A 72089-nucleotide genomic window follows, 5' to 3' on the forward strand; every position below is an offset into this window, starting at 1 on the left:
TAAGGTTCAACTCTGTTAGTTGAATGCACAGAACAGAAAGAAGTTTCATACAATGCTTCTGTGTGGTTTATATTTGAACATATTCTTTTTTCCACTATTACCCACTTAGCGCTACGAATGTCCAGTTGCATTTTCTACAGACAGAGTGTTTCAAAACTGCTCAATCAAAAGTATGGTTTAACTCTGTTAGCTGAATGCTCAGATCAGAAAGAAGTTTCACAGAATGCTTCTGTGTAGTTTATATTTGAATATATTCCTTTTTCCACTACTACGCTCTTAGCGCTCCAAATGTCCAGTTGCATTTTCTACAGAAAGAGTGTTCAGATCTGCTCAATCAAAAGTATGGTTTAACTCTGTTAGCTGAATGCACAGATCAGAAGAAGTTTCACCAAATTATTCTGTGTAGTTTATATTTGAAGACATTCCTTTTTCCACTATCACCCTCTTAGCGCTCCGAATCTCCACTTGCATTTTCTACAAAAAGCGTGTTTCATAACTGCTCAATCAAAAATATTTTTTATCTCTGTTAACTGAATTTACAGATCAGAAATAAGTTTCACAGAATGCATCTGTGTAGTTTTTATTTGAAGATATTCTTTTTCCCAATGTAGGCCTCTTAGCGCTTAGCATGTCCAATTGCAGTTTCTACAGAAAGAGTGTTTCACAACGGCTCAAACAAAAGTAAGGTTCAACTCTGTTAGTTGAATGCACAGAACAGAAAGAATTTTCACAGAATGCTACTGTGTAGTTTATATTTGAATATATTCCTTTTTCCACTATTACCCTCTTAGCGCTCCGAATGTCCACTTGCATTTTCTACAGAAAGAGTGTTCAGAACTGCGCAATCAAAAGTATGGTTTAACTCTGTTAGCTTAATGAACATATCAGAAATAAGTTTCACACAATGCTTCTGTGTAGTTTTTATTTGAAGATATTATTTTTCCCATTATAGGCCTCTTAGCGCTCAGAATGTCCAATTGCAGTTTCTACAGAAAGAGTGTTTCAGAAAGGCTCAATCAAAAGTAAGGTTCAACTCTGTTAGTTGAATGCACAGAACAGAAAGAAGTTTCATACAATGCTTCTGTGTAGTTTATATTTGAACATATTCTTTTTTCCACTATTACCCACTTAGCGCTACGAATGTCCAGTTGCATTTTCTACAGACAGAGTGTTTCAAAACTGCTCAATCAAAAGTATGGCTTAACTCTGTTAGCTGAATGCTCAGATCAGAAAGAAGTTTCACAGAATGCTTCTGTGTAGTTTATATTTGAATATATTCCTTTTTCCACTACTACGCTCTTAGTGCTCCAAATGTCCAGTTGCATTTTCTACAGAAAGAGTGTTCAGATGTGCTCAATCAAAAGTATGGTTTAACTCTGTTAGCTGAATGCACAGATCAGAAAGAAGTTTCACCGAATGATTCTGTGTAGTTTATATTTGAAGACATTCCTTTTTCCACTATTACCCTCTTAGCGCTCCGAATCTCCACTTGCATTTTCTACAAAAAGCGTGTTTCATAACTGCTCAATCAAAAATATGTTTTATCTCTGTTAACTGAATTTACAGATCAGAAATAAGTTTCACAGAATGCATCTGTGTAGTTTTTATTTGAAGATATTCTTTTTCCCAATGTAGGCCTCTTAGCGCTTAGCATGTCCAATTGCAGTTTCTACAGAAAGAGTGTTTCAGAACGACTCAATCAAAAGTAAGGTTCAACTCTGTTAGGTGAATGCACAGAACAGAAAGAATTTTCACAGAATGCTACTGTGTAGTTTATATTTGAATATATTCCTTTTTCCACTATTACCCTCTTAGCGCTCCGAAGCTCCATTGCGTTTTCTACAGAAAGAGTGTTTCAGAACGGCTCAATCAAAACTAAGGTTCAACTCTTTTAGTTGAACAAACAGAACAGAAAGAAGTTTCACACAATTCTTCTGTGTAGTTTTTATTTGTAGACATTCTTTTTCCCAATATAGGCCTCTTAGCGCTCAGAATGTCCAATTGCAGTTTCTACAGAAAGAGTGTTTCAGAACGGCTCAATCAAATGTAAGGTTCAACTCTGTTAGTTGAATGCACAGAACAGAAAGAAGTTTCATACAATGCTACTGTGTAGTTTATATTTGAACATATTCTTTTTTCCACTATTACCCACTTAACGCTACGAATCTCCAGTTGCATTTTCTACAGACAGAGTGTTTCAAAACAGCTCAATCAAAAGTATGGTTTAACTCTGTTAGCTGAATGCTCAGATCAGAAAGAAGTTTCACAGAATGCTTCTGTGTAGTTTATATTTGAATATATTCCTTTTTCCACTACTACGCTCTTAGCGCTCCAAATGTCCAGTTGCATTTTCTACAGAAAGAGTGTTCAGATCTGCTCAATCAAAAGTATGGTTTAACTCTGTTAGCTGAATGCACAGATCAGAAAGAAGTTTCACCGAATGATTCTGTGTAGTTTATATTTGAAGACATTCCTTTTTCCACTATTACCCTCTTAGCGCTCCGAATCTCCACTTGCATTTTCTACAAAAAGCGTGTTTCATAACTGCTCAATCAAAAATATGTTTTATCTCTGTTAACTGAATTTACAGATCAGAAATAAGTTTCACAGAATGCATCTGTGTAGTTTTTATTTGAAGATATTCTTTTTCCCAATGTAGGCCTCTTAGCGCTTAGCATGTCCAATTGCAGTTTCTACAGAAAGAGTGTTTCAGAACGGCTCAATCAAAAGTAAGGTTCAAATCTGTTAGTTGAATGCACAGAACAGAAAGAATTTTCACAGAATGCTACTGTGTAGTTTATATTTGAATATATTCCTTTTTCCACTATTACCCTCTTAGCGCTCCGAATGTCCACTTGCATTTTCTACAGAAAGAGTGTTCAGAACTGCGCAATCAAAAGTATGGTTTAACTCTGTTAGCTTAATGAACATATCAGAAATAAGTTTCACACAATGCTTCTGTGTAGTTTTTATTTGAAGATATTATTTTTCCCAATAGAGGCCTCTTAGCGCTCAGAATGTCCAATTGCAGTTTCTACAGAAAGAGTGTTTCAGAAAGGCTCAATCAAAAGTAAGGTTCAACTCTGTTAGGTGAATGCACAGAACAGAAAGAAGTTTCATACAATGCTTCTGTGTAGTTTATATTTGAACATATTCTTTTTTCCACTATTACCCACTTAGCGCTACGAATGTCCAGTTGCATTTTCTACAGACAGAGTGTTTCAAAACTGCTCAATCAAAAGTATGGTTTAACTCTGTTAGCTGAATGCTCAGATCAGAAAGAAGTTTCACAGAATGCTTCTGTGTAGTTTATATTTGAATATATTCCTTTTTCCACTACTACGCTCTTAGCGCTCCAAATGTCCAGTTGCATTTTCTACAGAAAGAGTGTTCAGATCTGCTCAATCAAAAGTATGGTTTAACTCTGTTAGCTGAATGCACAGATCAGAAAGAAGTTTCACCGAATGATTCTGTGTAGTTTATATTTGAAGACATTCCTTTTTCCACTATTACCCTCTTAGCGCTCCGAATCTCCACTTGCATTTTCTACAAAAAGCGTGTTTCATAACTGCTCAATCAAAAATATGTTTTATCTCTGTTAACTGAATTTACAGATCAGAAATAAGTTTCACAGAATGCATCTGTGTAGTTTTTATTTGAAGATATTCTTTTTCCCAATGTAGGCCTCTTAGCGCTTAGCATGTCCAATTGCAGTTTCTACAGAAAGAGTGTTTCAGAACGGCTCAATCAAAAGTAAGGTTCAACTCTGTTAGCTGAATGCACAGAACAGAAAGAATTTTCACAGAATGCTACTGTGTAGTTTATATTTGAATATATTCCTTTTTCCACTATTACCCTCTTAGCGCTCCGAATCTCCATTGCATTTTCTACAGAAAGAGTGTTTCAGAACGGCTCAATCAAAACTAAGGTTCAACTCTTTTAGTTGAACAAACAGAACAGAAAGAAGTTTCACACAATTCTTCTGTGTAGTTTTTATTTGTAGACATTCTTTTTCCCAATATAGGCCTCTTAGCGCTCAGAATGTCCAATTGCAGTTTCTACAGAAAGAGTGTTTCAGAATGGCTCAATCAAAAGTAAGGTTCAACTCTGTTAGTTGAATGCACAGAACAGAAAGAAGTTTCATACAATGCTTCTGTGTAGTTTATATTTGAACATATTCTTTTTTCCACTATTACCCACTTAGCGCTACGAATGTCCAGTTGCATTTTCTACAGACAGAGTGTTTCAAAACTGCTCAATCAAAAGTATGGTTTAACTCTGTTAGCTGAATGCTCAGATCAGAAAGAAGTTTCACAGAATGCTTCTGTGTAGTTTATATTTGAATATATTCCTTTTTCCACTACTACGCTCTTAGCGCTCCAAATGTCCAGTTGCATTTTCTACAGAAAGAGTGTTCAGATCTGCTCAATCAAAAGTATGGTTTAACTCTGTTAGCTGAATGCACAGATCAGAAAGAAGTTTCACCGAATGATTCTGTGTAGTTTATATTTGAAGACATTCCTTTTTCCATTATTACCCTCTTAGCGCTCCGAATCTCCACTTGCATTTTCTACAAAAAGAGTGTTTCATAACTGCTCAATCAAAAATATGTTTTATCTCTGTTAACTGAATTTACAGATCAGAAATAAGTTTCACAGAATGCATCTGTGTAGTTTTTATTTGAAGATATTGTTTTTCCCAATGTAGGCTTCTTAGCGCTTAGCATGTCCAATTGCAGTTTCTACAGAAAGAGTGTTTCAGAACGGCTCAATCTAAAGTAAGGTTCAACTCTGTTAGTTGAATGCACAGAACAGAAAGAATTTTCACAGAATGCTACTGTGTAGTTTATATTTGAATATATTCCTTTTTCCACTATTACCCTCTTAGCGCTCCGAATGTCCACTTGCATTTTCTACAGAAAGAGTGTTCAGAACTGCGCAATCAAAAGTATGGTTAAACTCTGTTAGCTTAATGAACATATCAGAAATAAGTTTCACACAATGCTTCTGTGTAGTTTTTATTTGAAGATATTATTTTTCCCATTATAGGCCTCTTAGCGCTCAGAATGTCCAATTGCAGTTTCTACAGAAAGAGTGTTTCAGAAAGGCTCAATCAAAAGTAAGGTTCAACTCTGTTAGTTGAATGCACAGAACAGAAAGAAGTTTCATACAATGCTTCTGTGTAGTTTATATTTGAACATATTCTTTTTTCCACTAATACCCTCTTAGCGCTACGAATGTCCAGTTGCATTTTCTACAGACAGAGTGTTTCAAAACTGCTCAATCAAAAGTATGGTTTAACTCTGTTAGCTGAATGCTCAGATCAGAAAGAAGTTTCACAGAATGCTTCTGTGTAGTTTATATTTGAATATATTCCTTTTTCCACTACTACGCTCTTACGCTCCAAATGTCCAGTTGCATTTTCTACAGAAAGAGTGTTCAGATCTGCTCAATCAAAAGTATGGTTTAACTCTGTTAGCTGAATGCACAGATCAGAAAGAAGTTTCACCGAATGATTCTGTGTAGTTTATATTTGAAGACATTCCTTTTTCCACTATTACCCTCTTAGCGCTCCGAATCTCCCCTTGCATTTTCTACAAAAAGAGTGTTTCATAACTGCTCAATCAAAAATATGTTTTATCTCTGTTAACTGAATTTACAGATCAGAAATAAGTTTCACAGAATGCATCTGTGTAGTTTTTATTTGAAGATATTCTTTTTCCCAATGTAGGCCTCTTAGCGCTTAGCATGTCCAATTGCAGTTTCTACAGAAAGAGTGTTTCAGAACGGCTCAATCAAAAGTAAGGTTCAACTCTGTTAGCTGAATGCACAGAACAGAAAGAATTTTCACAGAATGCTACTGTGTAGTTTATATTTGAATATATTCCTTTTTCCACTATTACCCTCTTAGCGCTCCGAATCTCCATTGCATTTTCTACAGAAAGAGTGTTTCAGAACGGCTCAATCAAAACTAAGTTTCAACTCTTTTAGTTGAACAAACAGAACAGAAAGAAGTTTCACACAATTCTTCTGTGTAGTTTTTATTTGTAGACATTCTTTTTCCCAATATAGGCCTCTTAGCGCTCAGAATGTCCAATTGCAGTTTCTACAGAAAGAGTGTTTCAGAACGGCTCAATCAAAAGTAAGGTTCAACTCTGTTAGTTGAATGCACAGAACAGAAAGAAGTTTCATACAATGCTTCTGTGTAGTTTATATTTGAACATATTCTTTTTTCCACTATTACCCACTTAGCGCTACGAATGTCCAGTTGCATTTTCTACAGGCAGAGTGTTTCAAAACTGCTCAATCAAAAGTATGGTTTAACTCTGTTAGCTGAATGCTCAGATCAGAAAGAAGTTTCACAGAATCCTTCTGTGTAGTTTATATTTGAATATATTCCTTTTTCCACTACTACTCTCTTAGCGCTCCAAATGTCCAGTTGCATTTTCTACAGAAAGAGAGTTCAGATCTGCTCAATCAAAAGTATGGTTTAACTCTGTTAGCTGAATGCACAGATCAGAAAGAAGTTTCACCGAATGATTCTGTGTAGTTTATATTTGAAGACATTCCTTTTTCCACTATTACCCTCTTAGCGCTCCGAATCTCCACTTGCATTTTCTACAAAAAGAGTGTTTCATAACTGCTCAATCAAAAATATGTTTTATCTCTGTTAACTGAATTTACAGATCAGAAATAAGTTTCACAGAATGCATCTGTGTAGTTTTTATTTGAAGATATTCTTTTTCCCAATGTAGGCCTCTTAGCGCTTAGCATGTCCAATTGCAGTTTCTACAGAAAGAGTGTTTCAGAACGGCTCAATCAAAAGTAAGGTTCAACTCTGTGAGTTGAATGCACAGAACAGAAAGAATTTTCACAGAATGCTACTGTGTAGTTTATATTTGAATATATTCCTTTTTCCACTATTACCCTCTTAGCGCTACGGATGTCCACTTGCATTTTCTACAGAAAGTGTGTTCAGAACTGCGCAATCAAAAGTATGGTTTAACTCTGTTAGCTTAATGAACATATCAGAAATAAGTTTCACACAATGCTTCTGGGTAGTTTTTATTTGAAGATATTATTTTTCCCAATATAGGCCTCTTAGCGCTCAGAATGTCCAATTGCAGTTTCTACAGAAAGAGTGTTTCAGAAAGGCTCAATCAAAAGTAAGGTTCAACTCTGTTAGTTGAATGCACAGAACAGAAAGAAGTTTCATACACTGCTTCTGTGTAGTTTATATTTGAACATATTCTTTTTTGCACAATTACCCACTTAGCGCTACGAATGTCCAGTTGCATTTTCTACAGACAGTGTGTTTCAAAACTGCTAAATCAAAAGTATGGTTTAACTCTGTTAGCTGAATGCTCAGATCAGAAAGAAGTTTCACAGAATCCTTCTGTGTAGTTTATATTTGAATATATTCCTTTGTCCACTACTACTCTCTTAGCGCTCCAAATGTCCAGTTGCATTTTCTACAGAAAGAGAGTTCAGATCTGCTCAATAAAAAGTATGGTTTAACTCTGTTAGCTGAATGCACAGATCAGAAAGAAGTTTCACAGAATGATTCTGTGTAGTTTATATTTGGAGACATTCCTTTTTCCACTATTACCCTCTTAGCGCTCCGAATCTCCACTTGCATTTTCTACAGAAAGAGTGTTTCAGAACGGCTCATTCAAAACTAAGGTTCAACTCTTTTAGTTGAACAAACAGAACAGAAAGAAGTTTCACACAATTCTTCTGTGTAGTTTTTATTTGTAGACATTCTTTTTCCCAATATAGGCCTCTTAGCGCTCAGAATGTCCAATTGCAGTTTCTACAGAAAGAGTGTTTCAGAAAGGCTCAATCAAAAGTAAGGTTCAACTCTGTTAGTTGAATGCACAGAACAGAAAGAATTTTCACAGAATGCTACTGTGTAGTTTATATTTGAATATATTCCTTTTTCCACTATTACCCTCTTAGCGCTCCGAATGTCCACTTGCATTTTCTACAGAAAGAGTGTTCAGAACTGCGCAATCAAAAGTATGGTTTAACTCTGTTAGCTTAATGAACATATCAGAAATAAGTTTCACACAATGCTTCTGTGTAGTTTTTATTTGAAGATATTATTTTTCCCAATATAGGCCTCTTAGCGCTCAGAATGTCCAATTGCAGTTTCTACAGAAAGAGTGTTTCAGAACGGCTCAATCAAAAGTAAGGTTCAACTCTATTAGTTGAATGCACAGAACAGAAAGAAGTTTCATACAATGCTTCTGTGTAGTTTATATTTGAACATATAATTTTTTCCACTATTACCAACTTAGCGCTACGAATGTCCAGTTGCATTTTCTACAGACAGAGTGTTTCAAAACTGCTCAATCAAAAGTATGGTTTAACTCTGTTAGCTGTATGCTCAGATCAGGAAGAAGTTTCACAGAATGCTTCTGTGTAGTTTATATTTGAATATATTCCTTTTTCCACTACTACGCTCTTAGCGCTCCAAATGTTCAGTTGCATTTTCAACAGAAAGAGTGTTCAGATCTGCTCAATCAAAAGTATGGTTTAACTCTGTTAGCTGAATGCACAGATCAGAAAGAAGTTTCACCGAATGATTCTGTGTAGTTTATATTTGAAGACATTCCTTTTTCCACTATTACCCACTTTGCGCTCCGAATCTCCACTTGCATTTTCTACAAAAAGAGTGTTTCATAACTGCTCAATCAAAAATATGTTTTATCTCTGTTAACTGAATTTACAGATCAGAAATAAGTTTCACAGAATGCATCTGTGTAGTTTTTATTTGAAGATATTCTTTTTCCCAATGTAGGCCTCTTAGCGCTTAACATGTCCAATTGCAGTTTCTACAGAAAGAGTGTTTCAGAACGGCTCAATCAAAAGTAAGGTTCAACTCTGTTAGTTGAATGCACAGAACAGAAAGAATTTTCAGAGAATGCTACTGTGTAGTTTATATTTGAATATATTCCTTTTTCCACTATTACCCTCTTAGCGCTCCGAATGTCCACTTGCATTTTCTACAGAAAGAGTGTTCAGAACTGCACAATCAAAAGTATGGTTTAACACTGTTAGTTTAATGATCATATCAGAATTAAGTTTCACACAATGCTTCTGTGTAGTTTTTATTTGAAGATATTATTTTTCCCAATATAGGCCTCTTAGCGCTCAGAATGTCCAATTGCAGTTTCTACAGAAAGAGTGTTTCAGAAAGGCTCAATCAAAAGTAAGGTTCAACTCTGTTAGTTGAATGCACAGAACAGAAAGAAGTTTCATACAATGCTTCTGTGTAGTTTATATTTGAACATATTCTTTTTTCCACTATTACCCACTTAGCGCTACGAATGTCCAGTTGCATTTTCTACAGACAGAGTGTTTCAAAACTGCTCAATCAAAAGTATGGTTTAACTCTGTTAGCTGAATGCTCAGATCAGAAAGAAGTTTCACAGAATGCTTCTGTGTAGTTTATATTTGAATATATTCCTTTTTCCACTACTACGCTCTTAGCGCTCCAAATGTCCAGTTGCATTTTCTACAGAAAGAGTGTTCAGATCTGCTCAATCAAAAGTATGGTTTAACTCTGTTAGCTGAATGCACAGATCAGAAAGAAGTTTCACCGAATGATTCTGTGTAGTTTATATTTGAAGACATTCCTTTTTCCACTATTACCCTCTTAGCGCTCCGAATCTCCACTTGCATTTTCTACAAAAAGAGTGTTTCATAACTGCTCAATCAAAAATATGTTTTATCTCTGTTAACTGAATTTACAGATCAGAAATAAGTTTCACAGAATGCATCTGTGTAGTTTTTATTTGAAGATATTCTTTTTCCCAATGTAGGCCTCTTAGCGCTTAGCATGTCCAATTGCAGTTTCTACAGAAAGTGTGTTTCAGAACGGCTCAATCAAAAGTAAGGTTCAACTCTGTTAGTTGAATGCACAGAACAGAAAGAATTTTCACAGAATGCTACTGTGTAGTTTATATTTGAATATATTCCTTTTTCCACTATTACCCTCTTAGCGCTCCGAATGTCCATTTGCATTTTCTACAGAAAGAGTGTTCAGAACTGCGCAATCAAAAGTATGGTTTAACTCTGTTAGCTTAATGAACATATCAGAAATAAGTTTCACACAATGCTTCTGTGTAGTTTTTATTTGAAGATATTATTTTTCCCAATATAGGCCTCTTAGCGCTCAGAAAGTCCAATTGCAGTTTCTACGGAAAGAGTGTTTCAGAAACGCTCAATCAAATGTAAGGTTCAACTCTGTTAGTTGAATGCACAGAACAGAAAGAAGTTTCATACAATGCTTCTGTGTAGTTTATATTTGAACATATTCTTTTTTCCACTATTACCCACTTAGCGCTACGAATGTCCAGTTGCATTTTCTACAGACAGAGTGTTTCAAAACTGCTCAATCAAAAGTATGGTTTAACTCTGTTAGCTGAATGCTCAGATCAGAAAGAAGTTTCACAGAATGCTTCTGTGTAGTTTATATTTGAATATATTCCTTTTTCCACTACTACTCTCTTAGCGCTCCAAATGTCCAGTTGCATTTTCTACAGAAAGAGTGTTCAGATCTGCTCAATCAAAAGTATGGTTTAATTCTGTTAGCTGAATGCACAGATCAGAAAGAAGTTTCACACAATGATTCTGTGTAGTTTATATTTGGAGACATTCCTTTATCCACTATTACCCTCTTAGCGCTCCGAATCTCCACTTGCATTTTCTAAAGAAAGAGTGTTTCAGAACGGCTCAATCAAAACTAAGGTTCAACTCTTTTAGTTGAACAAACAGAACAGAAAGAAGTTTCACACAATTCTTCTGTGTAGTTTTTATTTGTAGACATTCTTTTTCCCAATATAGGCCTCTTAGCGCTCAGAATGTCCAATTGCAGTTACTACAGAAAGAGTGTTTCAGAACGGCTCAATCAAAAGTAAGGTTCAACTCTGTTAGTTGAATGCACAGAACAGAAAGAATTTTCACAGAATGCTACTGTGTAGTTTATATTTGAATATATTCCTTTTTCCACTATTACCCTCTTAGCGCTCCGAATGTCCACTTGCATTTTCTACAGAAAGAGTGTTCAGAACTGCGCAATCAAAAGTATGGTTTAACTCTGTTAGCTTAATGAACATATCAGAAATAAGTTTCACACAATGCTTCTGTGTAGTTTTTATTTGAAGATATTATTTTTCCCAATAGAGGCCTCTTAGCGCTCAGAATGTCCAATTGCAGTTTCTACAGAAAGAGTGTTTCAGAAAGGCTCAATCAAAAGTAAGGTTCAACTCTGTTAGTTGAATGCACAGAACAGAAAGTAGTTTCATACAATGCTTCTGTGTAGTTTATATTTGAACATATTCTTTTTTCCACTATTACCCACTTAGCGCTACGAATGTCCAGTTGCATTTTCTACAGACAGAGTGTTTCAAAACTGCTCAATCAAAAGTATGGTTTAACTCTGTTAGCTGTATGCTCAGATCAGAAAGAAGTTTCACAGAATGCTTCTGTGTAGTTTATATTTGAATATATTCCTTTTTCCACTACTACGCTCTTAGCGCTCCAAATGTCCAGTTGCATTTTCAACAGAAAGAGTGTTCAGATCTGCTCAATCAAAAGTATGGTTTAACTCTGTTAGCTGAATGCACAGATCAGAAAGAAGTTTCACCGAATGATTCTGTGTAGTTTATATTTGAAGACATTCCTTTTTCCACTATTACCCTCTTAGCGCTCCGAATCTCCACTTGCATTTTCTACAAAAAGAGTGTTTCATAACTGCTCAATCAAAAATATGTTTTATCTGTGTTAACTGAATTTACAGATCAGAAATAAGTTTCACAGAATGCATCTGTGTAGTTTTTATTTGAAGATATTCTTTTTCCCAGTGTAGGCCTCTTAGCGCTTAACATGTCCAATTGCAGTTTCTACAGAAAGAGTGTTTCAGAACGGCTCAATCAAAAGTAAGGTTCAACTCTGTTAGTTGAATGCACAGAACAGAAAGAATTTTCACAGAATGCTACTGTGTAGTTTATATTTGAATATATTCCTTTTTCCACTATTACCCTCTTAGCGCTCCGAATGTCCACTTGCATTTTCTACAGAAAGAGTGTTCAGAACTGCACAATCAAAAGTATGGTTTAACTCTGTTAGCTTAATGAACATATCAGAAATAAGTTTCACACAATGCTTCTGTGTAGTTTTTATTTGAAGATATTATTTTTCCCAATATAGGCCTCTTAGCGCTCAGAATGTCCAATTGCAGTTTCTACAGAAAGAGTGTTTCAGAAAGGCTCAATCAAAAGTAAGGTTCAACTCTGTTAGTTGAATGCACAGAACAGAAAGAAGTTTCATACAATGCTTCTGTGTAGTTTATATTTGAACATATTCTTTTTTCCACTATTACCCACTTAGCGCTACGAATGTCCAGTTGCATTTTCTACAGACAGAGTGTTTCAAAACTGCTCAATCAAAAGTATGGTTTAACTCTGTTAGCTGAATGCTCAGATCAGAAAGAAGTTTCACAGAATGCTTCTGTGTAGTTTATATTTGAATATATTCCTTTTTCCACTACTACTCTCTTAGCGCTCCAAATGTCCAGTTGCATTTTCTACAGAAAGAGAGTTCAGATCTGCTCAATCAAAAGTATGGTTTAACTCTGTTAGCTGAATGCACAGATCAGAAAGATGTTTCACAGAATGATTCTGTGTAGTTTATATTTGGAGACATTCCTTTTTCCACTATTACCCTCTTAGCGCTCCGAATCTCCACTTGCATTTTCTACAGAAAGAGTGTTTCAGAACGGCTCAATCAAAACTAAGGTTCAATTCTTTTAGTTGAACAAACAGAACAGAAAGAAGTTTCACACAATTCTTCTGTGTAGTTCTTATTTGTAGACATTCTTTTTCCCAATATAGGCCTCTTAGCGCTCAGAATGTCCAATTGCAGTTTCTACAGAAAGAGTGTTTCAGAACGGCTCAATCAAAAGTAAGGTTCAACTCTGTTAGTTGAATGCACAGAACAGAAAGTAGTTTCATACAATGCTTCTGTGTAGTTTATATTTGAACATATTCTTTTTTCCACTATTACCCACTTAGCGCTACGAATGTCCAGTTGCATTTTCTACAGACAGAGTGTTTCAAAACTGCTCAATCAAAAGTATGGTTTAACTCTGTTAGCTGAATGCTCAGATCAGAAAGAAGTTTCACAGAATGCTTCTGTGTAGTTTATATTTGAATATATTCCTTTTTCCACTACTACGCTCTTAGCGCTCCTAATGTCCATTTGCATTTTCTACAGAAAGAGTGTTCAGATCTGCTCAATCAAAAGTATGGTTTAACTCTGTTAGCTGAATGCACAGATCAGAAAGAAGTTTCACAGAATGATTCTGTGTAGTTTATATTTGGAGACATTCCTTTTTCCACTATTACCCTCTTAGCGCTCCGAATCTCCACTTGCATTTTCTACAGAAAGAGTGTTTCAGAACGGCTCAATCAAAACTAAGGTTCAACTCTTTTAGTTGAACAAACAGAACAGAAAGAAGTTTCACACAATTCTTCTGTGTAGTTTTTATTTGTAGACATTCTTTTTCCCAATATAGGCCTCTTAGCGCTCAGAATGTCCAATTGCAGTTTCTACAGAAAGAGTGTTTCAGAACGGCTCAATCAAAAGTAAGGTTCAACTCTGTTAGTTGAATGCACAGAACAGAAAGAATTTTCACAGAATGCTACTGTGTAGTTTATATTTGAATATATTCCTTTTTCCACTATTACCCTCTTAGCGCTCCGAATGTCCACTTGCATTTTCTACAGAAAGAGTGTTCAGAACTCCGCAATCAAAAGTATGGTTTAACTCTGTTAGCTTAATGAACATATCAGAAATAAGTTTCACACAATGCTTCTGTGTAGTTTTTATTTGAAGATATTATTTTCCCCAATAGAGGCCTCTTAGCGCTCAGAATGTCCAATTGCAGTTTCTACATAAAGAGTGTTTCAGAACGGCTCAATCAAAAGTAAGGTTCAATTCTGTTAGTTGAATGCACAGAACAGAAAGAAGTTTCATACAATGCTTCTGTGTAGTTTATATTTGAACATATCCTTTTTTCCACTATTACCCATTTAGCGCTACGAATATCCAGTTGCATTTTCTACAGACAGAGTGTTTCAAAACTGCTCAATCAAAAGTATGGTTTAACTCTGTTAGCTGTATGCTCAGATCAGAAAGAAGGTTCACAGAATGCTTCTGTGTAGTTTATATTTGAATATATTCGTTTTTCCACTACTACGCTGTTAGCGCTCCAAATGTCCAGTTGCATTTTCAACAGAAAGAGTGTTCAGATCTGCTCAATCAAAAGTATGGTTTAACTCTGTTAGCTGAATGCACAGATCAGAAAGAAGTTTCACCGAATGATTCTGTGTAGTTTATATTTGAAGACTTTCCTTTTTCCACTATTACCCTCTTAGCGCTCCGAATCTCCACTTGCATTTTCTACAAAAAGAGTGTTTCATAACTGCTCAATCAAAAATATGTTTTATCTCTGATAACTGAATTTACAGATCAGAAATAAGTTTCACAGAATGCATCTGTGTAGTTTTTATTTGAAGATATTCTTTTTCCCAATGTAGGCCTCTTAGCGCTTAGCATGTCCAATTGCAGTTTCTACAGAAAGAGTGTTTCAGAACGGCTCAATCAAAAGTAAGGTTCAACTCTGTTAGTTGAATGCACAGAACAGAAAGAATTTTCACAGAATGCTACTGTGTAGTTTATATTTGAATATATTCCTATTTCCACTATTACCCTCTTAGCGCTCCGAATGTCCACTTGCATTTTCTACAGAAAGAGTGTTCAGAACTGCACAATCAAAAGTATGGTTTAACTCTGTTAGCTTAATGAACATATCAGAAATAAGTTTCACACAATGCTTCTGTGTAGTTTTTATTTGAAGATATTATTTTTCCCAATAGAGGCCTCTTAGCACTCAGAGTGTCCAATTGCAGTTTCTACAGAAAGAGTGTTTCAGAAAGGCTCAATCAAAAGTAAGGTTCAACTCTGTTAGTTGAATGCACAGAACAGAAAGAAGTTTCATACAATGCTTCTGTGTAGTTTATATTTGAACATATTCTTTTTTCCACTATTACCCACTTAGCGCTACGAATGTCCAGTTGCATTTTCTACAGACAGAGTGTTTCAAAACTGCTCAATCAAAAGTATGGTTTAACTCTGTTAGCTGAATGCTCAGATCAGAAAGTAGTTTCACAGAATGCTTCTGTGTAGTTTATATTTGAATATATTCCTTTTTCCACTACTACTCTCTTAGCGCTCCAAATGTCCAGTTGCATTTTCTACAGAAAGAGTGTTCAGATCTGCTCAATCAAATGTATGGTTTAAGTCTGTAAGCTGAATGCACAGATCAGAAAGAAGTTTCACAGAATGATTCTGTGTAGTTTATATTTGGAGACATTCCTTTTTCCACTATTACCCTCTTAGCGCTCCGAATCTCCACTTGCATTTTCTACAGAAAGTGTGTTTCAGAACGGCTCAATCAAAACTAAGGTTCAACTCTTTTAGTTGAACAAACAGAACAGAAAGAAGTTTCACACAATTCTTCTGTGTAGTTTTTATTTGTAGACATTCTTTTTCCCAATATAGGCCTCTTAGCGCTCAGAATGTCCAATTGCAGTTTCTACAGAAAGAGTGTTTTAGAACGGCTAAATCAAAAGTAAGGTTCAACTCTGTTAGTTGCATGCACAGAACAGAAAGAAGTTTCATACAATGCTTCTGTGTAGTTTATATTTGAACATATTTTTTTTCCACTATTACCCACTGAGCGCTACGAATGTCCAGTTGCATTTTCTACAGACAGAGTGTTTCAAAACTGCTCAATCAAAAGTATGGTTTAACTCTGTTAGGTGAATGCTCAGATCAGAAAGAAGTTTCACAGAATGCTTCTGTGTAGTTTATATTTGAATATATTCCTTTTTCCACTACTACGCTCTTAGCGCTCCAAATGTCCAGTTGCATTTTCTACAGAAAGAGTGTTCAGATCTGCTCAATCAAAAGTATGGTTTAACTCTGTTAGCTGAATGCACAGATCAGAAAGAAGTTTCACCGAATGATTCTGTGTAGTTTATATTTGAAGACTTTCCTTTTTCCACTATTACCCTCTTAGCGCTCCGAATCTCCACTTGCATTTTCTACAAAAAGAGTGTTTCATAACTGCTCAATCAAAAATATGTTTTATCTCTGATAACTGAATTTACAGATCAGAAATAAGTTTCACAGAATGCATCTGTGTAGTTTTTATTTGAAGATATTCTTTTTCCCAATGTAGGCCTCTTAGCGCTTAGCATGTCCAATTGCAGTTTCTACAGAAAGAGTGTTTCAGAACGGCTCAATCAAAAGTAAGGTTCAACTCTGTTAGTTGAATGCACAGAACAGAAAGAATTTTCACAGAATGCTACTGTGTAGTTTATATTTGAATATATTCCTATTTCCACTATTACCCTCTTAGCGCTCCGAATGTCCACTTGCATTTTCTACAGAAAGAGTGTTCAGAACTGCACAATCAAAAGTATGGTTTAACTCTGTTAGCTTAATGAACATATCAGAAATAAGTTTCACACAATGCTTCTGTGTAGTTTTTATTTGAAGATATTATTTTTCCCAATAGAGGCCTCTTAGCACTCAGAGTGTCCAATTGCAGTTTCTACAGAAAGAGTGTTTCAGAAAGGCTCAATCAAAAGTAAGGTTCAACTCTGTTAGTTGAATGCACAGAACAGAAAGAAGTTTCATACAATGCTTCTGTGTAGTTTATATTTGAACATATTCTTTTTTCCACTATTACCCACTTAGCGCTACGAATGTCCAGTTGCATTTTCTACAGACAGAGTGTTTCAAAACTGCTCAATCAAAAGTATGGTTTAACTCTGTTAGCTGAATGCTCAGATCAGAAAGTAGTTTCACAGAATGCTTCTGTGTAGTTTATATTTGAATATATTCCTTTTTCCACTACTACTCTCTTAGCGCTCCAAATGTCCAGTTGCATTTTCTACAGAAAGAGTGTTCAGATCTGCTCAATCAAATGTATGGTTTAAGTCTGTAAGCTGAATGCACAGATCAGAAAGAAGTTTCACAGAATGATTCTGTGTAGTTTATATTTGGAGACATTCCTTTTTCCACTATTACCCTCTTAGCGCTCCGAATCTCCACTTGCATTTTCTACAGAAAGTGTGTTTCAGAACGGCTCAATCAAAACTAAGGTTCAACTCTTTTAGTTGAACAAACAGAACAGAAAGAAGTTTCACACAATTCTTCTGTGTAGTTTTTATTTGTAGACATTCTTTTTCCCAATATAGGCCTCTTAGCGCTCAGAATGTCCAATTGCAGTTTCTACAGAAAGAGTGTTTTAGAACGGCTAAATCAAAAGTAAGGTTCAACTCTGTTAGTTGCATGCACAGAACAGAAAGAAGTTTCATACAATGCTTCTGTGTAGTTTATATTTGAACATATTTTTTTTCCACTATTACCCACTGAGCGCTACGAATGTCCAGTTGCATTTTCTACAGACAGAGTGTTTCAAAACTGCTCAATCAAAAGTATGGTTTAACTCTGTTAGGTGAATGCTCAGATCAGAAAGAAGTTTCACAGAATGCTTCTGTGTAGTTTATATTTGAATATATTCCTTTTTCCACTACTACGCTCTTAGCGCTCCAAATGTCCAGTTGCATTTTCTACAGAAAGAGTGTTCAGATCTGCTCAATCAAAAGTATGGTTTAACTCTGTTAGCTGAATGCACAGATCAGAAAGAAGTTTCACCGAATGATTCTGTGTAGTTTATATTTGAAGACATTCCTTTTTCCACTATTACCCTCTTAGCGCTCCGAATCTCCACTTGCATTTTCTACAAATAGAGTGTTTCATAACTGCTCAATCAAAAATATGTTTTATCTCTGTTAACTGAATTTACAGATCAGAAATAAGTTTCACAGAATGCATCTGTGTAGTTTTTATTTGAAGATATTCTTTTTTCCAATGTAGGCCTCTTAGCGCTTAGCATGTCCAATTGCAGTTTCTACAGAAAGAGTGTTTCAGAACGGCTCAATCAAAAGTAAGGTTCAACTCTGTTAGTTGAATGCACAGAACAGAAAGAATTTTCACAGAATGCTACTGTGTAGTTTATATTTGAATATATTCCTTTTTCCACTATTACCCTCTTAGCGCTCCGAATGTCCATTTGCATTTTCTACAGAAAGAGTGTTCAGAACTGCGCAATCAAAAGTATGGTTTAACTCTGTTAGCTTAATGAACATATCAGAAATAAGTTTCACACAATGCTTCTGTGTAGTTTTTATTTGAAGATATTATTTTTCCCAATATAGGCCTCTTAGCGCTCAGAAAGTCCAATTGCAGTTTCTACGGAAAGAGTGTTTCAGAAACGCTCAATCAAATGTAAGGTTCAACTCTGTTAGTTGAATGCACAGAACAGAAAGAAGTTTCATACAATGCTTCTGTGTAGTTTATATTTGAACATATTCTTTTTTCCACTATTACCCACTTAGCGCTACGAATGTCCAGTTGCATTTTCTACAGACAGAGTGTTTCAAAACTGCTCAATCAAAAGTATGGTTTAACTCTGTTAGCTGAATGCTCAGATCAGAAAGAAGTTTCACAGAATGCTTCTGTGTAGTTTATATTTGAATATATTCCTTTTTACACTACTACTCTCTTAGCGCTCCAAATGTCCAGTTGCATTTTCTACAGAAAGAGTGTTCAGATCTGCTCAATCAAAAGTATGGTTTAACTCTGTTAGCTGAATGCACAGATCAGAAAGAAGTTTCACACAATGATTCTGTGTAGTTTATATTTGGAGACATTCCTTTATCCACTATTACCCTCTTAGCGCTCCGAATCTCCACTTGCATTTTCTAAAGAAAGAGTGTTTCAGAACGGCTCAATCAAAACTAAGGTTCAACTCTTTTAGTTGAACAAACAGAACAGAAAGAAGTTTCACACAATTCTTCTGTGTAGTTTTTATTTGTAGACATTCTTTTTCCCAATATAGGCCTCTTAGCGCTCAGAATGTCCAATTGCAGTTTCTACAGAAAGAGTGTTTCAGAACGGCTCAATCAAAAGTAAGGTTCAACTCTGTTAGTTGAATGCACAGAACAGAAAGAATTTTCACAGAATGCTACTGTGTAGTTTATATTTGAATATATTCCTTTTTCCACTATTACCCTCTTAGCGCTCCGAATGTCCACTTGCATTTTCTACAGAAAGAGTGTTCAGAACTGCGCAATCAAAAGTATGGTTTAACTCTGTTAGCTTAATGAACATATCACAAATAAGTTTCACACAATGCTTCTGTGTAGTTTTTATTTGAAGATATTATTTTTCCCAATTGAGGCCTCTTAGCGCTCAGAATGTCCAATTGCAGTTTCTACATAAAGAGTGTTTCAGAACGGCTCAATCAAAGTAAGGTTCAACTCTGTTAGTTGAATGCACAGAACAGAAAGAAGTTTCATACAATGCTTCTGTGTAGTTTATATTTGAACATATTCTTTTTTCCACTATTACCCACTTAGCGCTACGAATGTCCAGTTGCATTTTCTACAGACAGAGTGTTTCAAAACTGCTCAATCAAAAGTATGGTTTAACTCTGTTAGGTGAATGCTCAGATCAGAAAGAAGTTTCACAGAATGCTTCTGTGTAGTTTATATTTGAATATATTCCTTTTTCCACTACTACGCTCTTAGCGCTCCAAATGTCCAGTTGCATTTTCTACAGAAAGAGTGTTCAGATCTGCTCAATCAAAAGTATGGTTTAACTCTGTTAGCTGAATGCACAGATCAGAAAGAAGTTTCACCGAATGATTCTGTGTAGTTTATATTTGAAGACATTCCTTTTTCCACTAGTACCCTCTTAGCGCTCCGAATCTCCACTTGCATTTTCTACAAAAAGAGTGTTTCATAACTGCTCAATCAAAAATATGTTTTATCTCTGATAACTGAATTTACAGATCAGAAATAAGTTTCACAGAATGCATCTGTGTAGTTTTTATTTGAAGATATTCTTTTTCCCAATGTAGGCCTCTTAGCGCTTAGCATGTCCAATTGCAGTTTCTACAGAAAGAGTGTTTCAGAACGGCTCAATCAAAAGTAAGGTTCAACTCTGTTAGTTGAATGCACAGAACAGAAAGAATTTTCACAGAATGCTACTGTGTAGTTTATATTTGAATATATTCCTATTTCCACTATTACCCTCTTAGCGCTCCGAATGTCCACTTGCATTTTCTACAGAAAGAGTGTTCAGAACTGCACAATCAAAAGTATGGTTTAACTCTGTTAGCTTAATGAACATATCAGAAATAAGTTTCACACAATGCTTCTGTGTAGTTTTTATTTGAAGATATTATTTTTCCCAATAGAGGCCTCTTAGCACTCAGAGTGTCCAATTGCAGTTTCTACAGAAAGAGTGTTTCAGAAAGGCTCAATCAAAAGTAAGGTTCAACTCTGTTAGTTGAATGCACAGAACAGAAAGAAGTTTCATACAATGCTTCTGTGTAGTTTATATTTGAACATATTCTTTTTTCCACTATTACCCACTTAGCGCTACGAATGTCCAGTTGCATTTTCTACAGACAGAGTGTTTCAAAACTGCTCAATCAAAAGTATGGTTTAACTCTGTTAGCTGAATGCTCAGATCAGAAAGTAGTTTCACAGAATGCTTCTGTGTAGTTTATATTTGAATATATTCCTTTTTCCACTACTACTCTCTTAGCGCTCCAAATGTCCAGTTGCATTTTCTACAGAAAGAGTGTTCAGATCTGCTCAATCAAATGTATGGTTTAAGTCTGTAAGCTGAATGCACAGATCAGAAAGAAGTTTCACAGAATGATTCTGTGTAGTTTATATTTGGAGACATTCCTTTTTCCACTATTACCCTCTTAGCGCTCCGAATCTCCACTTGCATTTTCTACAGAAAGTGTGTTTCAGAACGGCTCAATCAAAACTAAGGTTCAACTCTTTTAGTTGAACAAACAGAACAGAAAGAAGTTTCACACAATTCTTCTGTGTAGTTTTTATTTGTAGACATTCTTTTTCCCAATATAGGCCTCTTAGCGCTCAGAATGTCCAATTGCAGTTTCTACAGAAAGAGTGTTTTAGAACGGCTAAATCAAAAGTAAGGTTCAACTCTGTTAGTTGCATGCACAGAACAGAAAGAAGTTTCATACAATGCTTCTGTGTAGTTTATATTTGAACATATTCTTTTTTCCACTATTACCCACTGAGCGCTACGAATGTCCAGTTGCATTTTCTACAGACAGAGTGTTTCAAAACTGCTCAATCAAAAGTATGGTTTAACTCTGTTAGGTGAATGCTCAGATCAGAAAGAAGTTTCACAGAATGCTTCTGTGTAGTTTATATTTGAATATATTCCTTTTTCCACTACTACGCTCTTAGCGCTCCAAATGTCCAGTTGCATTTTCTACAGAAAGAGTGTTCAGATCTGCTCAATCAAAAGTATGGTTTAACTCTGTTAGCTGAATGCACAGATCAGAAAGAAGTTTCACCGAATGATTCTATGTAGTTTATATTTGAAGACATTCCTTTTTACACTATTACCCACTTAGCGCTCCGAATCTCCACTTGCATTTTCTACAAAAAGAGTGTTTCATAACTGCTCAATCAAAAATATGTTTTATCTCTGTTAACTGAATTTACAGATCAGAAATAAGTTTCACAGAATGCATCTGTGTAGTTTTTATTTGACGATATTCTTTTTCCCAATGTAGGCCTCTTAGCGCTTAGCATGTCCAATTGCAGTTTCTACAGAAAGAGTGTTTCAGAACGGCTCAATCAAAAGTAAGGTTCAACTCTGTTAGTTGAATGCACAGAACAGAAAGAATTTTCACAGAATGCAACTGTGTAGTTTATATTTGAATATATTCCTTTTTCCACTATTACCCTCTTAGCGCTCCGAATGTCCACTTGCATTTTCTACAGAAAGAGTTTTCAGAACTGCGCAATCAAAAGTATGGTTTAACTCTGTTAGCTTAATGAACATATCAGAAATAAGTTTCACACAATGCTTCTGTGTAGTTTTTATTTGAAGATTTTATTTTTCCCAATAGAGGCCTCTTAGCGCTCAGAATGTCCAATTGCAGTTTCTACAGAAAGAGTGTTTCAGAAAGGCTCAATCAAAAGTAAGGTTCAACTCTGTTAGTTGAATGCACAGAACAGAAAGAAGTTTCATACAATGCTTCTGTGTAGTTTATATTTGAAAATATTCTTTTTTCCACTATTACCCACTTAGCGCTACGAATGTCCAGTTGCATTTTCTACAGACAGAGTGTTTCAAAACTGCTCAATCAAAAGTATGGTTTAACTCTGTTAGCTGAATGCTCAGATCAGAAAGAAGTTTCACAGAATGCTTCTGTGTAGTTTATATTTGAATATATTCCTTTTTCCACTACTACTCTCTTAGCGCTCCAAATGTCCAGTTGCATTTTCTACAGAAAGAGTGTTCAGATCTGCTCAATCAAAAGTATGGTTTAACTCTGTTAGCTGAATGCAAAGGTCAGAAAGAAGTTTCACAGAATGATTCTGTGTAGTTTATATTTGGAGACATTCCTTTTTCCACTATTACCTTCTTAGCGCTCCGAATCTCCACTTGCATTTTCTACAGAAAGAGTGTTTCAGAACGGCTCAATCAAAACTAAGGTTCAACTCTTTTAGTTGAACAAACAGAACAGAAAGATGTTTCACACAATTCTTCTGTGTAGTTTTTATTTGTAGACATTCTTTTTCCCAATATAGGCCTCTTAGCGCTCAGAATGTCCAATTGCAGTTTCTACAGAAAGAGTGTTTCAGAACGGCTCAATCAAAAGTAAGGTTCAACTCTGTTAGTTGAATGCACAGAACAGAAAGAAGTTTCATACAATGCTTCTGTGTAGTTTATATTTGAACATATTCTTTTTTCCACTATTACCCACTTAGCGCTACGAATGTCCAGTTGCATTTTCTACAGACAGAGTGTTTCAAAACTGCTAAATCAAAAGTATGGTTTAACTCTGTTAGCTGAATGCTCAGATCAGAAAGAAGTTTCACAGAATGCTTCTGTGTAGTTTATATTTGAATATATTCCTTTTTCCACTACTACGCTCTTAGCGCTCCAAATGTCCAGTTGCATTTTCTACAGAAAGAGTGTTCAGATCTGCTCAATCAAAAGTATGGTTTAACTCTGTTAGCTGAATGCACAGATCAGAAAGAAGTTTCACCGAATGATTCTGTGTAGTTTATATTTGAAGACATTCCTTTTTCCACTATTACCCTCTTAGCGCTCCGAATCTCCACTTGCATTTTCTACAAATAGAGTGTTTCATAACTGCTCAATCAAAAATATGTTTTATCTCTGTTAACTGAATTTACAGATCAGAAATAAGTTTCACAGAATGCATCTGTGTAGTTTTTATTTGAAGATATTCTTTTTTCCAATGTAGGCCTCTTAGCGCTTAGCATGTCCAATTGCAGTTTCTACAGAAAGAGTGTTTCAGAACGGCTCAATCAAAAGTAAGGTTCAACTCTGTTAGTTGAATGCACAGAACAGAAAGAATTTTCACAGAATGCTACTGTGTAGTTTATATTTGAATATATTCCTTTTTCCACTATTACCCTCTTAGCGCTCCGAATGTCCATTTGCATTTTCTACAGAAAGAGTGTTCAGAACTGCGCAATCAAAAGTATGGTTTAACTCTGTTAGCTTAATGAACATATCAGAAATAAGTTTCACAAAATGCTTCTGTGTAGTTTTTATTTGAAGATATTATTTTTCCCAATATAGGCCTCTTAGCGCTCAGAAAGTCCAATTGCAGTTTCTACGGAAAGAGTGTTTCAGAAACGCTCAATCAAATGTAAGGTTCAACTCTGTTAGTTGAATGCACAGAAGAGAAAGAAGTTTCATACAATGCTTCTGTGTAGTTTATATTTGAACATATTCTTTTTTCCACTATTACCCACTTAGCGCTACGAATGTCCAGTTGCATTTTCTACAGACAGAGTGTTTCAAAACTGCTCAATCAAAAGTATGGTTTAACTCTGTTAGCTGAATGCTCAGATCAGAAAGAAGTTTCACAGAATGCTTCTGTGTAGTTTATATTTGAATATATTCCTTTTTACACTACTACTCTCTTAGCGCTCCAAATGTCCAGTTGCATTTTCTACAGAAAGAGTGTTCAGATCTGCTCAATCAAAAGTATGGTTTAACTCTGTTAGCTGAATGCACAGATCAGAAAGAAGTTTCACACAATGATTCTGTGTAGTTTATATTTGGAGACATTCCTTTATCCACTATTACCCTCTTAGCGCTCCGAATCTCCACTTGCATTTTCTAAAGAAAGAGTGTTTCAGAACGGCTCAATCAAAACTAAGGTTCAACTCTTTTAGTTGAACAAACAGAACAGAAAGAAGTTTCACACAATTCTTCTGTGTAGTTTTTATTTGTAGACATTCTTTTTCCCAATATAGGCCTCTTAGCGCTCAGAATGTCCAATTGCAGTTTCTACAGAAAGAGTGTTTCAGAACGGCTCAATCAAAAGTAAGGTTCAACTCTGTTAGTTGAATGCACAGAACAGAAAGAATTTTCACAGAATGCTACTGTGTAGTTTATATTTGAATATATTCCTTTTTCCACTATTACCCTCTTAGCGCTCCGAATGTCCACTTGCATTTTCTACAGAAAGAGTGTTCAGAACTGCGCAATCAAAAGTATGGTTTAACTCTGTTAGCTTAATGAACATATCAGAAATAAGTTTCACACAATGCTTCTGTGTAGTTTTTATTTGAAGATATTATTTTTCCCAATTGAGGCCTCTTAGCGCTCAGAATGTCCAATTGTAGTTTCTACATAAAGAGTGTTTCAGAACGGCTCAATCAAAGTAAGGTTCAACTCTGTTAGTTGAATGCACAGAACAGAAAGAAGTTTCATACAATGCTTCTGTGTAGTTTATATTTGAACATATTCTTTTTTCCACTATTACCCACTTAGCGCTACGAATGTCCAGTTGCATTTTCTACAGACAGAGTGTTTCAAAACTGCTCAATCAAAAGTATGGTTTAACTCTGTTAGCTGTATGCTCAGATCAGAAAGAAGTTTCACAGAATGCTTCTGTGTAGTTTATATTTGAATATATTCCTTTTTCCACTACTACGCTCTTAGCGCTCCAAATGTCCAGTTGCATTTTCAACAGAAAGAGTGTTCAGATCTGCTCAATCAAAAGTATGGTTTAACTCTGTTAGCTGAATGCACAGATCAGAAAGAAGTTTCACCGAATGATTCTGTGTAGTTTATATTTGAAGACATTCCTTTTTCCACTATTACCCTCTTAGCGCTCCGAATCTCCACTTGCATTTTCTACAAAAAGAGTGTTTCATAACTGCTCAATCAAAAATATGTTTTATCTGTGTTAACTGAATTTACAGATCAGAAATAAGTTTCACAGAATGCATCTGTGTAGTTTTTATTTGAAGATATTCTTTTTCCCAATGTAGGCCTCTTAGCGCTTAACATGTCCAATTGCAGTTTCTACAGAAAGAGTGTTTCAGAACGGCTCAATCAAAAGTAAGGTTCAACTCTGTTAGTTGAATGCACAGAACAGAAAGAATTTTCACAGAATGCTACTGTGTAGTTTATATTTGAATATATTCCTTTTTCCACTATTACCCTCTTAGCGCTCCGAATGTCCACTTGCATTTTCTACAGAAAGAGTGTTCAGAACTGCACAATCAAAAGTATGGTTTAACTCTGTTAGCTTAATGAACATATCAGAAATAAGTTTCACACAATGCTTCTGTGTAGTTTTTATTTGAAGATATTATTTTTCCCAATATAGGCCTCTTAGCGCTCAGAATGTCCAATTGCAGTTTCTACAGAAAGAGTGTTTCAGAAAGGCTCAATCAAAAGTAAGGTTCAACTCTGTTAGTTGAATGCACAGAACAGAAAGAAGTTTCATACAATGCTTCTGTGTAGTTTATATTTGAACATATTCTTTTTTCCACTATTACCCACTTAGCGCTACGAATGTCCAGTTGCATTTTCTACAGACAGAGTGTTTCAAAACTGCTCAATCAAAAGTATGGTTTAACTCTGTTAGCTGAATGCTCAGATCAGAAAGAAGTTTCACAGAATGCTTCTGTGTAGTTTATATTTGAATATATTCCTTTTTCCACTACTACTCTCTTAGCGCTCCAAATGTCCAGTTGCATTTTCTACAGAAAGAGAGTTCAGATCTGCTCAATCAAAAGTATGGTTTAACTCTGTTAGCTGAATGCACAGATCAGAAAGATGTTTCACAGAATGATTCTGTGTAGTTTATATTTGGAGACATTCCTTTTTCCACTATTACCCTCTTAGCGCTCCGAATCTCCACTTGCATTTTCTACAGAAAGAGTGTTTCAGAACGGCTCAATCAAAACTAAGGTTCAACTCTTTTAGTTGAACAAACAGAACAGAAAGAAGTTTCACACAATTCTTCTGTGTAGTTTTTATTTGTAGACATTCTTTTTCCCAATATAGGCCTCTTAGCGCTCAGAATGTCCAATTGCAGTTTCTACAGAAAGAGTGTTTCAGAACGGCTCAATCAAAAGTAAGGTTCAACTCTGTTAGTTGAATGCACAGAACAGAAAGTAGTTTCATACAATGCTTCTGTGTAGTTTATATTTGAACATATTCTTTTTTCCACTATTACCCACTTAGCGCTACGAATGTCCAGTTGCATTTTCTACAGACAGAGTGTTTCAAAACTGCTCAATCAAAAGTATGGTTTAACTCTGTTAGCTGAATGCTCAGATCAGAAAGAAGATTCACAGAATGCTTCTGTGTAGTTTATATTTGAATATATTCCTTTTTCCACTACTACTCTCTTAGCGCTCCAAATGTCCAGTTGCATTTTCTACAGAAAGAGAGTTCAGATCTGCTCAATCAAATGTATGGTTTAACTCTGTTAGCTGAATGCACAGATCAGAAAGAAGTTTCACAGAATGATTCTGTGTAGTTTATATTTGGAGACATTCCTTTTTCCACTATTACCCTCTTAGCGCTCCGAATCTCCACTTGCATTTTCTACAGAAAGAGTGTTTCAGAACGGCTCAATCAAAACTAAGGTTCAACTCTTTTAGTTGAACAAACAGAACGGAAAGAAGTTTCACACAATTCTTCTGTGTAGTTTTTATTTGTAGACATTCTTTTTCCCAATATAGGCCTCTTAGCGCTCAGAATGTCCAATTGCAGTTTCTACAGAAAGAGTGTTTCAGAACGGCTCAATCAAAAGTAAGGTTCAACTCTGTTAGTTGAATGCACAGAACAGAAAGAATTTTCACAGAATGCTACTGTGTAGTTTATATTTGAATATATTCCTTTTTCCACTATTACCCTCTTAGCGCTCCGAATGTCCACTTGCATTTTCTACAGAAAGAGTGTTCAGAACTGCGCAATCAAAAGTATGGTTTAACTCTGTTAGCTTAATGAACATATCAGAAATAAGTTTCACACAATGCTTCTGTGTAGTTTTTATTTGAAGATATTATTTTTCCCAAAGAGGCCTCTTAGCGCTCAGAATGTCCAATTGCAGTTTCTACATAAAGAGTGTTTCAGAACGGCTCAATCAAAAGTAAGGTTCAACTCTGTTACTTGAATGCACAGAACAGAAAGAAGTTTCATACAATGCTTCTGTGTAGTTTATATTTGAACATATTCTTTTTTCCACTATTACCCACTTAGCGCTACGAATGTCCAGTTGCATTTTCTACAGACAGAGTGTTTCAAAACTGCTCAATCAAAAGTATGGTTTAACTCTGTTAGCTGTATGCTCAGATCAGAAAGAAGTTTCACAGAATGCTTCTGTGTAGTTTATATTTGAATATATTCGTTTTTCCACTACTACGCTCTTAGCGCTCCAAATGTCCAGTTGCATTTTCAACAGAAAGAGTGTTCAGATCTGCTCAATCAAAAGTATGGTTTAACTCTGTTAGCTGAATGCACAGATCAGAAAGAAGTTTCACCGAATGATTCTGTGTAGTTTATATTTGAAGACATTCCTTTTTCCACTATTACCCTCTTAGCGCTCCGAATCTCCACTTGCATTTTCTACAAAAAGAGTGTTTCATAACTGCTCAATCAAAAATATGTTTTATCTCTGTTAACTGAATTTACAGATCAGAAATAAGTTTCACAGAATGCATCTGTGTAGTTTTTATTTGAAGATATTCTTTTTCCCAATGTAGGCCCCTTAGCGCTTAGCATGTCCAATTGCAGTTTCTACAGAAAGAGTGTTTCAGAACGGCTCAATCAAAAGTAAGGTTCAACTCTGTTAGTTGAATGCACAGAACAGAAAGAATTTTCACAGAATGCTACTGTGTAGTTTATATTTGAATATATTCCTTTTTCCACTATTACCCTCTTAGCGCTCCGAATGTCCACTTGCATTTTCTACAGAAAGAGTGTTCAGAACTGCACAATCAAAAGTATGGTTTAACTCTGTTAGCTTAATGAACATATCAGAAATAAGTTTCACACAATGCTTCTGTGTAGTTTTTATTTGAAGATATTTTTTTTCCCAATATAGGCCTCTTAGCACTCAGAATGTCCAATTGCAGTTTCTACATAAAGAGTGTTTCAGAACGGCTCAATCAAAAGTAAGGTTCAACTCTGTTACTTGAATGCACAGAACAGAAAGAAGTTTCATACAATGCTTCTGTGTAGTTTATATTTGAACATATTCTTTTTTCCACTATTACCCACTTAGCGCTACGAATGTCCAGTTGCATTTTCTACAGACAGAGTGTTTCAAAACTGCTCAATCAAAAGTATGGTTTAACTCTGTTAGCTGTATGCTCAGATCAGAAAGAAGTTTCACAGAATGCTTCTGTGTAGTTTATATTTGAATATATTCGTTTTTCCACTACTACGCTCTTAGCGCTCCAAATGTCCAGTTGCATTTTCAACAGAAAGAGTGTTCAGATCTGCTCAATCAAAAGTATGGTTTAACTCTGTTAGCTGAATGCACAGATCAGAAAGAAGTTTCACCGAATGATTCTGTGTAGTTTATATTTGAAGACATTCCTTTTTCCACTATTACCCTCTTAGCGCTCCGAATCTCCACTTGCATTTTCTACAAAAAGAGTGTTTCATAACTGCTCAATCAAAAATATGTTTTATCTCTGTTAACTGAATTTACAGATCAGAAATAAGTTTCACAGAATGCATCTGTGTAGTTTTTATTTGAAGATATTCTTTTTCCCAATGTAGGCCCCTTAGCGCTTAGCATGTCCAATTGCAGTTTCTACAGAAAGAGTGTTTCAGAACGGCTCAATCAAAAGTAAGGTTCAACTCTGTTAGTTGAATGCACAGAACAGAAAGAATTTTCACAGAATGCTACTGTGTAGTTTATATTTGAATATATTCCTTTTTCCACTATTACCCTCTTAGCGCTCCGAATGTCCACTTGCATTTTCTACAGAAAGAGTGTTCAGAACTGCACAATCAAAAGTATGGTTTAACTCTGTTAGCTTAATGAACATATCAGAAATAAGTTTCACACAATGCTTCTGTGTAGTTTTTATTTGAAGATATTATTTTTCCCAATATAGGCCTCTTAGCACTCAGAATGTCCAATTGCAGTTTCTACAGAAAGAGTGTTTCAGAAAGGCTCAATCAAAAGTAAGGTTCAACTCTGTTAGTTGAATGCACAGAACAGAAAGAAGTTTCATACAATGCTTCTGTGTAGTTTATATTTGAACATATTCTTTTTTCCACTATTACCCACTTAGCGCTACGAATGTCCAGTTGCATTTTCTACAGACAGAGTGTTTCAAAACTGCTCAATCAAAAGTATGGTTTAACTCTGTTAGCTGAATGCTCAGATCAGAAAGTAGTTTCACAGAATGCTTCTGTGTAGTTTATATTTGAATATATTCCTTTTTCCACTACTACTCTCTTAGCCCTCCAAATGTCCAGTTGCATTTTCTACAGAAAGAGTGTTCAGATCTTCTCAATCAAAAGTATGGTTTAAGTCTGTAAGCTGAATGCACAGATCAGAAAGAAGTTTCACAGAATGATTCTGTGTAGTTTATATTTGGAGACATTCCTTTTTCCACTATTACCCTCTTAGCGCTCCGAATCTCCACTTGCATTTTCTACAGAAAGTGTGTTTCAGAACGGCTCAATCAAAACTAAGGTTCAACTCTTTTAGTTGAACAAACAGAACAGAAAGAAGTTTCACACAATTCTTCTGTGTAGTTTTTATTTGTAGACATTCTTTTTCCCAATATAGGCCTCTTAGCGCTCAGAATGTCCAATTGCAGTTTCTACAGAAAGAGTGTTTTAGAACGGCTAAATCAAAAGTAAGGTTCAACTCTGTTAGTTGCATGCACAGAACAGAAAGAAGTTTCATACAATGCTTCTGTGTAGTTTATATTTGAACATATTCTTTTTTCCACTATTACCCACTTAGCGCTACGAATGTCCAGTTGCATTTTCTACAGACAGAGTGTTTCAAAACTGCTCAATCAAAAGTATGGTTTAACTCTGTTAGGTGAATGCTCAGATCAGAAAGAAGTTTCACAGAATGCTTCTGTGTAGTTTATATTTGAATATATTCCTTTTTCCACTACTACGCTCTTAGCGCTCCAAATGTCCAGTTGCATTTTCTACAGAAAGAGTGTTCAGATCTGCTCAATCAAAAGTATGGTTTAACTCTGTTAGCTGAATGCACAGATCAGAAGGAAGTTTCACCGAATGATTCTATGTAGTTTATATTTGAAGACATTCCTTTTTACACTATTACCCTCTTAGCGCTCCGAATCTCCACTTGCATTTTCTACAAAAAGAGTGTTTCATAACTGCTCAATCAAAAATATGTTTTATCTCTGTTAACTGAATTTACAGATCAGAAATAAGTTTCACAGAATGCATCTGTGTAGTTTTTATTGGACGATATTCTTTTTCCCAATGTAGGCCTCTTAGCGCTTAGCATGTCCAATTGCAGTTTCTACAGAAAGAGTGTTTCAGAACGGCTCAATCAAAAGTAAGGTTCAACTCTGTTAGTTGAATGCACAGAACAGAAAGAATTTTCACAGAATGCAACTGTGTAGTTTATATTTGAATATATTCCTTTTTCCACTATTACCCTCTTAGCGCTCCGAATGTCCACTTGCATTTTCTACAGAAAGAGTTTTCAGAACTGCGCAATCAAAAGTATGGTTTAACTCTGTTAGCTTAATGAACATATCAGAAATAAGTTTCACACAATGCTTCTGTGTAGTTTTTATTTGAAGATTTTATTTTTCCCAATAGAGGCCTCTTAGCGCTCAGAATGTCCAATTGCAGTTTCTACAGAAAGAGTGTTTCAGAAAGGCTCAATCAAAAGTAAGGTTCAACTCTGTTAGTTGAATGCACAGAACAGAAAGAAGTTTCATACAATGCTTCTGTGTAGTTTATATTTGAAAATATTCTTTTTTCCACTATTACCCACTTAGCGCTACGAATGTCCAGTTGCATTTTCTACAGTCAGAGTGTTTCAAAACTGCTCAATCAAAAGTATGGTTTAACTCTGTTAGCTGAATGCTCAGATCAGAAAGAAGTTTCAAAGAATGCTTCTGTGTAGTTTATATTTGAATATATTCCTTTTTCCACTACTACTCTCTTAGCGCTCCAAATGTCCAGTTGCATTTTCTACAGAAAGAGTGTTCAGATCTGCTCAATCAAAAGTATGGTTTAACTCTGTTAGCTGAATGCAAAGGTCAGAAAGAAGTTTCACAGAATGATTCTGTGTAGTTTATATTTGGAGACATTCCTTTTTCCACTATTACCTTCTTAGCGCTCCGAATCTCCACTTGCATTTTCTACAGAAAGACTGTTTCAGAACGGCTCAATCAAAACTAAGGTTCAACTCTTTTAGTTGAACAATCAGAACAGAAAGTAGTTTCACACAATTCTTCTGTGTAGTTTTTATTTGTAGACATTCTTTTTCCCAATATAGGCCTCTTAGCGCTCAGAATGCCCAATTGCAGTTTCTACAGAAAGAGTGTTTCAGAAAGGCTCAATCAAAAGTAAGGTTCAACTCTGTTAGTTGAATGCACAGAACAGAAAGCAGTTTCATACAATGCTTCTGTGTAGTTTATATTTGAACATATTCTTTTTTCCACTATTACCCACTTAGTGCTACGAATGTCCAGTTGCATTTTCTACAGACAGAGTGTTTCAAAACTGCTCAATCAAAAGTATGGTTTAACTCTGTTAGCTGAATGCTCAGATCAGAAAGAAGTTTCACAGAATGCTTCTGTGTAGTTTATATTTGAATATATTCCTTTTTCCACTACTACGCTTTTAGCGCTCCAAATGTCCAGTTGCATTTTCAACAGAAAGAGTGTTCAGATCTGCTCAATCAAAAGTATGGTTTAACTCTGTTAGCTGAATGCACAGATCAGAAAAAAGTTTCACCGAATGATTCTGTGTAGTTTATATTTGAAGACATTCCTTTTTCCACTATTACCCTCTTAGCGCTCCGAATCTCCACTTGCATTTTCTACAAAAAGAGTGTTTCCTAACTGCTCAATCAAAAATATGTTTTATCTCTGTTAACTGAATTTACAGATCAGAAATAAGATTCACAGAATGCATCTGTGTAGTTTTTATTTGAAGATATTCTTTTTCCCAATGTAGGCCTCTTAGCGCTTAGAATGTCCAATTGCAGTTTCTACAGAAAGAGTGTTTCAGAACGGCTCAATCAAAAGTAAGGTTCAACTCTGTTAGTTGAATGCACAGAACAGAAAGAATTTTCACAGAATGCTACTGTGTAGTTTATATTGAATATATTCCTTTTTCCACTATTACCCTCTTAGCGCTCCGAATGTCCACTTGCATTTTCTACAGAAAGAGTGTTCAGAACTGCGCAATCAAAAGTATGGTTTAACTCTGTTAGCTTAATGAACATATCAGAAATAAGTTTCACACAATGCTTCTGTGTAGTTTTTATTTGAAGATATTATTTTTCCCAGTATAGGCCTCTTAGCGCTCAGAATGTCCAATTGCAGTTTCTACAGAAAGAGTGTTTCAGAAAGGCTCAGTCAAAAGTAAAGTTCAACTCTGTTAGTTGAATGCACAGAACAGAAAGAAGTTTCATACAATGCTTCTGTGTAGTTTATATTTGAACCTATTCTTTTTTCCCCTATTACCCACTTAGCGCTACGAATGTCCAGTTGCATTTTCTACAGACAGAGTGTTTCAAAACTGCTCAATCAAAAGTATGGTTTAACTCTGTTAGCTGAATGCTCAGATCAGAAAGAAGTTTCACAGAATGCTTCTGTGTAGTTTATATTTGAATATATTCCTTTTTCCACTACTACTCTCTTAGCGCTCCAAATGTCCAGTTGCATTTTCTACAGAAAGAGTGTTCAGATCTGCTCAATCAAAAGTATGGTTTAACTCTGTTAGCTGAATGCACAGATCAGAAAGAAGTTTCACAGAATGATTCTGTGTAGTTTATATTTGGAGACATTCCTTTTTCCACTATTACCTTCTTAGCGCTCCGAATCTCCACTTGCATTTTCTACAGAAAGAGTGTTTCAGAATGGCTCAATCAAAACTAAGGTTCAACTCTTTTAGTTGAACAATCAGAACAGAAAGTAGTTTCACACAATTCTTCTGTGTAGTTTTTATTTGTAGACATTCTTTTTCCCAATATAGGCCTCTTAGCGCTCAGAATGTCCAATTGCAGTTTCTACAGAAAGAGTGTTTCAGAACGGCTCAATCAAAAGTAAGGTTCAACTCTGTTACTTGAATGCACAGAAGAGAAAGAAGTTTTATACAATGCTTCTGTGTAGTTTATATTTGAACATATTCTTTTTTCCACTATTACCCACTTAGCGCTACGAATGTCCAGTTGCATTTTCTACAGACAGAGTGTTTCAAAACTGCTCAATCAAAAGTATGGTTTAACTCTGTTAGCTGAATGCTCAGATCAGAAAGAAGTTTCACAGAAAGCTTCTGTGTAGTTTATATTTGAATATATTCCTTTTTCCACTACTACGCTCTTAGCGCTCCAAATGTCCAGTTGCATTTTCAACAGAAAGAGTGTTCAGATCTGCTCAATCAAAAGTATGGTTTAACTCTGTTAGCTGAATGCACAGATCAGAAAGAAGTTTCACCGAATGATTCTGTGTAGTTTATATTTGAAGACATTCCTTTTTCCACTATTACCCTCTTAGCGCTCCGAATCTCCACTTGCATTTTCTACAAAAAGAGTGTTTCATAACTGCTCAATCAAAAATATGTTTTATCTCTGTTAACTGAATTTACAGATCAGAAATAAGTTTCACAGAATGCATCTGTGTAGTTTTTATTTGAAGATATTCTTTTTCCCAATGTAGGCCTCTTAGCGCTTAGCATGTCCAATTGCAGTTTCTACAGAAAGAGTGTTTCAGAACGGCTCAATCAAAAGTAAGGTTCAACTCTGTTAGTTGAATGCACAGAACAGAAAGTATTTTCACAGAATGCTACTGTGTAGTTTATATTTGAATATATTCCTTTTTCCACTATTACCCTCTTAGCGCTCCGAATGTCCACTTGCATTTTCTACAGAAAGAGTGTTCAGAACTGCGCAATCAAAAGTATGGTTTAACTCTGTTAGCTTAATGAACATATCAGAAATAAGTTTCACACAATGCTTCTGTGTAGTTTTTATTTGAAGATATTATTTTTCCCAATATAGGCCTCTTAGCGCTCAGAATGTCCAATTGCAGTTTCTACAGAAAGAGTGTTTCAGAAAGGCTCAGTCAAAAGTAAGGTTCAACTCTGTTAGTTGAATGCACAGAACAGAAAGAAGTTTCATACAATGCTTCTGTGTAGTTTATATTTGAACATATTCTTTTTTCCCCTATTACCAACTTAGCGCTACGAATGTCCAGTTGCATTTTCTACATACAGAGTGTTTCAAAACTGCTCAATCAAAAGTATGGTTTAACTCTGTTAGCTGAATGCTCAGATCAGAAAGAAGTTTCACAGAATGCTTCTGTGTAGTTTATATTTCAATATATTCCTTTTTCCACTACTACTCTCTTAGCGCTCCAAATGTCCAGTTGCATTTTCTACAGAAAGAGAGTTCAGATCTGCTCAATAAAAAGTATGGTTTAACTCTGTTAGCTGAATGCACAGATCAGAAAGAAGTTTCACAGAATGATTCTGTGTAGTTTATATTTGGAGACATTCCTTTTTCCACTATTACCTTCTTAGCGCTCCGAATCTCCACTTGCATTTTCTACAGAAAGACTGTTTCAGAACGTCTCAATCAAAACTAAGGTTCAACTCTTTTAGTTGAACAATCAGAACAGAAAGTAGTTTCACACAATTCTTCTGTGTAGTTTTTATTTGTAGACATTCTTTTTCCCAATATAGGCCTCTTAGCGCTCAGAATGCCCAATTGCAGTTTCTACAGAAAGAGTGTTTCAGAAAGGCTCAATCAAAAGTAAGGTTCAACTCTGTTAGTTGAATGCACAGAACAGAAAGAAGTTTCATACAATGCTTCTGTGTAGTTTATATTTGAACATATTCTTTTTTCCACTATTACCCACTTAGCGCTACGAATATCCAGTTGCATTTTCTACAGACAGAGTGTTTCAAAACTGCTCAATCAAAAGTATGGTTTAACTCTGTTAGCTGAATGCTCAGATCAGAAAGAAGTTTCACAGAATGCTTCTGTGTAGTTTATATTTGAATATATTCCTTTTTCCACTACTGCGCTCTTAGCGCTCCAAATGTCCAGTTGCATTTTCAACAGAAAGAGTGTTCAGATCTGCTCAATCAAAAGTATGGTTTAACTCTGTTAGCTGAATGCACAGATCAGAAAGAAGTTTCACCGAATGATTCTGTGTAGTTTATATTTGAAGACATTCCTTTTTCCACTATTACCCTCTTAGCGCTCCGAATCTCCACTTGCATTTTCTACAAAAAGAGTGTTTCATAACTGCTCAATCAAAAATATGTTTTATCTCTGTTAACTGAATTTACAGATCAGAAATAAGTTTCACAGAATGCATCTGTGTAGTTTTTATTTGAAGATATTCTTTTTCCCAATGTAGGCCTCTTAGCGCTTAGCATGTCCAATTGCAGTTTCTACAGAAAGAGTGTTTCAGAACGGCTCAATCAAAAGTAAGGTTCAACTCTGTTAGTTGAATGCACAGAACAGAAAGAATTTTCACAGAATGCTACTGTGTAGTTTATATTTGAATATATTCCTTTTTCCAATATTACCCTCTTAGCGCTCCGAATGTCCACTTGCATTTTCTACAGAAAGAGTGTTCAGAACTGCGCAATCAAAAGTATGGTTTAACTCTGTTAGCTTAATGAACATATCAGAAATAAGTTTCACACAATGCTTCTGTGTAGTTTTTATTTGAAGATATTATTTTTCCCAGTATAGGCCTCTTAGCGCTCAGAATGTCCAATTGCAGTTTCTACAGAAAGAGTGTTTCAGAAAGGCTCAATCAAAAGTAAGGTTCAACTCTGTTAGTTGAATGCACAGAACAGAAAGAAGTTTCATACAATGCTTCTGTGTAGTTTATATTTGAACATATTCTTTTTTCCACTATTACCCACTTAGCGCTACCAATGTCCAGTTGCATTTTCTACAGACAGAGTGTTTCAAAACTGCCCAATCAAAAGTATGGTTTAACTCTGTTAGCTGAATGCTCAGATCAGAAAGAAGTTTCACAGAATGCTTCTGTGTAGTTTATATTTGAATATATTCCTTTTTCCACTACTACGCTCTTAGCGCTCCAAATGTCCAGTTGCATTTTCAACAGAAAGAGTGTTCAGATCTGCTCAATCAAAAGTATGGTTTAACTCTGTTAGCTGAATGCACAGATCAGAAAGAAGTTTCACCGAATGATTCTGTGTAGTTTATATTTGAAGACATTCCTTTTTCCACTATTACCCTCTTAGCGCTCCGAATCTACACTTGCATTTTCTACAAAAGAGTGTTTCATAACTGCTCAATCAAAAATATGTTTTATCTCTCTTAACTGAATTTACAGATCAGAAATAAGTTTCACAGAATGCATCTGTGTAGTTTTTATTTGAAGATATTCTTTTTCCCAATGTAGGCCTCTTAGCGCTTAGCATGTCCAATTGCAGTTTCTACAGAAAGAGTGTTTCAGAACGGCTCAATCAAAAGTAAGGTTCAACTCTGTTAGTTGAATGCACAGAACAGAAAGAATTTTCACAGAATGCTACTGTGTAGTTTATATTTGAATATATTCCTTTTTCCACTATTACCCTCTTAGCGCTCCGAATGTCCACTTGCATTTTCTACAGAAAGAGTGTTCAGAACTGCGCAATCAAAAGTATGGTTTAACTCTGTTAGCTTAATGAACATATCAAAAATAAGTTTCACACAATGCTTCTGTGTAGTTTTTATTTGAAGATATTATGTTTCCCAGTATAGGCCTCTTAGCGCTCAGAATGTCCAATTGCAGTTTCTACAGAAAGAGTGTTTCAGAAAGGCTCAATCAAAAGTAAGGTTCAACTCTGTTAGTTGAATGCACAGAACAGAAAGAAGTTTCATACAATGCTTCTGTGTAGTTTATATTTGAACATATTCTTTTTTCCACTATTACCCACTTAGCGCTACGAATGTCCAGTTGCATTTTCTACAGACAGAGTGTTTCAAAACTGCTCAATCAAAAGTATGGTTTAACTCTGTTAGCTGAATGCTCAGATCAGAAAGAAGTTTCACAGAATGCTTCTGTGTAGTTTATATTTGAATATATTCCTTTTTCCACTACTACTCTCTTAGCGTTCCAAATGTCCAGTTGCATTTTCTACAGAAAGAGTGTTCAGATCTGCTCAATCAAAAGTATGGTTTAACTCTGTTAGCTGAATGCACAGATCAGAAAGAAGTTTCACAGAATGATTCTGTGTAGTTTATATTTGGAGACATTCCTTTTGCCACTATTACCCTCTTAGCGCTCCGAATCTCCACTTGCATTTTCTACAGAAAGACTGTTACAGAACGGCTCAATCAAAACTAAGGTTCAACTCTTTTAGTTGAACAATCAGAACAGAAAGTAGTTTCACACAATTCTTCTGTGTAGTTTTTATTTGTAGACATTCTTTTTCCCAATATAGGCCTCTTAGCGCTCAGAATGACCAATTGCAGTTTCTACAGAAAGAGTGTTTCAGAAAGGCTCAATCAAAAGTAAGGTTCAACCCTGTTAGTTGAATGCACAGAACAGAAAGAAGTTTCATACAATGCTTCTGTGTAGTTTATATTTGAACATATTCTTTTTTCCACTATTACCCACTTAGCGCTACGAATGTCCAGTTGCATTTTCTACAGACAGAGTGTTTCAAAACTGCTCAATCAAAAGTATGGTTTAACTCTGTTAGCTGAATGCTCAGATCAGAAAGAAGTTTCACAGAATGCTTCTGTGTAGTTTATATTTGAATATATTCCTTTTTCCACTACTACTCTCTTAGCGCTCCAAATGTCCAGTTGCATTTTCTACAGAAAGAGCGTTCAGATCTGCTCAATCAAATGTATGGTTTAACTCTGTTAGCTGAATGCTCAGATCAGAAAGAAGTTTCACAGAATGATTCTGTGTAGTTTATATTTGGAGACATTCCTTTTTCCACTATTACCCTCTTAGCGCTCCGAATCTCCACTTGCATTTTCTACAGAAAGAGTGTTTCAGAACGGCTCAATCAAAACTAAGGTTCAACTCTTTTAGTTGAAGAAACAGAACAGAAAGAAGTTTCACACAATTCTTCTGTGTAGTTTTTATTTGTAGACATTCTTTTTCCCAATATATGCCTCTTAGCGCTCAGAATGTCCAATTGCAGTTTCTACAGAAAGAGTGTTTCAGAACGGCTCAATCAAAAGTAAGGTTCAACTCTGTTAGTTGAATGCACAGAACAGAAAAATTTTCATACAATGCTTCTGTGTAGTTTATATTTGAACATTTAATTTTTCCACTATTACCCACTTAGCGCTACGAATGTCCAGTTGCATTTTCTACAGACAGAGTGTTTCAAAACTGCTCAATCAAAAGTATGGTTTAACTCTGTTAGCTGAATGCTCAGATCAGAAAGAAGTTTCACAGAATGCTTCTGTGTAGTTTATATTTGAATATATTCCTTTTTCCACTACTACTCTCTTAGCGCTCCAAATGTCCAGTTGCATTTTCTACAGAAAGAGAGTTCAGATCTGCTCAATCAAAAGTATGGTTTAACTCTGTTAGCTGAATGCACAGATCAGAAAGAAGTTTCACAGAATGATTCTGTGTAGTTTATATTTGGAGACATTCCTTTTTCCACTATTACTCTCTTAGCGCTCCGAATCTCCACTTGCATTTTCTACAGAAAGAGTGTTTCAGAACGGCTCAATCAAAATTAAGATTCAACTCTTTTAGTTGAACAAAGAGAACAGAAAGAAGTTTCACACAATTCTTCTGTGTAGTTTTTATTTGTAGACATTCTTTTTCCCAATATAGGCCTCTTAGCGCTCAGAATGTCCAATTGCAGTTTCTACAGAAAGAGTGTTTCAGAACGGCTCAATCAAAAGTAAGGTTCAACTCTGTTAGTTGAATGCACAGAACAGAAAGAAGTTTCATACAATGATTCTGTGTAGTTTATATTTGAACATATACTTTTTTCCACTATTACCCACTTAGCGCTACGAATGTCCAGTTGCATTTTCTACAGACAGAGTGTTTCAAAACTGCTCAATCAAAAGTATGGTTTAACTCTGTTAGCTGAATGCTCAGATCAGAAAGAAGTTTCACAGAATGCTTCTGTGTAGTTTATATTTGAATATATTCCTTTTTCACTACTACGCTCTTAGCGCTCCAAATGTCCAGTTGCATTTTCAACAGAAAGAGTGTTCAGATCTGCTCAATCAAAAGTATGGTTTAACTCTGTTAGCTGAATGCACAGATCAGAAAGAAGTTTCACCGAATGATTCTGTGTAGTTTATATTTGAAGACATTCCTTTTTCTACTATTACCCTCTTAGCGCTCCGAATCTCCACTTGCATTTTCTACAAAAAGAGTGTTTCATAACTGCTCAATCAAAAATATGTTTTATCTCTGTTAACTGAATTTACAGATCAGAAATAAGTTTCACAGAATGCATCTGTGTAGTTTTTATTTGAAGATATTCTTTTTCCCAATGTAGGCCTCTTAGCGCTTAGCATGTCCAATTGCAGTTTCTACAGAAAGAGTGTTTCAGAACGGCTCAATCAAAAGTAAGGTTCAAATCTGTTAGTTGAATGCACAGAACAGAAAGAATTTTCACAGAATGCTACTGTGTAGTTTATATTTGAATATATTCCTTTTTCCACTATTACCCTCTTAGCGCTCCGAATGTCCACTTGCATTTTCTACAGAAAGAGTGTTCAGAACTGCGCAATCAAAAGTATGGTTTAACTCTGTTAGCTTAATGAACATATCAGAAATAAGTTTCACACAATGCTTCTGTGTAGTTTTTATTTGAAGATATTATTTTTCCCAATATAGGCCTCTTAGCGCTCAGAATGTCCAATTGCAGTTTCTACAGAAAGAGTGTTTCAGAAAGGCTCAATCAAAAGTAAGGTTCAACTCTGTTAGTTGAATGCACAGAACAGAAAGAAGTTTCATACAATGATTCTGTGTAGTTTATATTTGAACATATTCTTTTTTCCACTATTACCCACTTAGCGCTACGAATGTCCAGTTGCATTTTCTACAGACAGAGTGTTTCAAAACTGCTCAATCAAAAGTATGGTTTAACTCTGTTAGCTGAATGCTCAGATCAGAAAGAAGTTTCACAGAATGCTTCTGTGTAGTTTATATTTGAATATAATCCTTTTTCCACTACTACGCTCTTAGCGCTCCAAATGTCCAGTTGCATTTTCAACAGAAAGAGTGTTCAGATCTGCTCAATCAAAAGTATGGTTTAACTCTGTTACCTGAATGCACAGATCAGAAAGAAGTTTCACCAAATGATTCTGTGTAGTTTATATTTGAAGACATTCCTTTTTCCACTATTACCCTCTTAGCGCTCCGAATCTCCACTTGCATTTTCTACAAAAGAGTGTTTCATAACTGCTCAATCAAAAATATGTTTTATCTCTCTTAACTGAATTTACAGATCAGAAATAAGTTTCACAGAATGCATCTGTGTAGTTTTTATTTGAAGATATTCTTTTTCCCAATGTAGGCCTCTTAGCGCTTAGCATGTCCAATTGCAGATTCTACAGAAAGAGTGTTTCAGAACGGCTCAATCAAAAGTAAGGTTCAACTCTGTTAGTTGAATGCACAGAACAGAAAGAATTTTCACAGAATGCTACTGTGTAGTTTATATTTGAATATATTCCTTTTTCCACTATTACCCTCTTAGCGCTCCGAATGTCCACTTGCATTTTCTACAGAAAGAGTGTTCAGAACTGCGCAATCAAAAGTATGGTTTAACTCTGTTAGCTTAATGAACATATCAGAAATAAGTTTCACACAATGCTTCTGTGTAGTTTTTATTTGAAGATATTATTTTTCCCAATATAGGCCTCTTAGCGCTCAGAATGTCCAATTGCAGATTCTACAGAAAGAGTGTTTCAGAAAGGCTCAATCAAAAGTAAGGTTCAACTCTGTTAGTTGAATGCACAGAACAGAAAGAAGTTTCATACAATGCTTCTGTGTAGTTTATATTTGAACATATTCTTTTTTCCACTATTACCCACTTAGCGCTACGAATGTCCAGTTGCATTTTCTACAGACAGAGTGTTTCAAAACTGCTCAATCAAAAGTATGGTTTAACTCTGTTAGCTGAATGCTCAGATCAGAAAGAAGTTTCACAGAATGCTTCTGTGTAGTTTATATTTGAATATATTCCTTTTTCCACTACTAATCTCTTAGCGCTCCAAATGTCCAGTTGCATTTTCTACAGAAAGAGTGTTCAGATCTGCTCAATCAAAAGTATGGTTTAACTCTGTTAGCTGAATGCACAGATCAGAAAGAAGTTTCACAGAGTGATTCTGTGTAGTTTATATTTGGAGACATTCCTTTTTCCACTATTACCCTCTTAGCGCTCCGAATCTCCACTTGCTTTTTCTACAGAAAGAGTGTTTCAGAACGGCTCAATCAAAACTAAGGTTCAACTCTTTTAGTTGAACAAACAGAACAGAAAGAAGTTTCACACAATTCTTCTGTGTAGTTTTTATTTGTAGACATTCTTTTTCCCAATATAGGCCTCTTAGCGCTCAGAATGTCCAATTGCAGTTTCTACAGAAAGAGTGTTTCAGAACGGCTCAATCAAAAGTAAGGTTCAACTCTTTTAGTTGAATGCACAGAACAGAAAAAGTTTCATACAATGCTTCTGTGTAGTTTATATTTGAACATATACTTTTTTCCACTATTACCCACTTTGCGCTACGAATGTCCAGTTGCATTTTCTACAGACAGAGTGTTTCAAAACTGCTCAATCAAAAGTATGGTTTAACTCTGTTAGCTGAATGCTCAGATCAGAAAGAAGTTTCACAGAATGCTTCTGTGTAGTTTATATTTGAATATATTCCTTTTTCCACTACTACTCTCTTAGCGCTCCAAATGTCCAGTTGCATTTTCTACAGAAAGAGAGTTCAGATCTGCTCAATCAAAAGTATGGTTTAAGTCTGTTAGCTGAATGCACAGATCAGAAAGAAGTTTCACAGAATGATTCTGTGTAGTTTATATTTGGAGACATTCCTTTTTCCACTATTACCTTCTTAGCGCTCCGAATCTCCACTTGCATTTTCTACAGAAAGACTGTTTCAGAACGGCTCAATCAAAACTAAGGTTCAACTCTTTTAGTTGAACAATCAGAACAGAAAGTAGTTTCACACAATTCTTCTGTGTAGTTTTTATTTGTAGACAATCTTTTTCCCAATATAGGCCTCTTAGCGCTCAGAATGCCCAATTGCAGTTTCTACAGAAAGAGTGTTTCTGAAAGGCTCAATCAAAAGTAAGGTTCAACTCTGTTAGTTGAATGCACAGAACAGAAAGAAGTTTCATACAATGCTTCTGTGTAGTTTATATTTGAACATATTCTTTTTTCCACTATTACCCACTTAGCGCTACGAATGTCAAGTTGCATTTTCTACAGACAGAGTGTTTCAAAACTGCTCAATCAAAAGTATGGTTTAACTCTGTTAGCTGAATGCTCAGATCAGAAAGTAGTTTCACAGAATGCTTCTGTGTAGTTTATATTTGAATATATTCCTTTTTCCACTACTACTCTCTTAGCGCTCCAAATGTCCAGTTGCATTTTCTACAGAAAGAGCGTTCAGATCTGCTCAATCAAATGTATGGTTTAACTCTGTTAGCTGAATGCTCAGATCAGAAAGAAGTTTCACAGAATGATTCTGTGTAGTTTATATTTGGAGACATTCCTTTTTCCACTATTACCCTCTTAGCGCTCCGAATCTCCACTTGCATTTTCTACAGAAAGAGTGTTTCAGAACGGCTCAATCAAAACTAAGGTTCAACTCTTTTAGTTGAACAAACAGAACAGAAAGAAGTTTCACACAATTCTTCTGTGTAGTTTTTATTTGTAGACATTCTTTTTCCCAATATAGGCCTCTTAGCGCTCAGAATGTCCAATTGCAGTTTCTACAGAAAGAGTGTTTCAGAACGGCTCAATCAAAAGTAAGGTTCAACTCTGTTAGTTGAATGCACAGAACAGAAAAAGTTTCATACAATGCTTCTGTGTAGTTTATATTTGAACATATAATTTTTCCACTATTACCCACTTAGCGCTACGAATGTCCAGTTGCATTTTCTACAGACAGAGTGTTTCAAAACTGCTCAATCAAAAGTATGGTTTAACTCTGTTAGCTGAATGCTCAGATCAGAAAGAAGTTTCACAGAATGCTTCTGTGTAGTTTATATTTGAATATATTCCTTTTTCCACTACTACTCTCTTAGCGCTCCAAATGTCCAGTTGCATTTTCTACAGAAAGAGAGTTCAGATCTTCTCAATCAAAAGTATGGTTTAACTCTGTTAGCTGAATGCACAGATCAGAAAGAAGTTTCACAGAATGATTCTGTGTAGTTTATATTTGGAGACATTCCTTTTTCCACTATTACTCTCTTAGCGCTCCAAATCTCCACTTGCATTTTCTACAGAAAGAGTGTTTCAGAACGGCTCAATCAAAATTAAGGTTCAACTCTTTTAGTTGAACAAAGAGAACAGAAAGAAGTTTCACACAATTCTTCTGTGTAGTTTTTATTTGTAGACATTCTTTTTCCCAATATAGGCCTCTTAGCGCTCAGAATGTCCAATTGCAGTTTCTACAGAAAGAGTGTTTCAGAACGGCTCAATCAAAAGTAAGGTTCAACTCTGTTAGTTGAATGCACAGAACAGAAAGAAGTTTCATACAATGCTTCTGTGTAGTTTATATTTGAACATATATTTTTTTCCACTATTACCCACTTAGCGCTACGAATGTCCAGTTGCATTTTCTACAGACAGAGTGTTTCAAAACTGCTCAATCAAAAGTATGGTTTAACTCTGTTAGCTGAATGCTCAGATCAGAAAGAAGTTTCACAGAATGCTTCTGTGTAGTTTATATTTGAATATATTCCTTTTTCCACTACTACGCTCTTAGCGCTCCAAATGTCCAGTTGCATTTTCAACAGAAAGAGTGTTCAGATCTGCTCAATCAAAAGTATGGTTTAACTCTGTTAGCTGAATGCACAGATCAGAAAGAAGTTTCACCGAATGATTCTGTGTAGTTTATATTTGAAGACATTCCTTTTTCTACTATTACCCTCTTAGCGCTCCGAATCTCCACTTGCATTTTCTACAAAAAGAGTGTTTCATAACTGCTCAATAAAAAATATGTTTTATCTCTGTTAACTGAATTTACAGATCAGAAATAAGTTTCACAGAATGCATCTGTGTAGTTTTTATTTGAAGATATTCTTTTTCCCAATGTAGGCCTCTTAGCGCTTAGCATGTCCAATTGCAGTTTCTACAGAAAGAGTGTTTCAGAACGGCTCAATCAAAAGTAAGGTTCAACTCTGTTAGTTGAATGCACAGAACAGAAAGAATTTTCACAGAATGCTACTGTGTAGTTTATATTTGAATATATTCCTTTTTCCACTATTACCCTCTTAGCGCTCCGAATGTCCACTTGCATTTTCTACAGAAAGAGTGTTCAGAACTGCGCAATCAAAAGTATGGTTTAACTCTGTTAGCTTAATGAACATATCAGAAATAAGTTTCACACAATTCTTCTGTGTAGTTTTTATTTGAAGATATTATTTTTCCCAATATAGGCCTCTTAGCGCTCAGAATGTCCAATTGCAGTTTCTACAGAAAGAGTGTTTCAGAAACGCTCAATCAAAAGTAAGGTTCAACTCTGTTAGTTGAATGCACAGAACAGAAAGTAGTTTCATACAATGATTCTGTGTAGTTTATATTTGAACATATTCTTTTTTCCACTATTACCCACTTAGCGCTACGAATGTCCAGTTGCATTTTCTACAGACAGAGTGTTTCAAAACTGCTCAATCAAAAGTATGGTTTAACTCTGTTAGCTGAATGCTCAGATCAGAAAGAAGTTTCACAGAATGCTTCTGTGTAGTTTATATTTGAATATATTCCTTTTTCCACTACTACTCTCTTAGCGCTCCAAATGTCCAGTTGCATTTTCTACAGAAAGAGAGTTCAGATCTGCTCAATCAAAAGTATGGTTTAATTCTGTTAGCTGAATGCACAGATCAGAAAGAAGTTTCACAGAATGATTCTGTGTAGTTTATATTTGGAGACATTCCTTTTTCCACTATTACTCTCTTAGCGCTCCGAATCTCCACTTGCATTTTCTACAGAAAGAGTGTTTCAGAACGGCTCAATCAAAATTAAGGTTCAACTCTTTTAGTTGAACAAAGAGAACAGAAAGAAGTTTCACACAATTCTTCTGTGTAGTTTTTATTTGTAGACATTCTTTTTCCCAATATAGGCCTCTTAGCGCTCAGAATGTCCAATTGCAGTTTCTACAGAAAGAGTGTTTCAGAACGGCTCAATCAAAAGTAAGGTTCAACTCTGTTAGTTGAATGCACAGAACAGAAAGAAGTTTCATACAATGCTTCTGTGTAGTTTATATTTGAACATATACTTTTTTCCACTATTACCCACTTAGCGCTACGAATGTCCAGTTGCATTTTCTACAGACAGAGTGTTTCAAAACTGCTCAATCAAAAGTATGGTTTAACTCTGTTAGCTGAATGCTCAGATCAGAAGGAAGTTTCACAGAATGCTTCTGTGTAGTTTATATTTGAATATATTCCTTTTTCCACTACTACGCTCTTAGCGCTCCAAATGTCCAGTTGCATTTTCAACAGAAAGAGTGTTCAGATCTGCTCAATCAAAAGTATGGTTTAACTCTGTTAGCTGAATGCACAGATCAGAAAGAAGTTTCACCGAATTATTCTGTGTAATTTATATTTGAAGACATTCCTTTTTCTACTATTACCCTCTTAGCGCTCCGAATCTCCACTTGCATTTTCTACAAAAAGAGAGTTTCATAACTGCTCAATCAAAAATATGTTTTATCTCTGTTAACTGAATTTACAGATCAGAAATAAGTTTCACAGAATGCATCTGTGTAGTTTTTATTTGAAGATATTCTTTTTCCCAATGTAGGCCTCTTAGCGCTTAGCATGTCCAATTGCAGTTTCTACAGAAAGAGTGTTCAAGAACGGCTCAATCAAAAGTAAGGTTCAACTCTGTTAGTTGAATGCACAGAACAGAAAGAATTTTCACAGAATGCTACTGTGTAGTTTATATTTGAATATATTCCTTTTTCCACTATTACCCTCTTAGCGCTCCGAATGTCCACTTGCATTTTCTACAGAAAGAGTGTTCAGAACTGCGCAATCAAAAGTATGGTTTAACTCTGTTAGCTGAATGCACAGATCAGAAAGAAGTTTCACAGAATGATTCTGTGTAGTTTATATTTGGAGACATTCCTTTTTCCACTATTACCCTCTTAGCGCTCCGAATCTCCACTTGCATTTTCTACAGAAAGAGTGTTTCAGAACGGCTCAATCAAAACTAAGGTTCAACTCTTTTAGTTGAACAAACAGAACAGAAAGAAGTTTCACACAATTCTTCTGTGTAGTTTTTATTTGTAGACATTCTTTTTCCCAATATAGGCCTCTTAGCGCTCAGAATGTCCAATTGCAGTTTCTACAGAAAGAGTGTTTCAGAACGGCTCAATCAAAAGTAAGGTTCAACTCGGTTAGTTGAATGCACAGAACAGAAAGAAGTTTCATACAATGCTTCTGTGTAGTTTATATTTGAACATATTCTTTTTTCCACTATTACCCACTTAGCGCTACGAATGTCCAGTTGCATTTTCTACAGACAGAGTGTTTCAAAACTGCTCAATCAAAAGTATGGTTTAACTGTGTTAGCTGTATGCTCAGATCAGAAAGAAGTTTCACAGAATGTTTCTGTGTAGTTTATATTTGAATATATTCCTTTTTCCACTACTACACTCTTAGCGCTCCAAATGTCCAGTTGCATTTTCAACAGAAAGAGTGTTCAGATCTGCTCAATCAAAAGTATGGTTTAACTCTGTTAGCTTAAGGAACATATCAGAAATAAGTTTCACACAATGCTTCTGTGTAGTTTTTATTTGAAGATATTATTTTTCCCAATATAGGCCTCTTAGCGCTCAGAATGTCCAATTGCAGTTTCTACAGAAAGAGTGTTTAAGAAAGGCTCAATCAAATGTAAGGTTCAACTCTGTTTGTTGAATGCACAGAACAGCAAGAAGTTTCATACAATGCTTCTGTGTAGTTTATATTTGAACATATTATTTTTCCACTATTACCCACTTACCGCTACGAATGTCCAGTTGCATTTTCTACAGACAGAGTGTTTCAAAACTGCTCAATCATAAGTATGGTTTAACTCTGTTAGCTGAATGCTCAGATCAGAAAGAAGTTTCACAGAATGCTTCTGTGTAGTTTATATTTGAATATATTCCTTTTTCCACTACTACTCTCTTAGCACTCCAAATGTCCAGTTGCATTTTCAACAGAAAGAGTGTTCAGATCTGCTCAATCAAAAGTATGGTTTAACTCTGTTAGCTGAATGCACAGAGCAGAAAGAAGTTTCACCGAATGATTCTGTGTAGTTTATATATGAAGACATTCCTTTTTCTACTATTACCCTCTTAGCGCTCCGAATCTCCACTTGCATTTTCTACAAAAAGAGTGTATCATAACTGCTCAATCAAAAATATGTTTTATCTCTGTTAACTGAATTTACAGATCAGAAATAAGTTTCACAGAATGCATCTGTGTAGTTTTTATTTGAAGATATTCTTTTTCCCAATGTAGGCCTCTTAGCGCTTAGCATGTCCAATTGCAGTTTCTACAGAAAGAGTGTTTCAGAACGGCTCAATCAAAAGTAAGGTTCAACTCTGTTAGTTGAATGCACAGAACAGAAAGAATTTTCACAGAATGCTACTGTGTAGTTTATATTTGAATATATTCCTTTTTCCACTATTACCCTCTTAGCGCTCCGAATGTCCACTTGCATTTTCTACAGAAAGAGTGTTCAGAACTGCGCAATCAAAAGTATGGTTTACCTCTGTTAGCTTAATGAACATATCAGAAATAAGTTTCACACAATGCTTCTGTGTAGTTTTTATTTGAAGATATTATTTTTCCCAATACAGGCCTCTTAGCGCTCAGAATGTCCAATTGCAGTTTCTACAGAAAGAGTCTTTCAGAAAGGCTCAATCAAAAGTAAGGTTCAACTCTGTTAGTTGAATGCACAAAACAGAAAGAAGTTTCATACAATGCTTCTGTGTAGTTTATATTTGAACATATTCTTTTTTCCACTATTACCCACTTAGCGCTACGAATGTCCAGTTGCATTTTCTACAGACAGAGTGTTTCAAAACTGCTCAATCAAAAGTATGGTTTAACTCTGTTAGCTGAATGCTCAGATCAGAAAGAAGTTTCACAGAATGCTTCTGTGTAGTTTATATTTGAATATATTCCTTTTTCCACTACTACGCTCTTAGCGCTCCAAATGTCCAGTTGCATTTTCAACAGAAAGAGTGTTCAGATCTGCTCAATCAAAAGTATGGTTTAACTCTGTTAGCTGAATGCACAGATCAGAAAGAAGTTTCACCGAATGATTCTGTGTAGTTTATATTTGAAGACATTCCTTTTTCCACTATTACCCTCTTAGCGCTCCGAATCTCCACTTGCATTTTCTACAAAAGAGTGTTTCATAACTGCTCAATCAAAAATATGTTTTATCTCTCTTAACTGAATTTACAGATCAGAAATAAGTTTCACAGAATGCATCTGTGTAGTTTTTATTTGAAGATATTCTTTTTCCCAATGTAGGCCTCTTAGCGCTTAGCATGTCCAATTGCAGTTTCTACAGAAAGAGTGTTTCAGAACGGCTCAATCAAAAGTAAGGTTCAACTCTGTTAGTTGAATGCACAGAACAGAAAGAATTTTCACAGAATGCTACTGTGTAGTTTATATTTGAATATATTCCTTTTTCCACTATTACCCTCTTAGCGCTCCGAATGTCCACTTGCATTTTCTACAGAAAGAGTGTTCAGAACTGCGCAATCAAAAGTATGGTTTAACCCTGTTAGCTTAATGAACATATCAGAAATAAGTTTCACACAATGCTTCTGTGTAGTTTTTATTTGAAAATATTATTTTTCCCAATATAGGCCTCTTAGCGCTCAGAATGTCCAATTGCAGATTCTACAGAAAGGGTGTTTCAGAAAGGCTCAATCAAAAGTAAGGTTCAACTCTGTTAGTTGAATGCACAGAACAGAAAGAAGTTTCATACAATGTTTCTGTGTAGTTTATATTTGAACATATTCTTTTTTCCACTATTACCTACTTAGCGCTACGAATGTCCAGTTGCATTTTCTACAGACAGAGTGTTTCAAAACTGCTCAATCAAAAGTATGGTTTAACTCTGTTAGCTGAATGCTCAGATCAGAAAGAAGTTTCACAGAATGCTTCTGTGTAGTTTATATTTGAATATATTCCTTTTTCCACTACTACTCTCTTAGCGCTCCAAATGTCCAGTTGCATTTTCTACAGAAAGAGTGTTCAGATCTGCTCCATCAAAAGTATGGTTTAACTCTGTTAGCTGAATGCTCAGATCAGAAAGAAGTTTCACAGAATGATTCTGTGTAGTTTATATTTGGAGACATTCCTTTTTCCACTATTACCCTCTTAGCGCTCCGAATCTCCACTTGCATTTTCTACAGAAAGAGTGTTTCAGAACTGCTCAATCAAAACTAAGGTTCAATTCTTTTAGTTGAACAAACAGAACAGAAAGAAGTTTCACACAATTCTTCTGTGTAGTTTTTATTTGTAGACATTCTTTTTCCCAATATAGGCCTCTTAGCGCTAAGAATGTCCAATTGCAGTTTCTACAGAAAGAGTGTTTCAGAACGGATCAATCAAAACTAAGGTTCAACTCTGTTAGTTGAATGCACAGAACAGAAAGAAGTTTCATACAATGCTTCTGTGTAGTTTATATTTGAACATATACTTTTTTCCACTATTACCCACTTAGCGCTACGAATGTCCAGTTGCATTTTCTACAGACAGAGTGTTTCAAAACTGCTCAATCAAAAGTATGGTTTAACTCTGTTAGCTGAATGCTCAGATCAGAAAGAAGTTTCACAGAATGCTTCTGTTTAGTTTATATTTGAATATATTCCTTTTTACACTACTACGCTCTTAGCGCTCCAAATGTCCAGTTGCATTTTCAACAGAAAGAGTGTTCAGATCTGCTCAATCAAAATTATGGTTTAACTCTGTTAGCTGAATGCACAGATCAGAAAGAAGTTTCACCGAATGATTCTGTGTAGTTTATATTTGAAGACATTCCTTTTTCTACTATTACCCTCTTAGCGCTCCGAATCTCCACTTGCATTTTCTACAAAAAGAGCATTTCATAACTGCTCAATCAAAAATATGTTTTATCTCTGTTAACTGAATTTACAGATCAGAAATAAGTTTCACAGAATGCATCTGTGTAGTTTTTATTTGAAGATATTCTTTTTCCCAATGTAGGCCTCTTAGCGCTTAGCAGGTCCAATTGCAGTTTCTACAGAAAGAGTGTTTCAGAACGGCTCTATCAAAAGTAAGGTTCAACTCTGTTAGTTGAATGCACAGAACAGAAAGAATTTTCACAGAATGCTACTGTGTAGTTTATATTTGGAGACATTCCTTTTTCCACTATTACCCTCTTAGCGCTCCGAATCTCCACTTGCATTTTCTACAGAAATAGTGTTTCAGAACGGCTCAATCAAAACTAAGGTTCAACTCTTTTAGTTGAACAAACAGAACAGAAAGAAGTTTCACACAATTCTTCTGTGTAGTTTTTATTTGTAGACATTCTTTTTCCCAATATAGGCCTCTTAGCGCTCAGAATGTCCAATTGCAGTTTCTACAGAAAGAGTGTTTCAGAACGGCTCAATCAAAAGTAAGGTTCAACTCTGTTAGTTGAATGCACAGAACAGAAAGAAGTTTCATACAATGCTTCTGTGTAGTTTATATTTGAACATATTCTTTTTTCCACTATTGCCCACTTAGCGCTACGAATGTCCAGTTGCATTTTCTACAGACAGAGTGTTTCAAAACTGCTCAATCAAAAGTATGGTTTAACTCTGTTAGCTGAATGCTCAGATCAGAAAGAAGTTTCACAGAATGCTTCTGTGTAGTTTATATTTGAATATATTCCTTTTTCCACTACTACTCTCTTAGCGCTCCAAATGTCCATTTGCATTTTCTACAGAAAGAGTGTTCAGATCTGCTCAATCAAAAGTATGGTTTAACTCTGTTAGCTGAATGCACAGATCAGAAAGAAGTTTCACAGAATGATTCTGTGTAGTTTATATTTGGAGACATTCCTTTTTCCACCATTACCCACTTAGCGCTCCGAATCTCCACTTGCATTTTCTACAGAAAGAGTGTTTCAGAACGGCTCAATCAAAACTAAGGTTCAACTCTTTCAGTTGAACAAACAGAACAGAAAGAAGTTTCACACAATTCTTCTGTGTAGTTTTTATTTGTAGACATTCTTTTTCCCAATATAGGCTTCTTAACGCTCAGAATGTCCAGTTGCAGTTTCTACAGAAAGAGTGTTTCAGAACGGCTCAATCAAAAGTAAGGTTCAACTCTGTTAGTTGAATGCACAGAACAGAAAGAAGTTTCATACAATGTTTCTGTGTAGTTTATATTTGAACATATTCTTTTTTCCACTATTACCCACTTAGCGCTACGAATGTCCAGTTGCATTTTCTACAGACAGAGTGTTTCAAAACTGCTCAATCATTAGTATGGTTTAACTCTGTTAGCTGAATGCTCAGATCAGAAAGAAGTTTCACAGAATGCTTCTGTGTAGTTTATATTTGAATATATTCCTTTTTCCACTACTACTCTCAGCGCTCCAAATGTCCAGTTGCATTTTCTACGGAAAGAGTGTTCAGATCTGCTCAATCAAAAGTATGGTTTAACTCTGTTAGCTGAATGCACAGATCAGAAAGAAGTTTCACAGAATGATTCTGTGTAGTTTATATTTGGAGACATTCCTTTTTCCACTATTACCCTCTTAGCGCTCCGAATCTCCACTTGCATTTTCTACAGAAAGAGTGTTTCAGAACGGCTCAATCAAAACTAAGGTTCAACTCTTTTAGTTGAACAAACAGAACAGAAAGTAGTTTCACACAATTCTTCTGTGTAGTTTTTATTTGTAGACATTCTTTTTCCCAATATATGCCTCTTAGCGCTCAGAATGTCCAATTGCAGTTTCTACAGAAAGAGTGTTTCAGAACGGCTCAATCAAAAGTAAGGTTCAACTCTGTTAGTTGAATGCACAGAACAGAAAGAAGTTTCATACAATGCTTCTGTGTAGTTTATATTTGAACATATTCTTTTTTCCACTATTGCCCACTTAGCGCTACGAATGTCCAGTTGCATTTTCTACAGACAGAGTGTTTCAAAACTGCTCAATCAAAAGTATGGTTTAACTCTGTTAGCTGAATGCTCAGATCAGAAAGAAGTTTCACAGAATGCTTCTGTGTAGTTTATATTTGAATATATTCCTTTTTCCACTACTACGCTCTTAGCGCTCCAAATGTCCAGTTGCATTTTCAACAGAAAGAGTGTTCAGATCTGCTCAATCAAAAGTATGGTTTAACTCTGTTAGCTAAATGCACAGATCAGAAGGAAGTTTCACCGAATGATTCTGTGTAGTTTATATTTGAAGACATTCCTTTTTCCACTATTACCCTCTTAGCGCTCCGAATCTCCACTTGCATTTTCTACAAAAAGAGTGTTTCATAACTGCTCAATCAAAAATATGTTTTATCTGTGTTAACTGAATTTACAGATCAGAAATAAGTTTCACAGAATGCATCTGTGTAGTTTTTATTTGAAGATATTCTTTTTCCCAATGTAGGCCTCTTAGCGCTTAGCATGTCCAATTGCAGTTTCTACAGAAAGAGTGTTTCAGAACGGCTCAATCAAAAGTAAGGTTCAACTCTGTTAGTTGAATGCACAGAACAGAAAGAATTTTCACAGAATGCTACTGTGTAGTTTATATTTGAATATATTCCTTTTTCCACTATTACCCTCATAGCGCTCCGAATGTCCACTTGCATTTTCTACAGAAAGAGTGTTCAGAACTGCACAATCAAAAGTATGGTTTAACTCTGTTAGCTTAATGAACATATCAGAAATAAGTTTCACACAATGCTTCTGTGTAGTTTTTATTTGAAGATATTATTTTTCCCAATATAGGCCTCTTAGCGCTCAGAATGTCCAATTGCAGTTTCTACAGAAAGAGTGTTTCAGAAAGGCTCAATCAAAAGTAAGGTTCAACTCTGTTAGTTGAATGCACAGAACAGAAAGAAGTTTCATACAATGCTTCTGTGTAGTTTATATTTGAACATATTCTTTTTTCCACTATTACCCACTTAGCGCTACGAATGTCCAGTTGCATTTTCTACAGACAGAGTGTTTCAAAACTGCTCAATCAAAAGTATGGTTTAACTCTATTAGCTGAATGCTCAGATCAGAAAGAAGTTTCACAGAATGCTTCTGTGTAGTTTATATTTGAATATATTCCTTTTTCCACTACTACGCTCTTAGCGCTCCAAATGTCCAGTTGCATTTTCAACAGAAAGAGTGTTCAGATCTGCTCAATCAAAAGTATGGTTTAACTCTGTTAGCTGAATGCACAGATCAGAAAGAAGTTTCACCGAATGATTCTGTGTAGTTTATATTTGAAGACATTCCTTTTTCCACTATTACCCTCTTAGCGCTCCGAATCTCCACTTGCATTTTCTACAAAAAGAGTGTTTCATAACTGCTCAATCAAAAATATGTTTTATCTCTGTTAACTGAATTTACAGATCAGAAATAAGTTTCACAGAATGCATCTGTGTAGTTTTTATTTGAAGATATTCTTTTTCCCAATGTAGGCCTCTTAGCGCTTAGCATGTCCAATTGCAGTTTCTACAGAAAGAGTGTTTCAGAACGGCTCAATCAAAAGTAAGGTTCAACTCTGTTAGTTGAATGCACAGAACAGAAAGAATTTTCACAGAATGCTACTGTGTAGTTTATATTTGAATATATTCCTTTTTCCACTATTACCCTCATAGCGCTCCGAATGTCCACTTGCATTTTCTACAGAAAGAGTGTTCAGAACTGCGCAATCAAAAGTATGGTTTAACTCTGTTAGCTTAATGAACATATCAGAAATAAGTTTCACACAATGCTTCTGTGTAGTTTTTATTTGAAGATATTATTTTTCCCAATATAGGCCTCTTAGCGCTCAGAATGTCCAATTGCAGTTTCTACAGAAAGAGTGTTTCAGAAAGGCTCAATCAAAAGTAAGGTTCAACTCTGTTAGTTGAATGCACAGAACAGAAAGAAGTTTCATACAATGCTTCTGTGTAGTTTATATTTGAACATATTCTTTTTTCCACTATTACCCACTTAGCGCTACGAATGTCCAGTTGCATTTTCTACAGACAGAGTGTTTCAAAACTGCTCAATCAAAAGTATGGTTTAACTCTGTTAGCTGAATGCTCAGATCAGAAAGAAGTTTCACAGAATGCTTCTGTGTAGTTTATATTTGAATATATTCCTTTTTCCACTACTACTCTCTTAGCGCTCCAAATGTCCAGTTGCATTTTCTACAGAAAGAGTGTTCAGATCTGCTCAATCAAAAGTATGGTTTAACTCTGTTAGCTGAATGCACAGATCAGAAAGAAGTTTCACAGAATGATTCTGTGTAGTTTATATTTGGAGACATTCCTTTTTCCACCATTACCCACTTAGCGCTCCGAATCTCCACTTGCATTTTCTACAGAAAGAGTGTTTCAGAACGGCTCAATCAAAACTAAGGTTCAACTCTTTCAGTTGAACAAACAGAACAGAAAGAAGTTTCACACAATTCTTCTGTGTAGTTTTTATTTGTAGACATTCTTTTTCCCAATATAGGCTTCTTAACGCTCAGAATGTCCAATTGCAGTTTCTACAGAAAGAGTGTTTCAGAACGGCTCAATCAAAAGTAAGGTTCAACTCTGTTAGTTGAATGCACAGAACAGAAAGAAGTTTCATACAATGTTTCTGTGTAGTTTATATTTGAACATATTCTTTTTTCCACTATTACCCACTTAGCGCTACGAATGTCCAGTTGCATTTTCTACAGACAGAGTGTTTCAAAACTGCTCAATCATTAGTATGGTTTAACTCTGTTAGCTGAATGCTCAGATCAGAAAGAAGTTTCACAGAATGCTTCTGTGTAGTTTATGTTTGAATATATTCCTTTTTCCACTACTACTCTCAGCGCTCCAAATGTCCAGTTGCATTTTCTACAGAAAGAGTGTTCAGATCTGCTCAATCAAAAGTATGGTTTATCTCTGTTAGCTGAATGCACAGATCAGAAATAAGTTTCACAGAATGATTCTGTGTAGTTTATATTTGGAGACATTCCTTTTTCCACTATTACCCTCTTAGCGCTACGAATCTCCACTTGCATTTTCTACAGAAAGAGTGTTTCAGAACGGCTCAATCAAAACAAAGGTTCAACTCTTTTAGTTGAACAAACAGAACAGAAAGTAGTTTCACACAATTCTTCTGTGTAGTTTTTATTTGTAGACATTCTTTTTCCCAATATAGGCCTCTTAGCGCTCAGAATGTCCAATTGCAGTTTCTACAGAAAGAGTGTTTCAGAACGGCTCAATCAAAAGGAAGGTTCAACTCTGTTAGTTGAATGCATAGAACAGAAAGAAGTTTCATACAATGCTTCTGTGTAGTTTATATTTGAACATATTCTTTTTTCCACTATTACCCACTTAGGGCTACGAATGTCCAGTTGCATTTTCTACAAACAGAGAGTTTCAAAACTGCTCAATCAAAAGTATGGTTTAACTCTGTTAGCTGTATGCTCAGATCAGAAAGAAGTTTCACAGAATGCTTCTGTGTAGTTTATATTTGCATATATTCCTTTTTCCACTACTACGCTCTTAGCGCTCCAAATGTCCAGTTGCATATTCAACAGAAAGAGTGTTCAGATGTGCTCAATCAAAAGTATGGTTTAACTCTGTTAGCTGAATGCACAGATCAGAAAGAAGTTTCACCGAATGATTCTGTGTAGTTTATATTTGAAGACATTCTTTTTCCACTATTACCCTCTTAGCGCTCCGAATCTCCACTTGCATTTTCTACAAAAAGAGTGTTTCATAACTGCTCAATCAAAAATATGTTTTATCTCTGTTAACTGAATTTACAGATCAGAAATAAGTTTCACAGAATGCATCTGTGTAGTTTTTATTTGAAGATATTCTTTTTCCTAATGTAGGCCTCTTAGCGCTTAGCATGTCCAATTGCAGTTTCTACACAAAGAGTGTTTCAGAACGGCTCAATCAAAAGTAAGGTTCAACTCTGTTAGTTGAATGCACAGAACAGAAAGAGTTTTCACACAATGCTACTGTGTAGTTTATATTTGAATATATTCCTTTTTCCACTATTACCCTCTTAGCGCTCCGAATGTCCACCTGCATTTTCTACAGAAAGAGTGTTCAGAACTGCGCAATCAAAAGTATGGTTTAACTCTGTTAGCTTAATGAACATATCAGAAATAAGTTTCACACAATGCTTCTGTGTAGTTTTTATTTGAAGATATTATTTTTCCCAATAGAGGCCTCTTAGCGCTCAGAATGTCCAATTGCAGTTTCTACAGAAAGAGTGTTTCAGAAAGGCTCAATCAAAAGTAAGGTTCAACTCTGTTAGTTGAATGCACAGAACAGAAAGAAGTTTCATACAATGCTTCTGTGTAGTTTATATTTGAACATATTCTTTTTTCCACTATTACCCACTTAGCGCTACGAATGTCCAGTTGCATTTTCTACAGACAGAGTGTTTCAAAACTGCTCAATCATAAGTATGGTTTAACTCTGTTAGCTGAATGCTCAGATCAGAAAGAAGTTTCACAGAATGCTTCTGTGTAGTTTATATTTGAATATATTCCTTTTTCCACTACTACTCTCTTAGCGCTCCAAATGTCCAGTTGCATTTTCTACAGAAAGAGTGTTCAGATCTGCTCAATCAAAAGTATGGTTTAACTCTGTTAGCTGAATGCACAGATCAGAAAGAAGTATCACAGAATGATTCTGTGTAGTTTATATTTGGAGACATTCCTTTTTCCACTATTACCCTCTTAGCGCTCCGAATCTCCACTTGCATTTTCTACAGAAAGAGTGTTTCAGAACGGCTCAATCAAAACTAAGGTTCAACTCTTTTAGTTGAACAAACAGAACAGAAAGTAGTTTCACACAATTCTTCTGTGTAGTTTTTATTTGTAGACATTCTTTTTCCCAATATAGGCCTCTTAGCGCTCAGAATGTCCAATTGCAGTTTCTACAGAAAGAGTGTTTCAAAACGGCTCAATCAAAAGGAAGGTTCAACTCTGTTAGTTGAATGCACAGAACAGAAAGAAGTTTCATACAATGCTTCTGTGTAGTTTATATTTGAATATATTCTTTTTTCCACTATTACCCACTTAGCGCTACGAATGTCCAGTTGCATTTTCTACAGACAGAGTGTTTCAAAACTGCTCAATCAAAAGTATGGTTTAACTCTGTTAGCTGTATGCTCAGATCAGAAAGAAGTTTCACAGAATGCTTCTGTGTAGTTTATATTTGCATATATTCCTTTTTCCACTACTACGCTCTTAGCGCTCCAAATGTCCAGTTGCATTTTCAACAGAAAGAGTGTTCAGATGTGCTCAATCAAAAGTATGGTTTAACTCTGTTAGCTGAATGCACAGATCAGAAAGAAGTTTCACCGAATGATTCTGTGTAGTTTATATTTGAAGACATTCCTTTTTCCACTATTACCCTCTTAGCGCTCCGAATCTCCACTTGCATTTTCTACAAAAAGAGTGTTTCATAACTGCTCAATCAAAAATATGTTTTATCTCTGTTAACTGAATTTACAGATCAGAAATAAGTTTCACAGAATGCATCTGTGTAGTTTTTATTTGAAGATATTCTTTTTCCTAATGTAGGCCTCTTAGCGCTTAGCATGTCCAATTGCAGTTTCTACACAAAGAGTGTTTCAGAACGGCTCAATCAAAAGTAAGGTTCAACTCTGTTAGTTGAATGCACAGAACAGAAAGAATTTTCACAGAATGCTACTGTGTAGTTTATATTTGAATATGTTCCTTTTTCCACTATTACCCTCTTAGCGCTCCGAATGTCCACTTGCGTTTTCTACAGAAAGAGTGTTCAGAACTGCGCAATCAAAAGTATGGTTTAACTCTGTTAGCTTAATGAACATATCAGAAATAAGTTTCACACAATGCTTCTGTGTAGTTTTTATTTGAAGATATTATTTTTCCCAATAGAGGCCTCTTAGCGCTCAGAATGTCCAATTGCAGTTTCTACAGAAAGAGTGTTTCAGAAAGGCTCAATCAAAAGTAAGGTTCAACTCTGTTAGTTGAATGCACAGAACAGAAAGTAGTTTCATACAATGCTTCTGTGTAGTTTATATTTGAACATATTCTTTTTTCCACTATTACCCACTTAGCGCTACGAATGTCCAGTTGCATTTTCTACAGACAGAGTGTTTCAAAACTGCTCAATCATAAGTATGGTTTAACTCTGTTAGCTGAATGCTCAGATCAGAAAGAAGTTTCACAGAATGCTTCTGTGTAGTTTATATTTGAATATATTCTTTTTTCCACTACTACTCTCTTAGCGCTCCAAATGTCCAGTTGCATTTTCTACAGAAAGAGTGTTCAGATCTGCTCAATCAAAAGTATGGTTTAACTCTGTTAGCTGAATGCACAGATCAGAAAGAAGTTTCACAGAATGATTCTGTGTAGTTTATATTTGAAGACATTCCTTTTTCCACTATTACCCTCTTAGCGCTCCGAATCTCCACTTGCATTTTCTACAAAAAGAGTGTTTCATAACTGCTCAATCAAAAATATGTTTTATCTCTGTTAACTGAATTTACAGATCAGAAATAAGTTTCACACAATGCTTCTGTGTAGTTTTTATTTGAAGATATTATTTTTCCCAATAGAGGCCTCTTAGCGCTCAGAATGTCCAATTGCAGTTTCTACAGAAAGAGTGTTTCAGAAAGGCTCAATCAAAAGTAAGGTTCAACTCTGTTAGTTGAATGCACAGAACAGAAAGTAGTTTCATACAATGCTTCTGTGTAGTTTATATTTGAACATATTCTTTTTTCCACTATTACCCACTTAGCGCTACGAATGTCCAGTTGCATTTTCTACAGACAGAGTGTTTCAAAACTGCTCAATCAAAAGTATGGTTTAACTCTATTAGCTGAATGCTCAGATCAGAAAGAAGTTTCACAGAATGCTTCTGTGTAGTTTATATTTGAATATATTCCTTTTTCCACTACTACGCTCTTAGCGCTCCAAATGTCCAGTTGCATTTTCAACAGTAAGAGTGTTCAGATCTGCTCAATCAAAAGTATGGTTTAACTCTGTTAGCTGAATGCACAGATCAGAAAGAAGTTTCACCGAATGATTCTGTGTAGTTTATATTTGAAGACATTCCTTTTTCCACTATTACCCTCTTAGCGCTCCGAATCTCCACTTGCATTTTCTACAAAAAGAGTGTTTCATAACTGCTCAATCAAAAATATGTTTTATCTCTGTTAACTGAATTTACAGATCAGAAATAAGTTTCACAGAATGCATCTGTGTAGTTTTTATTTGAAGATATTCTTTTTCCCAATGTAGGCCTCTTAGCGCTTAGCATGTCCAATTGCAGTTTCTACAGAAAGAGTGTTTCAGAACGGCTCAATCAAAAGTAAAGTTCAACTCTGTTAGTTGAATGCACAGAACAGAAAGAATTTTCACAGAATGCTACTGTGTAGTTTATATTTGAATATATTCCTTTTTCCACTATTACCCTCATAGCGCTCCGAATGTCCACTTGCATTTTCTACAGAAAGAGTGTTCAGAACTGCGCAATCAAAAGTATGGTTTAACTCTGTTAGCTTAATGAACATATCAGAAATAAGTTTCACACAATGCTTCTGTGTAGTTTTTATTTGAAGATATTATTTTTCCCAATATAGGCCTCTTAGCGCTCAGAATGTCCAATTGCAGTTTCTACAGAAAGAGTGTTTCAGAAAGGCTCAATCAAAAGTAAGGTTCAACTCTGTTAGTTGAATGCACAGAACAGAAAGAAGTTTCATACAATGCTTCTGTGTAGTTTATATTTGAACATATTCTTTTTTCCACTATTACCCACTTAGCGCTACGAATGTCCAGTTGCATTTTCTACAGACAGAGTGTTTCAAAACTGCTCAATCAAAAGTATGGTTTAACTCTGTTAGCTGAATGCTCAGATCAGAAAGAAGTTTCACAGAATGCTTCTGTGTAGTTTATATTTGAATATATTCCTTTTTCCACTACTACTCTCTTAGCGCTCCAAATGTCCATTTGCATTTTCTACAGAAAGAGTGTTCAGATCTGCTCAATCAAAAGTATGGTTTAACTCTGTTAGCTGAATGCACAGATCAGAAAGAAGTTTCACAGAATGATTCTGTGTAGTTTATATTTGGAGACATTCCTTTTTCCACCATTACCCACTTAGCGCTCCGAATCTCCACTTGCATTTTCTACAGAAAGAGTGTTTCAGAACGGCTCAATCAAAACTAAGGTTCAACTCTTTCAGTTGAACAAACAGAACAGAAAGAAGTTTCACACAATTCTTCTGTGTAGTTTTTATTTGTAGACATTCTTTTTCCCAATATAGGCTTCTTAACGCTCAGAATGTCCAGTTGCAGTTTCTACAGAAAGAGTGTTTCAGAACGGCTCAATCAAAAGTAAGGTTCAACTCTGTTACTTGAATGCACAGAACAGAAAGAAGTTTCATACAATGTTTCTGTGTAGTTTATATTTGAACATATTCTTTTTTCCACTATTACCCACTTAGCGCTACGAATGTCCAGTTGCATTTTCTACAGACAGAGTGTTTCAAAACTGCTCAATCATTAGTATGGTTTAACTCTGTTAGCTGAATGCTCAGATCAGAAAGAAGTTTCACAGAATGCTTCTGTGTAGTTTATATTTGAATATATTCCTTTTTCCACTACTACTCTCAGCGCTCCAAATGTCCAGTTGCATTTTCTACGGAAAGAGTGTTCAGATCTGCTCAATCAAAAGTATGGTTTAACTCTGTTAGCTGAATGCACAGATCAGAAAGAAGTTTCACAGAATGATTCTGTGTAGTTTATATTTGGAGACATTCCTTTTTCCACTATTACCCTCTTAGCGCTCCGAATCTCCACTTGCATTTTCTACAGAAAGAGTGTTTCAGAACGGCTCAATCAAAACTAAGGTTCAACTCTTTTAGTTGAACAAACAGAACAGAAAGTAGTTTCACACAATTCTTCTGTGTAGTTTTTATTTGTAGACATTCTTTTTCCCAATATATGCCTCTTAGCGCTCAGAATGTCCAATTGCAGTTTCTACAGAAAGAGTGTTTCAGAACGGCTCAATCAAAAGTAAGGTTCAACTCTGTTAGTTGAATGCACAGAACAGAAAGAAGTTTCATACAATGCTTCTGTGTAGTTTATATTTGAACATATTCTTTTTTCCACTATTGCCCACTTAGCGCTACGAATGTCCAGTTGCATTTTCTACAGACAGAGTGTTTCAAAACTGCTCAATCAAAAGTATGGTTTAACTCTGTTAGCTGAATGCTCAGATCAGAAAGAAGTTTCACAGAATGCTTCTGTGTAGTTTATATTTGAATATATTCCTTTTTCCACTACTACGCTCTTAGCGCTCCAAATGTCCAGTTGCATTTTCAACAGAAAGAGTGTTCAGATCTGCTCAATCAAAAGTATGGTTTAACTCTGTTAGCTAAATGCACAGATCAGAAGGAAGTTTCACCGAATGATTCTGTGTAGTTTATATTTGAAGACATTCCTTTTTCCACTATTACCCTCTTAGCGCTCCGAATCTCCACTTGCATTTTCTACAAAAAGAGTGTTTCATAACTGCTCAATCAAAAATATGTTTTATCTGTGTTAACTGAATTTACAGATCAGAAATAAGTTTCACAGAATGCATCTGTGTAGTTTTTATTTGAAGATATTCTTTTTCCCAATGTAGGCCTCTTAGCGCTTAGCATGTCCAATTGCAGTTTCTACAGAAAGAGTGTTTCAGAACGGCTCAATCAAAAGTAAGGTTCAACTCTGTTAGTTGAATGCACAGAACAGAAAGAATTTTCACAGAATGCTACTGTGTAGTTTATATTTGAATATATTCCTTTTTCCACTATTACCCTCATAGCGCTCCGAATGTCCACTTGCATTTTCTACAGAAAGAGTGTTCAGAACTGCGCAATCAAAAGTATGGTTTAACTCTGTTAGCTTAATGAACATATCAGAAATAAGTTTCACACAATGCTTCTGTGTAGTTTTTATTTGAAGATATTATTTTTCCCAATATAGGCCTCTTAGCGCTCAGAATGTCCAATTGCAGTTTCTACAGAAAGAGTGTTTCAGAAAGGCTCAATCAAAAGTAAGGTTCAACTCTGTTAGTTGAATGCACAGAACAGAAAGAAGTTTCATACAATGCTTCTGTGTAGTTTATATTTGAACATATTCTTTTTTCCACTATTACCCACTTAGCGCTACGAATGTCCAGTTGCATTTTCTACAGACAGAGTGTTTCAAAACTGCTCAATCAAAAGTATGGTTTAACTCTATTAGCTGAATGCTCAGATCAGAAAGAAGTTTCACAGAATGCTTCTGTGTAGTTTATATTTGAATATATTCCTTTTTCCACTACTACGCTCTTAGCGCTCCAAATGTCCAGTTGCATTTTCAACAGAAAGAGTGTTCAGATCTGCTCAATCAAAAGTATGGTTTAACTCTGTTAGCTGAATGCACAGATCAGAAAGAAGTTTCACCGAATGATTCTGTGTAGTTTATATTTGAAGACATTCCTTTTTCCACTATTACCCTCTTAGCGCTCCGAATCTCCACTTGCATTTTCTACAAAAAGAGTGTTTCATAACTGCTCAATCAAAAATATGTTTTATCTCTGTTAACTGAATTTACAGATCAGAAATAAGTTTCACAGAATGCATCTGTGTAGTTTTTATTTGAAGATATTCTTTTTCCCAATGTAGGCCTCTTAGCGCTTAGCATGTCCAATTGCAGTTTCTACAGAAAGAGTGTTTCAGAACGGCTCAATCAAAAGTAAGGTTCAACTCTGTTAGTTGAATGCACAGAACAGAAAGAATTTTCACAGAATGCTACTGTGTAGTTTATATTTGAATATATTCCTTTTTCCACTATTACCCTCATAGCGCTCCGAATGTCCACTTGCATTTTCTACAGAAAGAGTGTTCAGAACTGCGCAATCAAAAGTATGGTTTAACTCTGTTAGCTTAATGAACATATCAGAAATAAGTTTCACACAATGCTTCTGTGTAGTTTTTATTTGAAGATATTATTTTTCCCAATATAGGCCTCTTAGCGCTCAGAATGTCCAATTGCAGTTTCTACAGAAAGAGTGTTTCAGAAAGGCTCAATCAAAAGTAAGGTTCAACTCTGTTAGTTGAATGCACAGAACAGAAAGAAGTTTCATACAATGCTTCTGTGTAGTTTATATTTGAACATATTCTTTTTTCCACTATTACCCACTTAGCGCTACGAATGTCCAGTTGCATTTTCTACAGACAGAGTGTTTCAAAACTGCTCAATCAAAAGTATGGTTTAACTCTGTTAGCTGAATGCTCAGATCAGAAAGAAGTTTCACAGAATGCTTCTGTGTAGTTTATATTTGAATATATTCCTTTTTCCACTACTACTCTCTTAGCGCTCCAAATGTCCAGTTGCATTTTCTACAGAAAGAGTGTTCAGATCTGCTCAATCAAAAGTATGGTTTAACTCTGTTAGCTGAATGCACAGATCAGAAAGAAGTTTCACAGAATGATTCTGTGTAGTTTATATTTGGAGACATTCCTTTTTCCACCATTACCCACTTAGCGCTCCGAATCTCCACTTGCATTTTCTACAGAAAGAGTGTTTCAGAACGGCTCAATCAAAACTAAGGTTCAACTCTTTCAGTTGAACAAACAGAACAGAAAGAAGTTTCACACAATTCTTCTGTGTAGTTTTTATTTGTAGACATTCTTTTTCCCAATATAGGCTTCTTAACGCTCAGAATGTCCAATTGCAGTTTCTACAGAAAGAGTGTTTCAGAACGGCTCAATCAAAAGTAAGGTTCAACTCTGTTAGTTGAATGCACAGAACAGAAAGAAGTTTCATACAATGTTTCTGTGTAGTTTATATTTGAACATATTCTTTTTTCCACTATTACCCACTTAGCGCTACGAATGTCCAGTTGCATTTTCTACAGACAGAGTGTTTCAAAACTGCTCAATCATTAGTATGGTTTAACTCTGTTAGCTGAATGCTCAGATCAGAAAGAAGTTTCACAGAATGCTTCTGTGTAGTTTATGTTTGAATATATTCCTTTTTCCACTACTACTCTCAGCGCTCCAAATGTCCAGTTGCATTTTCTACAGAAAGAGTGTTCAGATCTGCTCAATCAAAAGTATGGTTTATCTCTGTTAGCTGAATGCACAGATCAGAAATAAGTTTCACAGAATGATTCTGTGTAGTTTATATTTGGAGACATTCCTTTTTCCACTATTACCCTCTTAGCGCTCCGAATCTCCACTTGCATTTTCTACAGAAAGAGTGTTTCAGAACGGCTCAATCAAAACAAAGGTTCAACTCTTTTAGTTGAACAAACAGAACAGAAAGTAGTTTCACACAATTCTTCTGTGTAGTTTTTATTTGTAGACATTCTTTTTCCCAATATAGGCCTCTTAGCGCTCAGAATGTCCAATTGCAGTTTCTACAGAAAGAGTGTTTCAGAACGGCTCAATCAAAAGGAAGGTTCAACTCTGTTAGTTGAATGCATAGAACAGAAAGAAGTTTCATACAATGCTTCTGTGTAGTTTATATTTGAACATATTCTTTTTTCCACTATTACCCACTTAGGGCTACGAATTTCCAGTTGCATTTTCTACAAACAGAGAGTTTCAAAACTGCTCAATCAAAAGTATGGTTTAACTCTGTTAGCTGTATGCTCAGATCAGAAAGAAGTTTCACAGAATGCTTCTGTGTAGTTTATATTTGCATATATTCCTTTTTCCACTACTACGCTCTTAGCGCTCCAAATGTCCAGTTGCATATTCAACAGAAAGAGTGTTCAGATGTGCTCAATCAAAAGTATGGTTTAACTCTGTTAGCTGAATGCACAGATCAGAAAGAAGTTTCACCGAATGATTCTGTGTAGTTTATATTTGAAGACATTCTTTTTCCACTATTACCCTCTTAGCGCTCCGAATCTCCACTTGCATTTTCTACAAAAAGAGTGTTTCATAACTGCTCAATCAAAAATATGTTTTATCTCTGTTAACTGAATTTACAGATCAGAAATAAGTTTCACAGAATGCATCTGTGTAGTTTTTATTTGAAGATATTCTTTTTCCTAATGTAGGCCTCTTAGCGCTTAGCATGTCCAATTGCAGTTTCTACACAAAGAGTGTTTCAGAACGGCTCAATCAAAAGTAAGGTTCAACTCTGTTAGTTGAATGCACAGAACAGAAAGAGTTTTCACACAATGCTACTGTGTAGTTTATATTTGAATATATTCCTTTTTCCACTATTACCCTCTTAGCGCTCCGAATGTCCACCTGCATTTTCTACAGAAAGAGTGTTCAGAACTGCGCAATCAAAAGTATGGTTTAACTCTGTTAGCTTAATGAACATATCAGAAATAAGTTTCACACAATGCTTCTGTGTAGTTTTTATTTGAAGATATTATTTTTCCCAATAGAGGCCTCTTAGCGCTCAGAATGTCCAATTGCAGTTTCTACAGAAAGAGTGTTTCAGAAAGGCTCAATCAAAAGTAAGGTTCAACTCTGTTAGTTGAATGCACAGAACAGAAAGAAGTTTCATACAATGCTTCTGTGTAGTTTATATTTGAACATATTCTTTTTTCCACTATTACCCACTTAGCGCTACGAATGTCCAGTTGCATTTTCTACAGACAGAGTGTTTCAAAACTGCTCAATCAAAAGTATGGTTTAATTCTGTTAGCTGAATGCTCAGATCAGAAATAAGTTTCACAGAATGCTTCTGTGTAGTTTATATTTGAATATATTCCTTTTTCCACTACTACTCTCTTAGCGCTCCAAATGTCCAGTTGCATTTTCTACAGAAAGAGTGTTCAGATCTGCTCAATCAAAAGTATGGTTTAACTCTGTTAGCTGAATGCACAGATCAGAAAGAAGTATCACAGAATGATTCTGTGTAGTTTATATTTGGAGACATTCCTTTTTCCACTATTACCCTCTTAGCGCTCCGAATCTCCACTTGCATTTTCTACAGAAAGAGTGTTTCAGAACGGCTCAATCAAAACTAAGGTTCAACTCTTTTAGTTGAACAAACAGAACAGAAAGTAGTTTCACACAATTCTTCTGTGTAGTTTTTATTTGTAGACATTCTTTTTCCCAATATAGGCCTCTTAGCGCTCAGAATGTCCAATTGCAGTTTCTACAGAAAGAGTGTTTCAAAACGGCTCAATCAAAAGGAAGGTTCAACTCTGTTAGTTGAATGCACAGAACAGAAAGAAGTTTCATACAATGCTTCTGTGTAGTTTATATTTGAACATATTCTTTTTTCCACTATTACCCACTTAGCGCTACGAATGTCCAGTTGCATTTTCTACAGACAGAGTGTTTCAAAACTGCTCAATCAAAAGTATGGTTTAACTCTGTTAGCTGTATGCTCAGATCAGAAAGAAGTTTCACAGAATGCTTCTGTGTAGTTTATATTTGCATATATTCCTTTTTCCACTACTACGCTCTTAGCGCTCCAAATGTCCAGTTGCATTTTCAACAGAAAGAGTGTTCAGATGTGCTCAATCAAAAGTATGGTTTAACTCTGTTAGCTGAATGCACAGATCAGAAAGAAGTTTCACCGAATGATTCTGTGTAGTTTATATTTGAAGACATTCCTTTTTCCACTATTACCCTCTTAGCGCTCCGAATCTCCACTTGCATTTTCTACAAAAAGAGTGTTTCATAACTGCTCAATCAAAAATATGTTTTATCTCTGTTAACTGAATTTACAGATCAGAAATAAGTTTCACAGAATGCATCTGTGTAGTTTTTATTTGAAGATATTCTTTTTCCTAATGTAGGCCTCTTAGCGCTTAGCATGTCCAATTGCAGTTTCTACACAAAGAGTGTTTCAGAACGGCTCAATCAAAAGTAAGGTTCAACTCTGTTAGTTGAATGCACAGAACAGAAAGAATTTTCACAGAATGCTACTGTGTAGTTTATATTTGAATATGTTCCTTTTTCCACTATTACCCTCTTAGCGCTCCGAATGTCCACTTGCGTTTTCTACAGAAAGAGTGTTCAGAACTGCGCAATCAAAAGTATGGTTTAACTCTGTTAGCTTAATGAACATATCAGAAATAAGTTTCACACAATGCTTCTGTGTAGTTTTTATTTGAAGATATTATTTTTCCCAATAGAGGCCTCTTAGCGCTCAGAATGTCCAATTGCAGTTTCTACAGAAAGAGTGTTTCAGAAAGGCTCAATCAAAAGTAAGGTTCAACTCTGTTAGTTGAATGCACAGAACAGAAAGTAGTTTCATACAATGCTTCTGTGTAGTTTATATTTGAACATATTCTTTTTTCCACTATTACCCACTTAGCGCTACGAATGTCCAGTTGCATTTTCTACAGACAGAGTGTTTCAAAACTGCTCAATCATAAGTATGGTTTAACTCTGTTAGCTGAATGCTCAGATCAGAAAGAAGTTTCACAGAATGCTTCTGTGTAGTTTATATTTGAATATATTCTTTTTTCCACTACTACTCTCTTAGCGCTCCAAATGTCCAGTTGCATTTTCTACAGAAAGAGTGTTCAGATCTGCTCAATCAAAAGTATGGTTTAACTCTGTTAGCTGAATGCACAGATCAGAAAGAAGTTTCACAGAATGATTCTCTGTAGTTTATATTTGGAGACATTCCTTTTTCCACTATTACCCTCTTAGCGCTCCGAATCTCCACTTGCATTTTCTACAGAAAGAGTGTTTCAGAACGGCTCAATCAAAACTAAGGTTCAACTCTTTTAGTTGAACAAACAGAACAGAAAGTAGTTTCACACAATTCTTCTGTGTAGTTTTTATTTGTAGACATTCTTTTTCCCAATATAGGCCTCTTAGCGCTCAGAATGTCCAATTGCAGTTTCTAGAGAAAGAGTGTTTCAGAACGGCTCAATCAAAAGGAAGGTTCAACTCTGTTAGTTGAATGCACAGAACAGAAAGAAGTTTCATACAATGCTTCTGTGTAGTTTATATTTGAACATATTCTTTTTTCCACTATTACCCACTTAGCGCTACGAATGTCCAGTTGCATTTTCTACAGACAGAGAGTTTCAAAACTGCTCAATCAAAAGTATGGTTTAACTCTGTTAGCTGTATGCTCAGATCAGAAAGAAGTTTCACAGAATGCTTCTGTGTAGTTTATATTTGCATATATTCCTTTTTCCACTACTACGCTCTTAGCGCTCCAAATGTCCAGTTGCATTTTCAACAGAAAGAGTGTTCAGATGTGCTCAATCAAAAGTATGGTTTAAATCTGTTAGCTGAATGCACAGATCAGAAAGAAATTTCACCGAATGATTCTGTGTAGTTTATATTTGAAGACATTCCTTTTTCCACTATTACCCACTTAGCGCTCGGAATCTCCACTTGCATTTTCTACAAAAAGAGTGTTTCATAACTGCTCAATCAAAAATATGTTTTATCTCTGTTAACTGAATTTACAGATCAGAAATAAGTTTCACAGAATGCATCTGTGTAGTTTTTATTTGAAGATATTCTTTTTCCTAATGTAGGCCTCTTAGCGCTTAGCACGTCCAATTGCAGTTCCTACACAAAGAGTGTTTCAGAACGGCTCAATCAAAAGTAAGGTTCAACTCTGTTAGTTGAATGCACAGAACAGAAAGAATTTTCACAGAATGCCACTGTGTAGTTTACATTTGAATATATTCCTTTTTCCACTATTACCCTCTTAGCGCTCCGAATGTCCACTTGCATTTTCTACAGAAAGAGTGTTCAGAACTGCGCAATCAAAAGTAGGGTTTAACTCTGTTAGCTTAATGAACATATCAGAAATAAGTTTCACACAATTCTTCTGTGTAGTTTTTATTTGAAGATATTATTTTTCCCAATAGAGGCCTCTTAGCGCTCAGAATGTCCAATTGCAGTTTCTACAGAAAGAGTGTTTCAGAAAGGCTCAATCAAAAGTAAGGTTCAACTCTGTTAGTTGAATGCACAGAACAGAAAGAAGTTTCATACAATGCTTCTGTGTAGTTTATATTTGAACATATTCTTTTTTCCACTATTACCCACTTAGCGCTACGAATGTCCAATTGCATTTTCTACAGACAGAGTGTTTCAAAACTGCTCAATCAAAAGTATGGTTTAACTCTGTTAGCTGAATGCTCAGATCAGAAAGAAGTTTCACAGAATGCTTCTGTGTAGTTTATATTTAAATATATTCCTTTTTCCACTACTACTCTCTTAGCGCTCCAAATGTCCAGTTGCATTTTCTACAGAAAGAGTGTTCAGATCTGCTCAATCAAAAGTATGGTTTAGCTCTGTTAGCTGAATGCACAGATCAGAAAGAAGTTTCACAGAATGATTCTGTGTAGTTTATATTTGGAGACATACCTTTTTCCACTATTACCCTCTTAGCGCTCCGAATCTCCACTTGCATTTTCTACAGAAAGAGTGTTTCAGAACGGCTCAATCAAAACTAAGGTTCAACTCTTTTAGTTGAACAAACAGAACAGAAAGTAGTTTCACACAATTCTTCTGTGTAGTTTTTATTTGTAGACATTCTTTTTCCCAATATAGGCCTCTTAGCGCTCAGAATGTCCAATTGCAGTTTCTACAGAAAGAGTGTTTCAGAAAGGCTCAATCAAAAGTAAGGTTCAACTCTGTTAGTTGAATGCACAGAACAGAAAGAAGTTTCATACAATGCTTCTGTGTAGTTTATATTTGAACATATTCTTTTTTCCACTATTACCCACTTAGCGCTACGAATGTCCAGTTGCATTTTCTACAGACAGAGTGTTTCAAAACTGCTCAATCAAAAGTATGGTTTAACTCTATTAGCTGAATGCTCAGATCAAAAAGAAGTTTCACAGAATGCTTCTGTGTAGTTTATATTTGAATATATTCCTTTTTCCACTACTACGCTCTTAGCGCTCCAAATGTCCAGTTGCATTTTCAACAGAAAGAGTGTTCAGATCTGCTCAATCAAAAGTATGGTTTAACTCTGTTAGCTGAATGCACAGATCAGAAAGAAGTTTCACCGAATGATTCTGTGTAGTTTATATTTGAAGACATTCCTTTTTCCACTATTACCCTCTTAGCGCTCCGAATCTCCACTTGCATTTTCTACAAAAAGAGTGTTTCATAACTGCTCAATCAAAAATATGTTTTATCTCTGTTAACTGAATTTACAGATCAGAAATAAGTTTCACAGAATGCATCTGTGTAGTTTTTATTTGAAGATATTCTTTTTCCCAATGTAGGCCTCTTAGCGCTTAGCATGTCCAATTGCAGTTTCTACAGAAAGAGTGTTTCAGAACGGCTCAATCAAAAGTAAGGTTCAACTCTGTTAGTTGAATGCACAGAACAGAAAGAATTTTCACAGAATGCTACTGTGTAGTTTATATTTGAATATATTCCTTTTTCCACTATTACCCTCATAGCGCTCCGAATGTCCACTTGCATTTTCTACAGAAAGAGTGTTCAGAACTGCGCAATCAAAAGTATGGTTTAACTCTGTTAGCTTAATGAACATATCAGAAATAAGTTTCACACAATGCTTCTGTGTAGTTTTTATTTGAAGATATTATTTTTCCCAATATAGGCCTCTTAGCGCTCAGAATGTCCAATTGCAGTTTCTACAGAAAGAGTGTTTCAGAAAGGCTCAATCAAAAGTAAGGTTCAACTCTGTTAGTTGAATGCACAGAACAGAAAGAAGTTTCATACAATGCTTCTGTGTAGTTTATATTTGAACATATTCTTTTTTCCACTATTACCCACTTAGCGCTACGAATGTCCAGTTGCATTTTCTACAGACAGAGTGTTTCAAAACTGCTCAATCAAAAGTATGGTTTAACTCTGTTAGCTGAATGCTCAGATCAGAAAGAAGTTTCACAGAATGCTTCTGTGTAGTTTATATTTGAATATATTCCTTTTTCCACTACTACTCTCTTAGCGCTCCAAATGTCCAGTTGCATTTTCTACAGAAAGAGTGTTCAGATCTGCTCAATCAAAAGTATGGTTTAACTCTGTTAGCTGAATGCACAGATCAGAAAGAAGTTTCACAGAATGATTCTGTGTAGTTTATATTTGGAGACATT

The sequence above is a fragment of the Symphalangus syndactylus genome, chromosome 14 (genome assembly GCF_028878055.3).
Source record: "Symphalangus syndactylus isolate Jambi chromosome 14, NHGRI_mSymSyn1-v2.1_pri, whole genome shotgun sequence".
Lineage (NCBI taxonomy): Eukaryota > Metazoa > Chordata > Mammalia > Primates > Hylobatidae > Symphalangus > Symphalangus syndactylus.